General features: G+C 40.6%; 2 protein-coding genes across 2 annotated transcripts in view; both read right to left on the reverse strand.

Annotated features, from left to right (window-relative positions):
• The window catches only part of LOC134571013 (up-regulator of cell proliferation-like), a 9,847-nt gene extending 2,913 nt beyond the window's left edge, over nucleotides 1–6,934 (reverse strand). The window contains exons 1-3 of the mRNA XM_063429046.1: nucleotides 6,857–6,934; nucleotides 5,679–5,985; nucleotides 1–1,921 (exon numbers count right to left, since the gene is read on the reverse strand). The exon at nucleotides 1–1,921 is cut by the window's left edge and continues 2,913 nt beyond it. Coding sequence (XP_063285116.1) covers nucleotides 1–1,921; nucleotides 5,679–5,976 — 2,219 coding nt within the window. The 5' untranslated portion in view covers nucleotides 5,977–5,985; nucleotides 6,857–6,934. The remainder of the gene's footprint in view (nucleotides 1,922–5,678; nucleotides 5,986–6,856) is intronic.
• Nucleotides 6,935–15,547: 8,613 nt separating this feature from the next.
• On the reverse strand, nucleotides 15,548–54,291 carry LOC134571364 (up-regulator of cell proliferation-like). Its single transcript, XM_063429565.1, is given in 8 exon segments — nucleotides 15,548–16,333; nucleotides 16,335–18,834; nucleotides 44,280–44,336; nucleotides 44,616–44,720; nucleotides 46,289–46,573; nucleotides 46,956–47,255; nucleotides 49,967–50,296; nucleotides 54,198–54,291. Coding segments are annotated over 8 exon segments (3,789 nt in total). The 3' UTR covers nucleotides 15,548–16,215.
• Between the last annotated feature and the right edge of the window lie 17,798 nt (nucleotides 54,292–72,089).

The following is a 72,089-nucleotide window of genomic DNA, read 5'->3' on the forward strand; positions in this document are numbered from 1 at the left end:
AACATGGTGTTCAGAAGGGTGGATTTCCCCGTACTCTGAACTCCCAGCACAGTGATTACTCTCATTCTGCATCGTCCTCCTGTCTTGGTGTCCAGCTCAGTCAGGACATCAGTTATCCACTGTAGGGAGATGTTGGAGGCATCTCCATCAATCAGCTCCAATGGAAACCCACCCCATATGAGGTCAGCAGCTATTTTAGGGAGTTTCATAAACTGTTTTTTGTAATCCTGATTTTTTTTCCCACTATACAAAGAATGTTCTGCCTCATAAAATTGTCCCATTTCACGCAGGAAATGTTCAATTCCCAATGAGCTGTCAGATATTTTTTGATCTAAATGTTTCAGTTCTTCTTTATTGTTCTGTGGATTGTTATATTTCTCTTTATATTCTGCCTGTAGTGTTGACAGATTATTCCGAGCTATGGAATCAAGTTCAAATTTCATCCATTTTAAAAAATATTGTTTTTCTGTCTGTGACAAATAAACAATGGCATTAATAAACAACATTATTCCCTTGGGTAAGTCGTGATCATGTTGCTTCTCACGCAGTGAAATGCGTTGACGTCTGAGTTCACTTTGATATTTTTGTGTATCCATTGTTCCTTGGTTTTTCATTCTGCACATTTCTTTTTCTATTTGTGACACTTGTTTCCATAGATCTCCCTGTAAACTCATTGTTTCTTTCTTATACTGTATCACATCTTTGATTTCTCCAGTTATTTCCAATACATGTTCTCTGGCTTTTTGACATTCCTCAGAGTTTTCATCCACACAAATATCAAGTCCGTCGATCTGTTTTTCCATACTTTGCATTGTTGTTCTTTTGGGATTGTTCATTAAAGAAAAATGAATACATGACTGAATTCTTTTCATCAGAGCTGTATCATTGTCTGTATTTTTCTTTACTATTATATTTATTATATCAAGCTTTAGAACAGATATTAATTTTTGCAAATTTTCACGTGTCTCCATGTTCACATCTTCCCTGGATCTAGGGGTGATAATAAAATAGTATATTGTGTCTTTGCTATTAATGTTTGATAACAGTCTGAATTCTCTCTCCCCGATGCTCTCAGTAAATATAAACACAGCTGATGAGACCCGGGTTAGGAAGATGAACTGTGTCCAGTTAGACTCCAGGTCTCCTCGTAGGTTGGTCACTGCAATCGGCTCTGGGAAAATGTCAGAACTTTCGCTACCAGAAGGAAAATACCAGGACATTTCCACTAGACCGTTAGATATCTTTCTTTCCATGTTACCTCCATGCATGTTGTCATGAATGAAGAAGTCTAGGTTCTGCTGAGCTGGGCTAAGAACCTGATTCAGGATTTTGGATTTAGATAGTTTGGTTTTCCCCAGTCTAACAAAAGAGAAGGTTGACATAGGAATGCTCACCACATTTTCTTCCATGAACCCTTTACTGGTGGCTAATGACTGAGGTCTCCACCTTTTCACTATATCTCTCAATGCCCATAACATAAGCATGCAACATGGTGAATCATTGGCAGGTAGCAGCAGAGGAACAGCAAACTGGCACATGGACATTTTTAAAACAATTTCCTGCTGCAGAAAAGTATCAGAGCAATGCAGTAGAACACATAAAACATCTAGAGGATTAAGAGAAGAAGAGTTAGCTTTTTCACCATTACTATAAAAAATCGTAGACATTATTGTATCTAAACTGTTGTGTTCACTTGGTCCCCGATTATGTGGATATTTATCACAGTGAGTGTTTCTGGCAGTTCTGTTTAGAGCCAGGAGTTTATGTAAGAAATTCCAAGGAATATCCTGTATATTTTGAGAATTAATGTCTACGTAATTTTCTTTCCCTATATTCAGAATTCTCTTCAGTGTGAGCTTTGAATGTGCGGTGTGTCCCATCCCCAACTGCTGTAAGAGCTCCTCAAAATGTTTTCTTTTGTCTGTGAAGGAAAGATAATGTTTTGTTATAATCTTTACAGAGGGAAACGAGACAATTACAAGTTATAGGTGATCATAGGGGACAAACTCAACCTCATAACTTTTAAAGTACTAACTGATTTAAGAAAAAAAAAACCCATGAGCTCCTAGAATATCCTACTGGATTCTCGGTTAAATGTTTGCTGTCAACAAGAGCTTTACTAACTTTCAATTTACATTTCAAACTAATGTAAAACTAATTTAGCCAATAAAGACTCACAAGTCTACCACATACACACTCAGTACACAACATTTTGTAGGGCAAACTTCACGAGTGCTTGTTAGCAGACATAGAGGAAATAGTACTCTCAGTACAATAGGTACAGCCTTCATAAAACAGATTCATAATGAAAATATACAAACAATATTCTGGCATTTTTTCCACAAACAGGAATTATTATTATTATTTTTATATTTCAAACAAACAATTCCAGCAGGTTCCCCAAAATTACTCCTTACCTATTTGTGTTTCCAAATACATGTTGTGGCTAAAATATTTAACATTCTGTTCAAATAATTTTAGATTAGAGATAATATAAAAATGTTTCTTTTGTCTCTCCAAAGCTTCTGTAAAGAATCAATGAGTAAAACTGGATATATATTTTTTTTATATAAATTCATTTATTTTAGGAATCCACGTGAAGCAATCTAAATGTGCTTGACTTGCACAACATTTATCATATAGATACTATTCCATTTTTGCTTTATGTTTAAAAAAAAACATGCATTGCTGAATATAGGAATCTTATGCATTTCAAGTTGTTAATCTGAGTTTCACTTGTAAGTCAGTAAAAAGATGTGTGCTGTTTCCAAATTAACTGGCTGCTATTAACAGAGCCAGGAATAAAGCCCAGCATGAAACAGGAAAGAAATGGTCGTCGACATTTTATAATAACAAACACTTTAGCAAAATTGTGTGGGGCCTATGTATAACAGGAATGTCTACAACATATGTTTAAAATAAAATAGAATACTTCTTAAAAAAAAGTATAAAATTGCTTAGGGTCTATTTAGAGAGGCCATAAGAAATTCTGGGGTCCCTAGCACAGCCCAAGGACCCCATGTCTGCCCACAGGGTCCACCCCAGAGTCCCACCACAAAGATCAGTAAAAGCAATGCAGTGTGTGTTTATATTGAAGGCAGTGTGTGTGTGTGTAGCGGATGCAAGGTGTGTGTATGTGTATAGTGAATGCAGAGAGAGTGTGTGAGGAAAATATAAGCAGTGTGTGTGTATAGTGGATGCAGTGTCTGGGTGTGTAGTAGGTGCAGTGTCTTTGTTTGTTTAGTGGATACAGTGTATGTTTGTGTAGTGGATGCATTGTCTGTGTTTGTGTATTGGATACAGTGTGTGTGTGTGTGTTTGTGTAGTGGACACAATGTCTTTGTTTAGTGGAGGCAGTGTATATAGTGGATACAGTGTGTGTTTATGAAGTGGATGCAGTGTGTAGTGAATGTAGTGCCTGTGTTTGTGTAGTATGTCGTGAATTAAATTTCTGTTTTTGTGTAGTGGATGCATTGTTTGTATTTGTGTAGTGGGTGCAGTGTGTCTAGTGGGTGCAGTGTTTTTTGTGTGCTGTGGATAGTGAATGCAGTGTGTGTGTTTGTTTAGCAGATGTAGTGTGTTTGTAGTGAACACAGTGTGTGTATTTGTGTAATAGATGCAGTGTGTGTTTTGGTAGTGTGTAATGAATGCGGGCCGGGATGAAGTGGATTTGTTTGTGTGTTTATGTAATGGACATAGTGTGTGTAGTGGGTACAGTGTAGGGGTTTGTGTATTGGATATAGTGTGTGTGTGTCATGGACGCAGTGGGTATAGTGGATACAGTGTGTGTTTGCATAATGGATGCAGTGTGTGTAGTGGATGCAATTAGTGTATTTGTGTATGGGGATGCAGTGTGTATAGTGGATGCCGTGTGTGTTTGTGTAGTGAATGCAGTGTTTTTGTTTGCGCAGTAGATGCATTGTGCGCGTTTGTGTAGTGGACAAAATATGTGCAGTTGATACAGTGTGTGTCTGTGTAGTGGTTGCAGTATGTGAAGTAAATGCAGTGACTATGTTTGTGTATTGGATGCAGTGTGTTTGTAATGGATGGAGTGTGTATAGTGTATGCAATGTCTGTGTTTGTGTAGAGGACGCAGTGTGTGTGTTTGTGTTGTGGATGTAGTATGTTAAGTGAATGCAGTGTCTGTGTTTGTGTTGTGGATGTAGTATGTTAAGTGAATGCAGTGTCTGTGTTTCTGTAGTAGATAAAGTGTGCACATTGAATGCAGTGTCTGTACTTGTGTAGTGGATGCACTGTGTAGTTAATACAGTGTGTGTGTTTGTGTAGTGAATGCAGTGTTTGTGTAGTGTATTCATTGTGTGTGTTTTGTAGTGGATGACGTGTGTTTAATGGATACAGTGTGAGTTTGTGTAGTGGATACAGTGTGTGCAGTGGATGCAGTGTCTGGGTTTGTATATTGGATGCAGTGTCTGTATTTGTGTAGTAGATGGCATGGGATAAGGGCTGCGGGGGGTGGGGGTGTGGCCAGGGAGCAATGACACTAGAATTCCTGATGGTCCGGTGGCACAGCAGGTTGTAAACTGAAATGGGGGCCCAAGAGTTTCATCTTCCACCTCCAGCAGCCAGGCAGCAGGTCTTATCCTTCATTTGCGAGCCCGATATGTGTTGCGTGCCACGCTGAGCTTTGACATGGCTCTGATAGCCATGGCTTATGATAGGACACTTGGAGGGTCCTGGGCCACCACTTTAGTATACTACACAGCAGGAGCTGCAAGTATTTACATATATACACAATTGGGTATAGGTCACACTGCGCCCCGTACAGCTATGCTGGCTGATGGCGGCCCTGAGTCTATTAACCATGTGTTCTTGTGAATGTCTTTCTCTTCTCTACCTGGTGTGCAGAGGGATGGAGAATAACACATTCCACAAGTCTCCTAGCCAAATAATAGCCAGACTAGGGCATGCACATATTGTTTTAATTGGCATAGGGCTGGAGAATTTCGGAACATCCAGCTCCTTGATCCCATAAACATGAAACTACCTCTAACACACCATGTATACGCTTCCCACCCTTCCACCATCAAGAAGCCTACCCATTTCTCCCTGTAATAAATTTTACTAAGGGGTATGCAAACTGTCTAAAAAACACAAAATAATATCTGCCTCATCACTCGTGTGTCTTGCAAGGACTGGAATTCCATTGGAATTATTTCTCCTTAGCTGGCCGATTTTTTTTTATCACTTAATTACCCCAGTTAGTAAACAGTATTTTTGCATCACTGTTTTCTGCAAAGACAAAACATTCAGCTCTAGGACAGCAAAAACACAGTTCTAGCAAAGCAACCTGTAAATCGGGAATAAACTGACAGAGTAATTGAAAAATAGTCTTCCTCAATTTCCCAAACTCCTAATTTAGTGAATGACCCTTCCATTGATCATGGCAGCATGATGGAAGCTGGATGAAGCTACGTTGCACAATGGGGTTGGGACTGAGTGGCTTTAGCTTTAGAGATGGGTTTCTTTTGATACATTGATGATAACAGGGATTTTGTAAACCTGTAGGTCCAAGTTTTGAACATGTTTAGTCAAATGTGATTACCTTCAAGCCTAAATTAGACAACATTCCACTTTCTCAAAGTAACACCTTTATGGGTAGATGACATTTATTTTTCCGTATATAATCATGAAGTGTGGTAATGATGAAGATTACTCACTTTCTGGGAAGTATCCTATAAGGTTCTGTAAGTTTGGAAACCTGGGTATCATGTTCTCCAGGTGTTTGAGGAATTTCTCACAGGCTTGTTCTCCTTTCTCAAGCATGAAGTTCAATACTTTCTCTGTCCTCTCTACTGGGCTTTTAACTGCATTGAAGTTAATATATTCTTCTAGAGATATCAAATAGAGAGAGCTGAGCTCGTCCAACAAACCATTCGTATCTTCTTCAAAAACTTCTATTAACCACCACCTCAATCTGTGAATGATCATAGACGCTCCCCCAACGGGAATATCCATAGTTGCAGACTGAAAACAAATAGACAAATAAATTATAGATCTATCAATAAAAAATACCAGAACAAAGTTTTTTAAAAAAACAATGCTTCCACAAATACAACCACAGACAAATATATTATTAACATCATTTTTAAAATGTTGACCTTCGTAAATATTTCTGAATTGGCCAGGAATGTATTAAGCAGCAGTCATCCCACAGAACAATGATCGATTCACTGAGAACATGAAATGAAACTTTAGGATATACACTGAATCCTATCAGTTTCGATTTATGCACGTGAAACGAGATTTAATTATCTACAGGAAATATTTTGATATCAGAGATGTAGCAATAGCAGCTGCAAGGCGTGTAGTTATGACTAATTGGTCTTTAAATCTGGGCATTTGAGGTGAACTCCTTTGAAGCCTGTTTAATCAGGCTCATACAACCACAAACCTCACCCTAGTCTCAGACTACCTAAAGATAACATTATCTATGGTTTCAATGTGAACCCCCTTCTCCTTCTATTTCTCATTTTCACTCTACTAATAACACTAACATAAATAACACTCTGTTACTAATACATATGTGTAAAACCATATCAGGAGAGAAAAAGAAGCATAATCCTAAGTATTATGAGTTTGAGTTTGATTATGTTTTTGTATATGTGAGTGAATGAGTGAGTGAGTGAGTGTGTGAGTGTGTGAGTGAGTGAGTGAGTGAATCGGTAAGCGATCATGTAGGTGTGCTAGAGTTATTTAGACTATGTGTTCCAGATTACAGACATGAGTAAAGAAGTTTGTGTTTTGGAGTGAGAAAGTGATTGTTTGACTAAATCGGCTTGAGAGTGGTGTTGGAATAAGGAACAGTCTATTAGACAGAGAGACAGACAGATAATACCTTGAGTCTATGAATCCTGTACAGTGTGATAGCAGAGATTGACTGGGAGACGTTGAACTGGTCAGACGGTGCTGAGCAGCAGGCTTACTGAACCAACTGGAAATATGAAAGTAAATGTTCTGATTTATATAGGCTCTTTCAGTTTCATTTCCTGGACCGGGAATAAAAGTTTCAATTTGTACACTGCATATTTTGATAAGAGAGGCATAACAAGAGCAGCTGCAGAGCTTGCAGGTATGACTCAAGGACAGATACATCAAGCCATTAAGTGAGAACACTACTAACAGAGTTATTCACTAATGCTTGAAAGGCCCCATAATAATGGGGCAAAACCATTCGCTGCTGTACAGGGTCATTGGACTGGCAAATATGGGCATTGTTAATGGAATTCATCAATATCCAGATTTTGTAAATCAGGCACAGAACGGGCCTGAATTTGGTCTGTATTTCAGCCATACCAATTACCTCCGGACAGCTGAAATCCGGACCAAATGAATTCAATCCCAGTCCGGAAGCTGCAATTCTGTGCATGGATTTAAAAACATCTTAACTATCTGCCTGCTGGCAGCGCTAGCCTCCAATAAGCAGATAGTTAAACAACCCTTGGTGGTGTGAAGGTTAATTATGTAATGGCTGACATGAAGCAGTTGGGGGGAAAGCCACGGCTGCCCAGGCGCTGAAAAAGGTCTCATCCATTGGGTGAGGGTCCTTAAATTAATCATAAAGGAGGTAGGACCTAAAGTCGCCCCCGGCCCTCAACCATGGGTGGTGGGTGGCATCCTAATAATTAAAACATGCCATTGTCCACCACCCCACATAATAACATACCCCTTGCCTCCCAGGTGGCTAATGGTCCCCATTAATGCCCCACCAATAAAAAAATTTATCCTACTTACCCCCAACACCCCAATAATAGTGAGTAGGAAAATTAAACTGAGGTAATACCTGTTGACAAAACATATTCTTATCATCAGATGTCTTCTTTCCTCTAAGTCTTCTTATGCCAAATGAAAGTCCAGAATTCCTGACTCCACTAATAAAAATTCAAAAATAAATAAAACCCAATTACAAACATAAATCTTGGAAAAAATGATCCATCTTCACCTATGGAGGGCTCATCTCAGATTAAACTTTAATAGCAGCTTTCCCATGCTGTGACAGGTATTGCACAGCGTGGAAAAATTTCAAATGCTTTGCAATATAACCAAGAGTTCTCTGGTTGTTTGGCAGAGTGCTCTGACTGACAAGTCTCCAGAAAAGTCTCGCATCATAGCTCAGTCTGCAGCAAACCCTCCATGGATGAATATTTTTTTTGCATTTTGATTAAATTCAATTAATTGAATTCAGAGGTGGAACTATCACGGTCGCAGGAGTCACAGCTGTAACCGAGGCCATCACTTCAGGGGGCCTGGATGCCCTGTTGAACCCTGCTGATGCCAGGCCAGGGGCATGCAGTTGCCGTGTAAGTGGCAGGAGGGGAGAAAACAGCACATCGCTCCCCTCCTGCCAGTCACTGCAGGTAGCATAGTCGAATGGACCATGGTCTGACAGGAAGAGCTCGCTAAGAGCAACAGGCACTTTCTGTCACACATAGTACCACAGTCCTCTCGACCACGCTACATGGAGCAGGTACAGGAGGGGAGGAGGATGGGGGAGAGATACATGGAGGAGCTTGGGGGTGAGAAGCTGGGGGGAGAATGAGACACATTGAGGGGCTGGGGAAAGGAGACACAAGAAAGGGCTGTGGGAATGAGACATATGGAGGAGCTGGGGGGTGAATGAGACATATAAAGGGACTGAGGGAAATAAGACACATGGAGGGACTGGGGGAGAATGAGAAACATGGAGGGGCTAGTGGGGAATGAGACACATAGGTGGTCTGGGGGGACAATGAGACACATGGAGGAGTGGGTGGGAATAAAACACATTGAGGAGCTGGAGGAATGATGCAGATGGAGGGGCTGGTGGGAATGAGACTGTGACGGTAGTCACTATCACTGGGTATGGAAGACAGACAGATGTGTGGGTCTCCAGATTCCTCTTGTGTTTTGGCACCCTGTGTCCAGTATTGGCGCAGGGTATGTTGAATGTATTAATTGTCTCTGCCTTCCCCCTCCCTCTTTTTCCTGTCCTATTGTTTCCCCTGCAGGGGTTGTGCCAGAGACACTACCAGACCAGTTTAAACTAGCTGACCTATTCCTCCTCAATCTCCCATTTGTTTCTCAGCCCTTGCTATTGTCTGATCCCACCCTTCCTTGTACTATAGTGCTCTAGGCAGCGTATTGTATTTAAATGAGGCTGGTGGCGGCCTAAATATGTGTGCTATGTCTATTAAAGTGAGTTGCTGTTTAACCTTCACCAAGTGCCAGCTGGTGTTTGGGGAAAGGTATATAATCTGCTGATGAAAAGTATGTCCATGGCTATAATCACAGTAGCCTGGTCCAGGGTGGAAAAGGCCCTAAGTGATCTCAGTCAAGCCTCAGCTCCAGGGTCCCTGATAGCTACATGGAAGCAGACTTGGCAGAGCTACTCGGTCGGAGTACTGGAGCTCCATTACAGAGACACATGGAGGGACTGGGGGGATGAGACACATGGAGGGACTGAGGGGTGAGACACATGGAGGGACTGGGGGGATGAGACACATGGAGGGACTGGGGGAATGAGACACATGGAGGGACTGGGGGGATGAGACACATGGAGGGACACTGCGGATGAGACCAATGGAGCGACTGGGGGGGTGAGACACATGGAGGGAATGGGGGGATGAGACACAGGGAGGGACTGGGGGGGTGAGACACATGGAGGGACTGGGGGAATGAGACACATGGAGGGACTGGGGGATGAGACAGATGGAGGGACTGGGGGGATGAGACACATGGAGGGACTGGGGGGTGAGACACATGGAGGGACTGGGGGGATGAGACACATGAAGGGACTGGGGGGATGAGACACATGAATGGACTGGGAGGATGAGACACATGGAGGGACTGGGGGGATGAGACACATGGAGGGACTGGGGGGTGAGACACATGGAGGGACTGGGGGGGTGAGACACATGGAGGGACTGGGAGGATGAGACACATGTAGGGACTGGGGGGGTGAGACACATGGAGGGACTGGGGGGTGAGACACATGGAGGGACTGGGAGGATGAGACACATGTAGGGACTGGGGGGGTGAGACACATGTAGGGACTGGGGGGGTGAGACACATGGAGGGACTGGGAGGATGAGACACATGGAGGGACTGGGAGGATGAGACACATGGAGGGACTGGGAGGATGAGACACATGTAGGGACTGGGAGGATGAGACACATGGAGGGACTGGGAGGATGAGACACATGTAGGGACTGGGAGGATGAGACACATGGAGGGACTGGGAGGATGAGACACATGTAGGGACTGGGGGGTTGAGACACATGGAGGGACTGGGAGGATGAGACACATGTAGGGACTGGGAGGATGAGACACATGTAGGGACTGGGAGGATGAGACACATGGAGGGACTGGGAGGATGAGACACATGTAGGGACTGGGAGGATGAGACACATGGAGGGACTGGGAGGATGAGACACATGTAGGGACTGGGAGGATGAGACACATGGAGGGACTGGGGGATGAGACACATGGAGGGACTGGGAGGATGAGACACATGTAGGGACTGGGAGGATGAGACACATGTAGGGACTGGGAGGATGAGACACATGGAGGGACTGGGAGGATGAGACACATGGAGGGACTGGGAGGATGAGACACATGTAGGGACTGGGAGGATGAGACACATGTAGGGACTGGGAGGATGAGACACATGTAGGGACTGGGAGGATGAGACACATGTAGGGACTGGGAGGATGAGACACATGTAGGGACTGGGAGGATGAGACACATGGAGGGACTGGGAGGATGAGACACATGTAGGGACTGGGAGGATGAGACACATGTAGGGACTGGGAGGATGAGACACATGTAGGGACTGGGAGGATGAGACACATGGAGGGACTGGGAGGATGAGACACATGTAGGGACTGGGAGGATGAGACACATGTAGGGACTGGGAGGATGAGACACATGGAGGGACTGGGAGGATGAGACACATGTAGGGACTGGGGGGATGAGACGCATGGTGTTTGATGAGACATTTTACCACCAGGGCCCCATGTGTTCTTGTTACGCCTCTGATTGAATGGGTTATAGTGCCTGGAGTCCCATAGCAATGTCCCTCCATCCAGTGTTAAATTGTTTGAGCAGCTTAATACTAAATAAACAGCTCAGCCCCACTGGAGGTGTGGCTAAGGCAGAAATTACACACCTCCATATAGTGATGCCAAATCATGGCAGCAATGGGCGCTGGGATAGACTGAAAGCAGTCAGCTGAAACTGATATGAATGAGACCTATGGAGCAATGCTAATTGTCTTTGTACTGTTATGGTATTGACCCAGCTTTCCACAGCATTTTTCTGCATTGATAGGGATGGACTGACAACAGTTTTGTCCTTTAGGCAAAGTAGACCCTGGATGCCAACGGCCAATGAAATTGTTTAGCAGCAGTATCTATAACAGGATCTGAGTGTTCCTGTCATTGCTGTTTCTTAAATATGTAAAGTGTTTTGGAATACATAGTGGTATTTTGGTACTGCAAGTGTGCGTGTGTGTGTGTGCGTGCGTGCGTGCGTGCGTGTGTGTGTGTGTGTGTGTGTGAATGTAAGGGAGCATTTGTGCAGCATGAGGCGGTGTACATGCAATTTGAGTATATGTGAGCAGTGTGATATTCTTATGGAATGTGTGTGCTCGAGTTTCCGGCCCCACTCCTTTCTCGCTACATCCTTTTATTTTGTTTTACTCTCCAAAACTCTTCACCCATATTTTCCTCTTCTTCATGAATCCCATCAAACATTCTTTGCCTCGCCTCCCTCAAGGCACAATAAATGCAAGTACAAGAATTGTAGCGTAATAATCACTCAGCCATGTCTCATTTTCCACCAGTGTTAAGCTCTTTATGGTGCATTTCCTGGGAAGTTCCTCCAGCCCAACCTAAACACTGCAGCTCCAGTGCTGTATGGAGACAGAGCATGGATATAACTGAGTCGTGCCCCAGCCCCTCCACACAGCCAGGAAACAGAGCTTTAGGCTGGGACTGGGCAAGAAAGAGCTTGACCACTGCAGTTCAGGAACAAGGTATCCAGAATCCATGGTTGGCTGGGCATGTTTATGTACCAGTTGGGGAGATCTCATAATTCCTCATTAGGTTAATGAATAAACAGTGGGCAAGCCACCAAGAGTCTTAGGTTCTCGGTTCATGACTAAGTGCTCATTCTGCCTCTACGCATACCATGAATATTTAATATTGTAAACTGCTACGGAATGCTGGCGCTATATAAATACACATGATAATAATAATACACCTCTCGATATATTTTGATAGGTGAGCTCACCTTTTTCAGTTTGAGCATTCATGGAAGCATATATTTACCTGGCAGAAAAACAACTGCAATAACATCAGACATCATTGCTGGGTGCACATAAGCTGTTAGTACATTAGAATGTGATGTTGGACAAATCAGAGGGATTTTAGGTCTGATAAGTGCATGTCCTGACACAAGATCACATAATTTGCAGCTTAGTCCAGGGAACTAACACCAGGTGATAATTGTGCTTCAAGAGTTTCCTAGGGCACTCACAGCCACAGAGTTCTGTACCCAGCAAGATAAGTCACAGTGTTCCACAGGAGAAACAATGTGCACTTAGAGGTGGCTAGGTTGTATTGCGCGGAGCTTGTGTAGTGATGCTGCAAGCTATAAATGGTAGATGTATCACACCCCGCAGGAGAGGACAGATGTCTGGTCTCTGCCACACCTGTGATATGTCTGTATGAAGTGGAGGCCTTACTGTGTCTGGCAGTGGTTGATGTTAAACCACCAGATGAGCTCTCCATTTAGAAGAAGAAATAAGAAAACAAACTAACTAGCGAGCGAGAGAAGTAGGCATGCAGATGGAGTCAACAAATTTACACAGATTTTAATCACGAATATGAACACAGTTAGATTATTTTTCAAGGGCAAGTAAGAACTAGTTTACAACTGCACCTTTATTCACAATTAATAAAAAACTTAACACATATAAATATTATGAAGAAAAAATTCATAAAACCAAAGTATATACAAAGGGGCATAGACAAAGTGTCTGTGCAAACCTAATGATATTATTGTTGTTGTTGTTATAAACTCAGACTCACCAACTGTAGAGGAGACTGTGGGTTGAGCAGACAAGTGAAAACTTATTCCAGTCAAGAAGATATGCAAAATAACAACATATCGTGTCTCCGGGTTCCAAATGATTCCATCAAACTTCTTGCACATTAACATATAATATAAAGATTGTGAATGAATCTTTGGATAAACATAGCAGAAAACAAAACCAATAGCCTGTAGTTATAGAAAGAGGTATTTTTGTACCATATCCAATTATTCATTCCATAAGGCAGGAGGAGAGACATCAGGCAAATATCAGAGAAAAACCCTGTAAGGATGAGGAGAAGAGGAGTGCCCTGGAGAGGTATTAGCTGTGCAACCTGGGGGTTAGAATCGGATTCTTAAATAAGAGTGATTGCGTGCTGGTTAGATTGTTACTTTTGGGGGTCTAGGTCGGAAAGAAACTCTTTATCAATTATTCCTTATGGTTACAATTGTATAACCAATCTATATGGTAAAGCCTGTTGTAAATGGTATGAAAAAAGATGATTGGCGGAGAGGTTCTCAGAATCCAGTGGTGCAGACATCCACTGCTATAACTAGAAGCAATTTAGATCTAATAGGTGACAGCATCTGCTGCTCTAACTAGAAATAACTAAGATCTGATGGGTGGTATTCAGGGATATTCACAATATCACCAATTCCTGTGCAAATAGAAATTAGATATAGAAGAATGTTGAGACAGGTCTCTTCCTAATTAGAGGGACACTCTAGAAAACATAGCTAGTACAGTTAGGTGTAGGATGCTTAGATCCCTTTGGCACACAGACACCGCCCTCATCTCGACCACATTGATAATTCAGAATTAACACTTCCGCAATATTAATGTCAATTGATCATTCAACCTGGATCACATTGATTTAGTGAGGACACCGAGATTACCTACCCATTGCACCCTCGACCAATCAGTGAAGTCCAGGAGGGAGCATTCTGCATTACTAACACAGGGGACAGCACCAGAGAACTCTAAGCAACTATAAGCAAGCTCGCCGTAGTGGTTATGTAACTTAGAGTATCCTTTTAAGCAGCCCCTCTTCTGCAGTGTAATCTCTTGGATTTCTCCCAGCCAATCACTTTAAAGCTTTCACCAAACTATTCACTGTTGACTGTGTTTTGTATTGTAGCCCAGAGAGAGAGAGAAAGAGAAAGAAAGAGTGAGTGAGTGAGTGAGTGAGTGAGTGTGTGTGTGTGTGTGTGTGTGTGTGTGTGTGTGTGGGTGTGTGTGTGTGTGTGTGTGTGTGTGTGTGTGTGTTTGGGTTGGGAGACAAAATGATTTTGAGCTACATGTTTTTGGGTGAACAGTGGAAATGTTTAAATTTATTGAGTGTATTATATTGATTTATTGTTATAGTAATGTTAGTTTCATGAATTGTAGATGGCAGGAAAGATTAGCAAAGTTTGGTGTGAGATCAATCTTGGTTAATGATGGTTTTAAAGAACCAACACAGGCAATTGAATTATGATTTCCTTCACTGTCTCCAGTGATTTCCGTGGGATAGAATGTAATCTGGGTGGTTTATAATTTACAGCAATTATTAACAGGGTGTAGGTCTGAAACAAAGATTGTTTTTTGTTTTTTTTGGTTCTGCCATATTGAAAAATACATTCTACAGTATGGGGTATGTTTTATTCACCAAGCTCAGATACTGTGATACGTGCTCAAATCAGGTCAGAATTAGAAATCAAAGACCATTTTTTTTTTTGTGAATTCTATATAATAAGTTTATTTAAATTACTTACGTGCCAACATATTCCAGAACACAGAAGCAGATTACTGTTTCAAGGTGTAAATTACAACACAGAGCATTAAACAAGAAAATACCTTAATTATACATTTGTTAATATTGGTGGTCAGACCATTAAGTTTAGAAATTCCAATCTTTAATGTTGTAACCAACCAGCACCGTCAAATATTCTGCATCAACGATATCATCATTTTTTACTTTCTTATGTCATTGCGTCCTTGACGTCGCTCTCATGAAACGACAAACAGCGCTGGAGTAATCAATTTACAAACAGTCGACAGGTGCCTTTAGTCTTCGTACATAAAATTCTCAAGAAAGTAATATTTATTTCTATATTTCTATAAATCTATATATAGTATCTTTAAAGTGCTTTGATAATACCTTGTAGGTGAAAATGTATGTATGTTAATAAATGTCAGGATTCATCTTATATTTTACGATGGGGATTATACCGCTATCGCCTTGTGTAAGGTTCCACTCACAACCACGTGAGTATAAGGAATATTTACTATTATTTTAAGTTTAATAAAATATTGCAGTATTGTAAACTTTTCTTTTTTGCTTTTTATATTACTACAACACATTTAAACCTCGAGAACTTATTTATGGCCAAATTCTATTGCTGCTGAGGGAATATTCTTGAGCTCAATCTAATAGCTCACAATCACGTGCATGTGAATGTGTTACCTCGTAACAGAATTACACAATCTATCCCTTTTCTTTATTTTTATAGTAAACGTGTACACTACAAGTTTGGAAGGTGCGATCTTAACACTTATTCATCTTATTTATTAAAAACTCCTGTAACAAACAGTTCTGTAATAACACTAATCTAATGAACAATTGTACAATAAACACTACTGGAATGAACAGTCCATGTATTTCCCTATGTTTATGGCCCTTTATGGTTTAGTTTAATGGACTAACACATGTTACATATCTCCCTGGCACATGACCACATGATAGGCTTGGTGGCTGGGGAATGCCTAGCCCATTTTAACTGTCCCCATTCTTACAAAAAGGAGACATATAAATGGGGAATAAAGGTCACTCAAACCTTGAAGAACAATGAGATATATGACACAGAGAAGTAGTTGTGTGTTTGGTAGCATCTTGGTATAGTTGGGTGATATGAAATGATTTTGAAGCTTCTTGACCCCATTTTAGTACATTATACAGATAATAGTCTTTTTAAGAAAGATGCAAAATCACACATTTACAATTTTTTCCATATTAGCCTTTGAACAAACAGGGTATTTCATCCTCTTTCTCATGGTGTGGAGACAAACAGATAACAGATTACATACACATTTCTTTTGTTACTAATACAATAAAATGTACTAGAGCACCACAATGCTTTTTTTATTTAGTAACATTTGAGAACATTAGGAACCAGTGATAGTTCCAGCTTTAGCAGCTTTGTAATCCCTATCGTTATTTTTACATACTCAGTACTTTCCTTATTATAAGCTTTGACCATAAGACGTTCTGAAAGTGTTTATAAATTTGTCGTGTCTCACAGCATTGCCCAGATCATTAATCCATGTGATAAATTCTTTTATGTTTAGAGGTGTTCTTGTGTTCTTATCATTGTTTGTATTTTTCAGAATATCTATTAAGTATGTTTTTAGTTTTAAAACCTCCTCATTGTACAGTGGGGCACTATACCACATGTTGGGTATATACCTGTTGTCTGTATTAACATTAAAGTCTAGAACACTATCAGACTTTGAGATTCCTGGTTTATTTTCCTCCTTTGTTGCAATTTTAGTTATTTCATTTAATAATTCTTGGAATTGGGTTTTGTGTCTAATTAACGTAATTTCGTCTGACATGTCACTAACTTTCTGATGCACAAACTGGCAATTCAGTTTCTTTCCTTTTCCCTTCATTCTAAGGAATGCGTGAACCACTATTTGTAAAATACTTTTCAATTCCTTTGTGTTTTCCATAACCATGTTAACTATGGTGATATCACTCAATGTTACTACGAACGTTGCCAGCTCATAATCATGTTTGGAACTGTCCTCCAGAGAAGCCAGTTCAGGAGCTTTGAGACCTTCAGTATCAATAACCAGAATAAAGTCACAGCCCAGCTCCTTCTGGAGATTTTGTTTCACTCCAATAAATGTCATAAAAGCCCCTCGTGTGCATCGACCACTGGCCACCGGGAACTGCAAACCAAACATGGTGTTCAGAAGGGTGGATTTTCCCGTACCCTGAACTCCCAGCACAGTAATCACTCTCATTCTGCATTGTCCTCCTGTCTTGGTGTTCAGCTCAGTTAGGACATCAGTTATCCACTGCAGGGGGATGTTGGAGGCATCTCCATCAACCAACTCTAATGAGAACCCTTTCAGAAGGAGATCGGCAACTTTGTCTGGTAGTTTGCTGAATCGGGCATTCTGCATTTGTATTTTTTCATTTCTTAACATGAAGCACTCAGCCTCATAAACCTGTCCCATCTCACGTAGGAAATGCTCAATTCCCAGTGATCTTTCATATTTTTTTTGATCCAGTTGTTTTAGTTCTTCCTGATTCAACTGTTTTTCACAGTTTGTTCTGTATTCTAATAGTAGACCAGAGAGCGTATTCCTAGATAGCAAATCCAGATAATATTTCATCCACCTCAAAAAATAATGTTTCTCTCGAGAGGAAAATGTAGATATGGCCTCAATAAACAGCTGCATACCATTCGAAATTTTATGATCATATTGCTTCTTGCGAAGTGGAATGCATTGATAGTTCAGCTCCTTCTGGCTTTCTTCATCATTCTTTGATCCTTGCTCTCTCTGTCTAAACATCTCTTTCTCTTTTTCAGATATTTGCTTCCACAGATCTCCCTGCAGACTCAATGATTCCTTCTTATACTGAGCCATATCTTTTATCTCATCAACAATTTTCCCAGCATGCATTTTGGCTTTACAGCATTCCTCACAAAATTCATCTACGTTGATATCGAGTTCATGGGTTTTATTCCCCATATTTTCAATTGAGATTTTAAAGGAAGGTTGTTCTACAGACAATTTAATTTTGCTTTTTATGTTTTTAACCAGATCGTTATCATTTAATATAATCTCAATGTTTAATACAGAATTTAGTTTTTTCATATTCTCATCTTTTTCCATATTTGGAGTAATTATGAAATAAAACTTTAACTGTTTGTTATCACAGTTTGATAACAGTTTGAATTCTGTCTCCCCGATGTTCTCAGTAAATATAAACACAGCTGATGAGACCCGGGTTAGGAAGCTGAATTGTGTCCAGTTAGACTCCAGGTCTCCCCGTAGATTGGTCACTGCAATCGGCTCTGAGAAAATGTCAGAACTTTCGCTACCAGAAGGAAAATACCAGGACATTTCCACTAGTCCATCTGATATTTTCCTCTTAATATTCCCTCCTTCCATGTTGTCATGTATGAAAAAGTCATGAAGCTGTTGAGTTGGGTTAATAATATGATTCAGGATTTTAGATTTGGATAACTTGGCTTTCCCCATTCTTGCAAAAGAGAAGGTTGGCATGGGGATGTTCACCACATTATCTTCTATAAACCCTGTACTGTCTTCTAATGGCTGAGGTCTCCATCTTTTCACTATATCTCTCATTTTCCATAGCATGAGGGTGCAGTTTGAGCCATCACCAGGAGGGAGCAGCAGAGGGACAGCAAACTGGCACGTGGACATTTTTGATACAATTTCCTGTTGTAAAAAATTATCTGAACAATGGAGGAGAACACACAGAACATCCAAGGGGTGGATAGCCATCCCTTTAGATGAGTCTACCTCCCAATCAGTACTTCTGGCATTCCTGTTGAGAGCCATTAAATTCCTCAGGTAGTGCCAGGGAATGTCATTTAGTTCCTGTGGCTTGGTGTCCATTAGATTTTCTTTGCCAATGTTCAGAATATCTTTCAGTGTGAGCTTCAAATCCACATTACCTTCCATTTCCAGATCCTTCAGAAAGTTCTTAAAATTAGTTTTTTTGTCTAAGAAGAAAATTTAAAAAATAATTTTAATATATACAGAATCATTTTAACAGGACAAACTATAGAATGGGGGTTTTCCTTATCTTACAGCATTCAACCCCAAAACTGAAGTGTACTATATGCGGGTTTATTTACTAAAAAAACAAAGGCTCTGGTCCAGATTTGCAAAACTGCAACAACTACTCTGAATTGTGTCTGGAAATTAATGGCTGAATTCTATATTTGATACAAAGTATTTCTAAGACTCCAAACCATTACCTCACTGGTGCCACTAGGCATAGCCTAGGCATATGGGCAGGTTCCTATTCACTGAAGGGTGAGCAGCTCAATCATTACTAACTATACCCTGGAGAAATGAGGTGGGGTATTCTAATAAAAGTGAACTTGTATCTGATCCCTCTTTATTCCTCACCTTATTGCCCAGCAGTTGGTGTTTAATTCACCAACTGTGTAGCTATTGTTACCCAATCAATAAAGACCCAATCCAATGGATGGGGCTATTCAGTAATGGGGGATCTGTCAGTAGTTTTACCTGCTGTCACATAAACATAGGGTGGAGGCTTAACAGTAATAAATGGGTTGATGTGCCTACATCCCCCTACCTTCCACCAATCTATAAGCTTTAGGTGGGGGATAAAACAATCACAATTGGGGGAGGTGGACATGCTTTTGTCCATCCCTCCTACTCCTAATTATGGGCCGTTGAAGGCTATATAATAGTAATATGCCAGTTGTCTCCCTCTGTCCTCACTCATGGTCAGCCGTCGGGGTATGTGATGATAAAGTATGTGAACTTGCCAATTGTCCCACTCTACCCATGGGAATTTGGTTTGGAATATTAGTATAATAAGGGGTTAGGCTATAATAATGTGCCTGTCATTTCCTTTGGGACCATCCAAAACATTTTCTCCTGAGGTGCTGGGGTCCTCATAGACCTATCTAACCCCTACCCTTAAATCTTTCCCTACGTACCCCCTCAAACTAACAATAGTGAGAAGGGTCCCAATATCTGTGCAAGCTAATGGAGTGCTCTGCCCCATGTGAGCATTCAAAGAGGTAAACACCTTTACGTAGATCATTCCACAACTTGAACTCTCAGTCCGAGCATTGCGGCCAATCACAGACAGTGCTCTGACAGGCAAGTCTCCTCAACATTTGCTCGGTAGTAATCTGGAGTTCACAAAATTTGCTTTCTAAATAGAAAGTGGATATATTTATCAGAATTGTCTGCCTCAGGAGAGATCAGGTTGAAATCTAGTATATGACTTAGTGTTGGGTAAATATACTTATTCTATAGTTGATACAGGTTAAATATGCATGACGTAACACATTTAAACCAAACACCGAATTCTACTGACCCAATGATGTTTATTTGGTTGGAAAAACAACATTTTGATCATATGAACCGTTTTCTTTTAATGTAGAAATTTACCTTTTGCAGCCAATGAAATTAGAGGTGTGTCTTATCTAGTGTAAGGAATGCTCACAGCACAGACTGAACTACAGCTACAGCCCATATGTACTCCTCTCCCTCCCTCCCCGTAATGCAAGTACTACATTCTCCTCCAGCCCTTCAACCAACACCTACCCAGTATTAACCCCTCCCCTGTCATCCAACCTCTCTACCCAGTGTTAACCCCTTCTCTGTCAGCCAACCTTACTACCAAGTGTTAACCCCTTCCCTGTCAGCCAACCTTACTACCCAGTGTTAACCCCTTCCCTGTCAACCAACCTCTCTACCCAGTGTTAACCCCTTCCCTGTCAGCCAACCTTACTACCCAGTGTTAACCCCTTCCCTGTCAGCCAACCTTACTACCCAGTGTTAACCCCTTCCCTGTCAGCCAACCTTACTACCCAGTGTTAACCCCTTTCCTGTCAGCCCACCCCCTTCCCAGTGTAAACCCCATCACTGCCAGCCAACATCCCTAACCAGTGTTAACCCCTTCCCTGCCAGCCAATATCACTACCCAGTGTTAACCCCTTCCCTGCCAGCCACCCTCCCTACCACTTTCCTGTCAGTCAACCTCACTATCCAATGTTAACCCTCTTCCCTGCCAGCCAACCTACCTACTCAGTGTTGAACCCTTCCCTGTCAGCCACCCTCCCTACCTAGTGTTAACCCCTTCCCCTCCAGTGTGAGGGTAGCCACAATACCATGCAACATTTACCTCAATCCTGTCACATTCAACCCCTCAACCATGCCACACTTACCCTGTCACATAAGCACCCCTTATCCTGTCACACTTTCTTGACCTCTCCTCGTCACACTCCCTCCTCCAATCCTGTCACACTCACCCCCAACCCATTCATTTACCCCCTCGCCCTGTCACACTCACCCTGCCACTGTAAACCCCTGAAGACATTCATCATAAACACACAGTCAAGACACATAACTTCAACATAAACACAATGTAAAAAGGCCACACCCAGACCCCATACACACAACACACTGTAAACAGCTACTCCACATATATATGATCCAAGAAACTAACATACACAAGCTCACAGAGACATACAGTCACATACAAGGATACTCACTGTCAGACACACATTCTCAGGCACATACACAGGTAGACAATACCAGACACACTCCGAGATACACACAGCCAGATACACATTGTGACTGTATTTTTCAATGTGTGTTTCTCTGTGCATCAGTATGTGTGGTTGTGTATGTTATGCATGTATCAGTGTGTATATATGTTTGTGTATTAGTGTGTTTATCTGTGCGTGTAACAGTGTGTGTATGTGTGCATGTATAAGTGTGTGTGTGTCTATAGCTGCAATGTGAACGTGGTATGATATGGGCAATGCAAAGGTAAAGTAGGAACATAATATACATATAAAAAAAACTTGGGAAAACACATTTAAAAAATATATAGGGTAATATCAATGCAAAAGGAAAACTGTCTATGGCACTGCTTTCTTATGTGTAACTATTATTTGGTAAGTGATTTTTGAAAAGCTTTTTTCCCCAGTCAAAATTTTCATTTTTATTTGCAATAACCCCTTTACACAGGCACTGGCTCTTATGTATGTACTTATGCCATACTATGTAGCCACACCACGTGTATAAACAATTATCATAATTGCAAATTATGCCATAACTACAGTCAGCTTGCAACACTGCGATCCTCTGAACAATGAATACAGAGACCAGCTCATTGTATCCAGTGCTGCAAGTCCTCCCTTCAATATAACTACAGCTCCTCATGCACACAATGCAATGCCTATTTATTTATTTTTACTATGGTTGTAAGTGGGGGCCTCATGTTTGTCTTTCGCCTAAGGTCTGATAAAGTCTTGGGCCAGCACTGATAACAATTGGGGAAGGTCCTTGTCTTCCCCGATTAGTCCCTCCTCCCAGTGGCAGAACTATCATAGACTGCAGGGTGGGGATCTTCTCCTGGCTCTTCCCATCCATCTGGCTCACTTTGGGCCCTTCTGCAGCAGGGCTGTAATACAGGGGCCCCTAGAGCCAGCTCCCCTTCATTGCCCATGACAAACCCTGGGCCACCCCAATTCGAGCCACTGACATGGCAACCACACAGCAATCACCACTCCACAACCACAGCCTCCACCACGAGTGGCATGCTAGAACTTGGAATGCAGAGCTGCACGCGCACCCAGCCTACCTCGGAGGACCCACCAAGAAGGGCACAGAACTACATTCTCCACGGGAGGGGTATGAGATAGGCAGCTGGCGGGTCTCTAAATGCAGCCCAGTATCCAGTATCCAGTATCCAGTATGTTTGTAATTGAGAATGTGTGTATCTGTCAGTGAGAGTCAGTAAGTGTGTGTCAAATCAGTACGAGTATGTCTGTGTATGTGTGTGTGTTTTGGTGGGTGTGTTGTTTTTGTTTGTTTTTTGGTAGGGATGAGCATTTCATCCTTGGACCAAGGCAGCACAATGCCTTAGGCCGGCCCTGCTGTGGGGTAGGTAGGGAAAGATTTAAGGGTAGGGGGGTCTATGAGTACCCCAGCACCTCAGGATAAAAAGTGTTGGATGGTCCCAGAGGAAAGGACAGGCAGATTCATCTACATACATCCCAGATGGGGATTGTACCACCCATGCTGAACCCATAGAGCATTGACTTGCGCTAAAAAGTGTAAGTACATTTTCTGTGTTTTTATTGCATATACTGTTAGCAAATATCGCCATATTTTTTCCTTTTTGCATTTGCACTATATATTGTATTACAGATTTTGGAAAGAAAACATATCCCTGAGTGAGCATTATACATCTTCAAACTGTTTACTTAGAGCTCTCTGAGAAGCACTCTTTTTGCAAGTGTGATTTTATTTACTTTGGGCACTTTGACACTATTTATTGCTACTACACTATTGACAACTCCTGTTTTTATGGTTTGTTTTATTGTAAATCTTCCCTGAGACAACCTAACCAATCTTTGACTGAGTTTACACCCACCTATATTGCAGGCCCTGCATGATTTCCAACCACATATCCCTGACAAGGATTATATTGTCACATGCTGCTGCATGTGAGCTAGTTGATAGATCCACATTTGTGAGTGTATTTTCATTTGTTTTATTATACACCACTTTTCAAACAAACAATCTCGCAATAACAGAGTTTTCCTGTGTTTATTGTAATTTCATGTTTATCTGCTGACCCATTGAGAACACCAGACTGAACTACCTAATTTACTAAGAACTTTCTGGTACTAACCATTGAATCCCTACAAAAAGAATTAACTAAACTGATTAAAGAAATAGCAACAGCAGAGCAGGAATTGGCAGCAGTCATCGCATCTACCGACTTAGAAACACTCAAAAAACAGATAGAAGACAAACTGAAAGAGCATCAGAGAGAAACTGAGGAATTTAAAAAGAAAAAATTCCATAGAGACGAATTAGACTACCAAAGGGATCAGGTCTATACCTGGTACTCCAGAACAGATAACCGTTCTTTCAGACCTAACAGAGACACAACTTCACAGAGATGGCGCTCAGATACAGAAGGGGCTACATCCTCCTCCTCTGCCTCCTCATCCTCCGGAATGACTTTTTTAGAGAGTAGTACACGACAGGAAGAAACATCAGGCGGGGGGGTTACAACAAGAGGCACACGGGAGAAAAAACAAAACCGACCGCCCCAATCCAGACGCAATCTCTGATACACAATATCTCAGGTAGGCCTTTAACTCCCACGGAGGAGGGGACCCTGAATAAGGGACTCTCTTTCATCCCTACACCTCATGTAGAGTGGCACCAATATGATGTCAGCCTGTATAAGTTCTTTCGCCAACTCAAGTTACGTGCGTTCTTTTCAACAGGTCAGCATACCGTGGACACAACAACAGCATTCACTGACAGCAATACTCAGACTACACAAGGAAATCGACATGAGGAAGGGAACAGGGAGGATGTGAGGGATACCGTTTCAGAATCTGGTCCATGTACCGTTCTTCCCTTAGACACAGGTTTGAAACCTAAAAGTTCCTTTACACAACAGAACACTAATGCATCTATAGATATATTCACCAATCTTGTGAAAAAAGATATTTATAAGCTTAGGAAAAAATACCAACATACATATAGCCACCATAGGCAAGATATCAATTTTACCAAACAAGACTGGTTAAATATCAATAATTTGAGGAAGGATAGTTCTATAATTATCAAACCGGCAGACAAGGGGGGAGCACTGGTAATCATGGACCGCACATACTACATAAAAGAAATAGAATCACAATTAACGGATAACACAAACTACCTACCTATAGGCCAAGATCCTACACATAACCTGAAACACACATTAGATGGACTTAACCAATGGGCCCTCTCTAAAAATATTATTTCACATGGAGAATACAAATACATGAATGTGAAATACCCAAGAATCCCAGTATTCTATACCTTGCCCAAGATTCACAAAAATCCTCTCTTCCCACCAGGCAGACCGATTGTTAGTGGTACTGGGTCCATATTTCAACATCCAGCAGAGATACTAGATAAATTTCTCATCAAATATGTCCCATCACAGAAATCGTACCTCAAGGACACAACCACGTTCCTTAAGCTCTTAGCAGATATACAGATTCCATCAGGTGACTTCTGGTTAGTGACCATGGATGTTCAATCTTTATATACATCCATTGATCATGATAGAGGGATTGAGGCAGTAGACTGGACACTAGACAAAGACCCGCGATTGACCCAGCAAGGGGAGACAAGACAATATATCAGGGAACTACTGACCTTTATCCTAACAGAGAATTACTTTCTATTTGGCGACAGGTACTACAAGCAGATTAAAGGGACTGCCATGGGCTCGAATGTCGCTCCAACATATGCTAATATTTACATGAATCGTATGGAGGAAACATGTATTTATCCGCATCCTTTATTCTCAAAATGTCTAGTCTGGAAAAGATACATAGACTACGTATTCATATGTTGGAGCGGCACTAGGGCCCAACTACAGGAGTTTTTTTGACTCATTAAACACGCTTGATGCTAACATTAAATTCACCATGTACTGTGATACTACGACTGTTCCCTTCTTAGATGTCCAGGTTCAGAGGGCACAAAATTGCCTCCATAGTGACCTGTATATAAAACCAACTGACCGCAATAATCTACTGACCTACTCCAGCTTCCATCCTACTCATTTAAAAAATGGGTTACCATATAGCCAACTGCTAAGGGTAAAAAGGATAGTCTCACAGGAGGATAAGGTGATCACAGGCTTAGACTTTATGGCCAAAAAATTCATAGAGAGAGGCTATCCCGCACATGTAGTTGACAACCAGCGACAGAAGGTTGATACCCTTTCCCGACAAGATACTCTCTCGGGAACTGGGACAACAGAGAAAGTAGAAAGGCTCACACTTGTGACACCCTATACCCCACTCAATAGGGACATAAGACAGGTTATATTAAAGCACTGGCAACTTTTTCAGGGAGATACCCAACTACCCCGATATTTCAACAATCCCCGCTCTTTGCATATCAGAGGGCCTCTAATCTGAGGGACATGGTAGTGAAGTCTGATATTGGTAGCTCAAAGAAACAAACTAGGTTTTTCTCAGAACCCAAGAAAGGCACCTTTCCATGTCTTAATTGCTCACACTGTAACAGTGTGATCAAGGGGGAATATTTTGTTCATCCCAGATCAGGTAAAAAATTTTATGTTAAAGATTATTACACATGCAACTCAGATTTTGTCGTGTATGCTCTAAAGTGTCCCTGTGGGCTCCTATATGTGGGGGAGACCATCAGGCCAGTGAAAGAGCGGATAGGGGAGCAAAAAAGGAGCATTATGGCGGCATTACTGCACAATAAAGTGGAAGCTCCGGTACCCAGGCATTTTAAAATACATGGCCATAATGTGAACCAACTGAGGTTTCAAATCTTAGACAGAATCCCACCCCTACGCAGGGGGGGAGATAGACAGAAGCTCTTACTCCAGAGAGAAACAAAATGGATAAGTACCTTGGAGACTCTGTCACCACTAGGGCTTAATGAGGACTATGATCTCAAACACTTTTTATAATATACATTTTTCTGTATCCTCACTATTGTCTGCTCTATGATTTTGTGCTCCTTACAGAGGCTCCCCGTGACCAACTTTGGTCCGTGGTTCTTTCCTGCCACCACTTTGACCCCTCTGGGTCCGCTACCTGTCGACATTTCAGGGTCCCTCACAGACAGGGCCCAGGGACACAATGGGTCCATGTGAGACAGGTGAGTTGCACCTCCAAAAATTTCACTTGTTCCTCATGATAAAGTTTTTTCTTCCCTTTTTTGTAATATTTATTTTTATTAATACGTTGTTTCCCCCCCCCCCCCCCCTTTTTTTGTAGAATATAATTAAAGATAATATATGTTCTCTCCTTTTTATACAGCTGGTTACCCAACTAGCTTTCTTACATCAAGACTTCTCTTTTTCCTCTTGATCTTCTGTTACAGGTGAGCATTATGATAACTGTACAGTACACTACTCTGAGACTTAGGTTTATGCAAGACTGTTTCCTATATATCAATTGATGCAGTACCTGTGTACTAATGTTTGATTGCATACTAATCCACCATTAACATTTAATTTACATGCTTATCTTATCTTCACTTGTATTTGCATTCATGTTCCTACCACGGGTTCTCATTTGCATGTGTATTAGTGTTACTACAATAAGTTCTTTCTCGCTAGTTCAATAGCTCTAGCGGTGTGTAACCAGAATGTCTGTAAACAATAAAGTTTGGTGAAACACGCATGACGTAATGACGCACGCTGACGTCGGAATGCGGAAGTAGGATCACGGATTAGACGCGGCAGAGTTTAGCCGCCAACATTTAGGATATTTAAACCCTGACGTTTTTCTTTTGGCAGCACGGAGTATACTGGGGCCATCGAAGGGACACACATGTCCCGAGCGCGCAGCCCAATTATAGGAGAACCTTAGGATTGACTTCTCTTACTACACAAGGATTGACCAGCTACCTGCTGACACAGTGTGGTGATCATCTCTACAATCATCAGGAACTGTTTTCATCCCCTCCAATCACACCATCTTTCACAGACTACAGGATCTTCCTACATGATACAGCATAAAGAAATAGACGACATTGGTGAGATCAACCCGCTGATAGTGGGGTATATATAGTGCACTATATACTGGACTGCAATTAATCAGGACTGTAGTACTTTGCATTGTTTCCATTTTTTCATTTTTTTCATTTTTCCAATTTTTCCTATTTTTTCTTATTTTTCCATTATTTTACTTTTTCATTTTTCCACATGATTTTTTCCTCATTTGTTTTTCTATTTTCTTTGCGCTTAAGATCACCATTTAACGTGTACAGATATACAGACTTTGAACTGTTCATCGAACAAAGGAGGATTCTGTGTCTAGATATATGTATATAGCTGTTGTATATAGGATGAATTTTGTGTTACTTAGATGAAATACCACTTAAAAAATACCACCATCTTTATGAATTATTCTAAAAACATCACAATAAATACTATGAAATTGAACACAGGTTTAACTATCAGATTTATTGCCATTGGTTGAGTGCGGTATTCATATTTTGTTTATGATATAGATTAGGAGGTCTATTGTGGGGTTATACCTCGAATACCGGCACCTAACACATAATTGAGTGCCAGCACATATTGTGTTTTTTGTTTTTTTGTTTTTTTTTTACTAAGAACTTTCCACCATAAGGATTTATTTGGGACTATTTGAACACAAAGCCAAAAATACTTGGTTTATTTGCAATCTTGTATTTCTCTTTATAACCACTAGGGGCAATCTGTTCTTTTGTGTATATAAAAATATATGGTGCAAGAGTCAGCAGCTCAAAGACTCGTCCCTAAACAGGAAGTTGCTCCATCAATCACAGGCCTCTCATTCCGATCTGTGATGGAGCAGCAAAGTGTATGTAGATGCTTTCCCAGGGCACTACTGTAGCTAAAGATGGACTTTTGCTTGAACAGATCTTGTAGATGTTTTATATCAGTCCTTTGCCTCACGTGGTGGCCATCTCCTTCATCATCCTTAGAAAGTGGAGTTTGTGGTAAGCAAGACTACCTTTTGCTTGGATCCACTAATAAACCTAAGAATGGTGGGAGCTGCAGTATGGGTTATAGAAATACTGAACAGCAAAGCAAGTCATGTTTTCTAGGTAACTGTTGATATATAATATAGTCCCATAACCTAGGAAGTAGAACGTATTCTAAGATGTTTAAAAGAAAGGATCATAGAAATAAATAAAGTAATAATGAAATAAAGTAAAGAATGCTTGGTCGTATAGGGAGAGGCATTAGCAGTAGAAAGAGGGAAGTGCTCATGCCATTTTACAGAACACTGGTGAGACCTCACTTGGAGTATTGTACGCAGTACTGGAGACATATCTCGAGAAGGATATTGATACTTTAGAGCAGGGTTTCCCAATTAATTTTTCCTGTGGAACCCTTTGACATAGTGCATCAACATTGTGGGGATCTTCTCCTGGCTCTTCCCATCCAGCTGGCTCACTTTGGGCCCTTCTGCAGCAGGGCTGTAATACAGGGGCCCCTAGAGCCAGCTCCCCTTCATTGCCCATGACAAACCCTGGGCCACCCCAATTCGAGCCACTGACATGGCAACCACACAGCAATCACCACTCCACAACCACAGCCTCCACCACGAGTGGCATGCTAGAACTTGGAATGCAGAGCTGCACGCGCACCCAGCCTACCTCGGAGGACCCACCAAGAAGGGCACAGAACTACATTCTCCACGGGAGGGGTATGAGATAGGCAGCTGGCAGGTCTCTAAATGCAGCCCAGTATCCAGTATCCAGTATCCAGTATGTTTGTAATTGAGAATGTGTGTATCTGTCAGTGAGAGTCAGTAAGTGTGTGTCAAATCAGTACGAGTATGTCTGTGTATGTGTGTGTGTTTTGGTGGGTGTGTTGTTTTTGTTTGTTTTTTGGTAGGGATGAGCATTTCATCCTTGGACCAAGGCAGCACAATGCCTTAGGCCGGCCCTGCTGTGGGGTAGGTAGGGAAAGATTTAAGGGTAGGGGGGTCTATGAGTACCCCAGCACCTCAGGATAAAAAGTGTTGGATGGTCCCAGAGGAAAGGACAGGCAGATTCATCTACATACATCCCAGATGGGGATTGTACCACCCATGCTGAACCCATAGAGCATTGACTTGCGCTAAAAAGTGTAAGTACATTTTCTGTGTTTTTATTGCATATACTGTTAGCAAATATCGCCATATTTTTTCCTTTTTGCATTTGCACTATATATTGTATTACAGATTTTGGAAAGAAAACATATCCCTGAGTGAGCATTATACATCTTCAAACTGTTTACTTAGAGCTCTCTGAGAAGCACTCTTTTTGCAAGTGTGATTTTATTTACTTTGGGCACTTTGACACTATTTATTGCTACTACACTATTGACAACTCCTGTTTTTATGGTTTGTTTTATTGTAAATCTTCCCTGAGACAACCTAACCAATCTTTGACTGAGTTTACACCCACCTATATTGCAGGCCCTGCATGATTTCCAACCACATATCCCTGACAAGGATTATATTGTCACATGCTGCTGCATGTGAGCTAGTTGATAGATCCACATTTGTGAGTGTATTTTCATTTGTTTTATTATACACCACTTTTCAAACAAACAATCTCGCAATAACAGAGTTTTCCTGTGTTTATTGTAATTTCATGTTTATCTGCTGACCCATTGAGAACACCAGACTGAACTACCTAATTTACTAAGAACTTTCTGGTACTAACCATTGAATCCCTACAAAAAGAATTAACTAAACTGATTAAAGAAATAGCAACAGCAGAGCAGGAATTGGCAGCAGTCATCGCATCTACCGACTTAGAAACACTCAAAAAACAGATAGAAGACAAACTGAAAGAGCATCAGAGAGAAACTGAGGAATTTAAAAAGAAAAAATTCCATAGAGACGAATTAGACTACCAAAGGGATCAGGTCTATACCTGGTACTCCAGAACAGATAACCGTTCTTTCAGACCTAACAGAGACACAACTTCACAGAGATGGCGCTCAGATACAGAAGGGGCTACATCCTCCTCCTCTGCCTCCTCATCCTCCGGAATGACTTTTTTAGAGAGTAGTACACGACAGGAAGAAACATCAGGCGGGGGGGTTACAACAAGAGGCACACGGGAGAAAAAACAAAACCGACCGCCCCAATCCAGACGCAATCTCTGATACACAATATCTCAGGTAGGCCTTTAACTCCCACGGAGGAGGGGACCCTGAATAAGGGACTCTCTTTCATCCCTACACCTCATGTAGAGTGGCACCAATATGATGTCAGCCTGTATAAGTTCTTTCGCCAACTCAAGTTACGTGCGTTCTTTTCAACAGGTCAGCATACCGTGGACACAACAACAGCATTCACTGACAGCAATACTCAGACTACACAAGGAAATCGACATGAGGAAGGGAACAGGGAGGATGTGAGGGATACCGTTTCAGAATCTGGTCCATGTACCGTTCTTCCCTTAGACACAGGTTTGAAACCTAAAAGTTCCTTTACACAACAGAACACTAATGCATCTATAGATATATTCACCAATCTTGTGAAAAAAGATATTTATAAGCTTAGGAAAAAATACCAACATACATATAGCCACCATAGGCAAGATATCAATTTTACCAAACAAGACTGGTTAAATATCAATAATTTGAGGAAGGATAGTTCTATAATTATCAAACCGGCAGACAAGGGGGGAGCACTGGTAATCATGGACCGCACATACTACATAAAAGAAATAGAATCACAATTAACGGATAACACAAACTACCTACCTATAGGCCAAGATCCTACACATAACCTGAAACACACATTAGATGGACTTAACCAATGGGCCCTCTCTAAAAATATTATTTCACATGGAGAATACAAATACATGAATGTGAAATACCCAAGAATCCCAGTATTCTATACCTTGCCCAAGATTCACAAAAATCCTCTCTTCCCACCAGGCAGACCGATTGTTAGTGGTACTGGGTCCATATTTCAACATCCAGCAGAGATACTAGATAAATTTCTCATCAAATATGTCCCATCACAGAAATCGTACCTCAAGGACACAACCACGTTCCTTAAGCTCTTAGCAGATATACAGATTCCATCAGGTGACTTCTGGTTAGTGACCATGGATGTTCAATCTTTATATACATCCATTGATCATGATAGAGGGATTGAGGCAGTAGACTGGACACTAGACAAAGACCCGCGATTGACCCAGCAAGGGGAGACAAGACAATATATCAGGGAACTACTGACCTTTATCCTAACAGAGAATTACTTTCTATTTGGCGACAGGTACTACAAGCAGATTAAAGGGACTGCCATGGGCTCGAATGTCGCTCCAACATATGCTAATATTTACATGAATCGTATGGAGGAAACATGTATTTATCCGCATCCTTTATTCTCAAAATGTCTAGTCTGGAAAAGATACATAGACGACGTATTCATATGTTCGGAGCGGCACTAGGGCCCAACTACAGGAGTTTTTTTGACTCATTAAACACGCTTGATGCTAACATTAAATTCACCATGTACTGTGATACTACGACTGTTCCCTTCTTAGATGTCCAGGTTCAGAGGGCACAAAATTGCCTCCATAGTGACCTGTATATAAAACCAACTGACCGCAATAATCTACTGACCTACTCCAGCTTCCATCCTACTCATTTAAAAAATGGGTTACCATATAGCCAACTGCTAAGGGTAAAAAGGATAGTCTCACAGGAGGATAAGGTGATCACAGGCTTAGACTTTATGGCCAAAAAATTCATAGAGAGAGGCTATCCCGCACATGTAGTTGACAACCAGCGACAGAAGGTTGATACCCTTTCCCGACAAGATACTCTCTCGGGAACTGGGACAACAGAGAAAGTAGAAAGGCTCACACTTGTGACACCCTATACCCCACTCAATAGGGACATAAGACAGGTTATATTAAAGCACTGGCAACTTTTTCAGGGAGATACCCAACTACCCCGATATTTCAACAATCCCCGCTCTTTGCATATCAGAGGGCCTCTAATCTGAGGGACATGGTAGTGAAGTCTGATATTGGTAGCTCAAAGAAACAAACTAGGTTTTTCTCAGAACCCAAGAAAGGCACCTTTCCATGTCTCAATTGCTCACACTGTAACAGTGTGATCAAGGGGGAATATTTTGTTCATCCCAGATCAGGTAAAAAATTTTATGTTAAAGATTATTACACATGCAACTCAGATTTTGTCGTGTATGCTCTAAAGTGTCCCTGTGGGCTCCTATATGTGGGGGAGACCATCAGGCCAGTGAAAGAGCGGATAGGGGAGCAAAAAAGGAGCATTATGGCGGCATTACTGCACAATAAAGTGGAAGCTCCGGTACCCAGGCATTTTAAAATACATGGCCATAATGTGAACCAACTGAGGTTTCAAATCTTAGACAGAATCCCACCCCTACGCAGGGGGGGAGATAGACAGAAGCTCTTACTCCAGAGAGAAACAAAATGGATAAGTACCTTGGAGACTCTGTCACCACTAGGGCTTAATGAGGACTATGATCTCAAACACTTTTTATAATATACATTTTTCTGTATCCTCACTATTGTCTGCTCTATGATTTTGTGCTCCTTACAGAGGCTCCCCGTGACCAACTTTGGTCCGTGGTTCTTTCCTGCCACCACTTTGACCCCTCTGGGTCCGCTACCTGTCGACATTTCAAGGTCCCTCACAGACAGGGCCCAGGGACACAATGGGTCCATGTGAGACAGGTGAGTTGCACCTCCAAAAATTTCACTTGTTCCTCATGATAAAGTTTTTTCTTCCCTTTTTTGTAATATTTATTTTTATTAATACGTTGTTCCCCCCCCCCCCCCCCCCCTTTTTTTGTAGAATATAATTAAAGATAATATATGTTCTCTCCTTTTTATACAGCTGGTTACCCAACTAGCTTTCTTACATCAAGACTTCTCTTTTTCCTCTTGATCTTCTGTTACAGGTGAGCATTATGATAACTGTACAGTACACTACTCTGAGACTTAGGTTTATGCAAGACTGTTTCCTATATATCAATTGATGCAGTACCTGTGTACTAATGTTTGATTGCATACTAATCCACCATTAACATTTAATTTACATGCTTATCTTATCTTCACTTGTATTTGCATTCATGTTCCTACCACGGGTTCTCATTTGCATGTGTATTAGTGTTACTACAATAAGTTCTTTCTCGCTAGTTCAATAGCTCTAGCGGTGTGTAACCAGAATGTCTGTAAACAATAAAGTTTGGTGAAACACGCATGACGTAATGACGCACGCTGACGTCGGAATGCGGAAGTAGGATCACGGATTAGACGCGGCAGAGTTTAGCCGCCAACATTTAGGATATTTAAACCCTGACGTTTTTCTTTTGGCAGCACGGAGTATACTGGGGCCATCGAAGGGACACACATGTCCCGAGCGCGCAGCCCAATTATAGGAGAACCTTAGGATTGACTTCTCTTACTACACAAGGATTGACCAGCTACCTGCTGACACAGTGTGGTGATCATCTCTACAATCATCAGGAACTGTTTTCATCCCCTCCAATCACACCATCTTTCACAGACTACAGGATCTTCCTACATGATACAGCATAAAGAAATAGACGACATTGGTGAGATCAACCCGCTGATAGTGGGGTATATATAGTGCACTATATACTGGACTGCAATTAATCAGGACTGTAGTACTTTGCATTGTTTCCATTTTTTCATTTTTTTCATTTTTCCAATTTTTCCTATTTTTTCTTATTTTTCCATTATTTTACTTTTTCATTTTTCCACATGATTTTTTCCTCATTTGTTTTTCTATTTTCTTTGCGCTTAAGATCACCATTTAACGTGTACAGATATACAGACTTTGAACTGTTCATCGAACAAAGGAGGATTCTGTGTCTAGATATATGTATATAGCTGTTGTATATAGGATGAATTTTGTGTTACTTAGATGAAATACCACTTAAAAAATACCACCATCTTTATGAATTATTCTAAAAACATCACAATAAATACTATGAAATTGAACACAGGTTTAACTATCAGATTTATTGCCATTGGTTGAGTGCGGTATTCATATTTTGTTTATGATATAGATTAGGAGGTCTATTGTGGGGTTATACCTCGAATACCGGCACCTAACACATAATTGAGTGCCAGCACATATTGTTTTTTTTGTTTTTTTGTTTTTTTTTTACTAAGAACTTTCCACCATAAGGATTTATTTGGGACTATTTGAACACAAAGCCAAAAATACTTGGTTTATTTGCAATCTTGTATTTCTCTTTATAACCACTAGGGGCAATCTGTTCTTTTGTGTATATAAACATATATGGTGCAAGAGTCAGCAGCTCAAAGACTCGTCCCTAAACAGGAAGTTGCTCCATCAATCACAGGCCTCTCATTCCGATCTGTGATGGAGCAGCAAAGTGTATGTAGATGCTTTCCCAGGGCACTACTGTAGCTAAAGATGGACTTTTGCTTGAACAGATCTTGTAGATGTTTTATATCAGTCCTTTGCCTCACGTGGTGGCCATCTCCTTCATCATCCTTAGAAAGTGGAGTTTGTGGTAAGCAAGACTACCTTTTGCTTGGATCCACTAATAAACCTAAGAATGGTGGGAGCTGCAGTATGGGTTATAGAAATACTGAACAGCAAAGCAAGTCATGTTTTCTAGGTAACTGTTGATATATAATATAGTCCCATAACCTAGGAAGTAGAACGTATTCTAAGATGTTTAAAAGAAAGGATCATAGAAATAAATAAAGTAATAATGAAATAAAGTAAAGAATGCTTGGTCGTATAGGGAGAGGCATTAGCAGTAGAAAGAGGGAAGTGCTCATGCCATTTTACAGAACACTGGTGAGACCTCACTTGGAGTATTGTACGCAGTACTGGAGACATATCTCGAGAAGGATATTGATACTTTAGAGCAGGGTTTCCCAATTAATTTTTCCTGTGGAACCCTTTGACATAGTGCATCAACATTGTGGACCCCCCCCCCCCCCCCCGCCCCCCCACACACACACACACAGATACACACACCTTGACTCACAAATACACACACATACACACACATTCAGATAGTGACGTCATATTCCGGCTCAGGCATCACTGCTCAGGCATCACACACATTCGGAGTGACGTCATATTCCGGCTCAGGCATCACTGCTGTGCGCGCGAGGGAGCTGAGCAGGGAGATCACTGCTCACTGCTCCCTCACCTCCCGCAGCCATTTTTTTTGCGTTTTTTGGGCGGAACACCAAATAGTGTTCCGCGGAACCTTAGGGTTCCGTGGAACACCAATTGGGAAACGCTGCTTTAGAGAGAGTTCAAAGAAGGGCTACTAAACTGGGCTACTAAATAAGGTAGTTATTATTCATATATTAATCGCTGCAAAAATAAGCATTGCTCAAAATTGGAAAAAAACAATCCCACCATATATTTTGGAAGTGCAGGAAAGAGTAGACAAGACGTATGAATATGAGAGAATAGTAAATAAAATAGAAGGAAGAGAAGGGGGCAATGAAAAAGCATGGCAAGATTGGTTAGCATATAGGTGTAAGGTATAAATAGAGGTTATAGCAAAAGGAGGAATAGCCTAAAACAGATATGAGGTTAAAGCATGTACATTATTGCATATTAATGAATAATTGATAGGGTATGACTGCAAAGCTGAAAGATTTAGGTAAAATAGTATTAAAACTGTTAAAACAGGACGAATATGCTGAGCATTCCGCTTGTGAGTAAGAACTAATTGTCAATGTCAATTATTTTTACTTTGCATACTGGTATAAGTTGAATATAAGGATTGTAAATTAAATCAAGGTAATAGCAAAGAAAAGTAAAATTGAATTTATTTTGTTTATGTATTTTTATTTTTATTTTATTTAGTTTTATGTTATTGTGTTTTGTGTTGTTTATGGCTTGTGTTGTTTTTTCTGTGTGTGTAAGAAATAAAAAATTAACAATGAAAAAAGGTTAAAGAATCTTAACATTTATAGCTCAACACAGTAAAGGAGGAGACTATATTAAAAAGAAGAAAAACTACCACAACAAGAGGGCATAGTGTTAAATTAGAGGGTCAAAGGTTTAAAAATAATATCACAAAGTATTACTTTACTGAGAGGATAGTGGATGCATGGAATAGCCTTCCTGCTAAAGTGGCAGAGGTTAACACAGTGAAGGAGTTTAAGCATGCGTGGGATATGCGTAAGACTATCCTAGCTATAAGATAAGACCAGGGACCTAATGAGAGTATTTAGAAAATTGGGCAGACTAGATGGGCCGAATGGTTCTTATCTGCCGTCACATTCTATGTTTCTATGAGAAGAGACTCTTATATGGCCTTCTGCTTGGGGACAAGGAGAAATGCTTCCAGTATGGGAAAAAAACAAGATCAGAGTGAGTCTGGTTTCTTTCTGAGTAGAAAAATAATTCTTACAACTATAAAAGGTCCTTCAAGCAAGTTGCTAATCTAAATTGGATACAAAGATCTATTTATCCAACACTAGACTCAGAATAGAGCAAAAATGGATTCTAAAAGGAGAGGGTCAGCAGGTTTCCAAGGAGGAATGGAACTTTTTCTGATTTGCCTGGCCTGAAGAGCAGGACTCCCTCTAGAATGTACGTTAGCATGAGTGTAACTGTATCTAACACTTCTCCCTATATGCTGATAGTCTTGCGTGATACATTTATTTTGTCCCATCCTTGTGTGTATCACATTTATTATTGAACAATAATATTTTTATCTGAAAGTGATTCCACGGTGGACCTTGACAAACCATCATTATTTTCCCCTAGTGTTTTAGTGTTGAAATAAAATATAATATACACTTCCCTTAGGATATAGACCCAAAGATTTTCCTATTATTAATCTTCACAATACAACATATATATAAATTGGCTGAGTCCGATATAGGGAAGAAATAACATAGCATAGTGCAAGACTGTTGGATTGCAGTATTAAAATATATGACAAATGGCCACTTACAAAGGTAAGATGTATAATTGCCTTCAAAATCTTGGAACATCAAAATAATATTAGAAATTTAAAAAAAAAAACACATAGTTCCCATACACTGCAATTCGTGCCATAAATTTAACTGGAATTAATTTTATTTTTGGGGCTTGGAACAAGTGGTCCAACATTGGAGAGGAGGTAATATTATAAACAGTTAGCGAAAAGGGAAACATTTTGAATAGAAACTTTAAAAACACTACAGCCAGGAGGTCTGAATGTAGAAATCGATTTATGGTGTTTCCTAAACTAATATTGTAAAGATGGTTCAGGCTTCATGGGATTGAAATTCATCATTATAGGATAAGTTTGGTTCTATATATATATATATATATAGTTTTACACATCTATGTAATTCAAACATCTCAAAAATATTAGACAATTTCAATAGAGGATTTCCCCTTTATCAATTAAATACAATTTAAAAAACAACAAAAAATTCAACCCCATCAAGACAGACCCACCTCTGATCAATTATTATCCTCTCTATTCTAATCTCTATCCTGGAAAATTACCAATGAATTGTAGGATGTGTCTTCTCCCTATCAATTTCTATCTGGATATAAACTTATTAAAATTATTATACAGCCACATATGTAAATTATCACATAAAAAAAATAAATACATAAAATCCAGATGGAAATATATGGATACAGATATGAATTCAAATATATATATAACGAAAAAAAACTAAAAAAAACCAACGTATCTGCCTAATTGCAATTGTATTTTATTTAATTTCACATTTCTTATGGGTATATGTACACATGAAAAAACAATGCATTTGTCCAATAGCAATTCTATTTTTTATTTCAGATTTTTTATCTTTTATTTTATCTTTTTTAGTATCAATATACATTTGTCTATCACCCTTTTGTCACGACAGTGACCCCTTCACGCAGAGTGTAACCTAACTATAGAACGTATACCGGACCTTAGAATGGCCGGGCTCACGTTAGAGTAGTCAAATGGGATAGCCAGAGGTCAAGGGATGACAGAAGACGGAATAACGATTAACAAGCCAAAGTACAGGGAACCAGAGAGTAGAATGGTCAAATAGAGTAGCCAGAAGTCAAATACCAGGAGAGAATACCAATAAACATAAAGAGCACTATGGGAACCAGCAAGAACCACACTAGGGCGTCTTACTGCTGTCAAGACAGCCCTTTTATAGTGTGGTGTGTTTTGCTTTAAAACCACGCCCCCAAAAGGTCCGGGTGCGTGGTTGCGTCATGATCCTGTCGGCTTCCAGCCGACGGCAGTGGCGCGCATGCGCCGAAGTTAGAAATTCCGCTCTGAGTGAGCGGCCGGCGTCAGAGGTGCCGTGCCGCTCAGTGAAGGAGGATGCTGTACTGCGTGGGTCCGAGGTTGACAGGTAAGGTATCGTGACAGTACCCCCCCCACAAGGACCGCCCCCAGGGCGGTTAGAACGCCTCCTTTCAAATAAACGAATCAGACGGGGGGCGTGCACATCAGAAGCGTCCACCCACGAACGATCCTCAGGTCCATAACCCTTCCAGTCTAAAAGGTATTGAAGTTTACCCCTAGAAAAACGAGAATCTAAAATAGACCTCACCTCATATTCGTTTTGTCCCTCCACAACTTCAGGAAGAGGAGGAGGGGTATTACGAGTAAACCGATTACAAATTAATGGTTTGAGAAGTGAGACATGGAACGAATTCGGTATTTTCATATTAGAGGGCAAACGAAGACTGTAACAAACAGGGTTGATACGTTTGAGAACCTGAAATGGACCAATGAATCTGGGAGCGAATTTCATAGATGGGACCTTAAGTCTAATGTTACGGGTACTTAACCACACTTTATCCCCGATCAGGAACGTGGGAGCAGGTTTCCGATGCCTATCCGCATTGGCTTTGTACACACTAGCCCTTTGAGTCAATATTTGTTTAACCCCTAACCAAGTCTCCCTCATGTTCCTAACGGTGTCATCTACACTTGGCACTCCGGTAGAATGAATGGAACTCGGTAAAGTTGTAGGATTAAACCCATAATTAATAAAAAACGGGCTGTGTAAAGTGGATTCATGGATATGATGATTGTGAGCAAATTCTGCCCATGGTAACAGGTCCGCCCAGTCATCTTGATGAACCGAAGTGAAACAACGGATGTATTGTTCCAGGCATTGGTTCATCCTTTCTGTAACCCCATTAGATTGGGGATGATAAGAAGAGGAAAGATTAAGGTTGATACCTAACTGTCCACAAAATGATTTCCAGAAACGAGAAATAAATTGAGGCCCTCTATCAGAGACAATATCTTGGGGTACTCCATGTAAACGGACCACTTCTTTTATAAATATATACGCCAGTTCAGATGATGTAGGTAATTTATAAAGAGGAACCAAATGAGACATCTTGGAGAATCTGTCAATTATCGTTAATACGACAGTGTAGTTCTTAGAAGGGGGTAGGTCTACTACGAAATCCATAGCAATACTTGACCATGGAGTCTCTGGAATAGGTAAGGGCATGAGGAGTCCTATAGGACGACCCTTAGGCGATTTTGTAGTGGAACAAATATTACAAGCAAGGACAAACTCACGCACATCTTTTTTGTAGGAAGGCCACCAGAACCGTTCCGCCAGTAATGATGTGGTTTTATGTATCCCTTGATGCCCTGCCATTTTGGAGTCATGCATGAGGGATAATACTTTATTCCGATAGGTTAATGGCACATATAGTTTTCCTTGAGGAACAGTCAAGGTAGTACGATCTTGGAATGTAGAGATCTCCTCTATTAATCCCGATGAGACTTTAGCAAAGACAGTTGCTACAATACGATTATGAGGGATTAAAGAGGACATAACTTCATTGGAGGAAGTAACAGGTTCATATTGGCGGGATAGAGCATCCGCCTTAGTATTTTTTGACCCTGGCCTGTATGTAACAACATAATTGAAACGATTGAGGTATAAAGACCAACGTACTTGTCTGTCAGACATTTTCTTGGCTTCACTGAAGTAAGAGAGGTTTTTATGATCTGTAAAAATGGTAACAGGGATGGGTGACCCTTCAAGCAAGTATCGCCATTCTTTAAGGGCAGAAATAATTGCCAACAACTCTCTCTCCCCTATATCGTATCTCCTCTCAGTTTCCGTTAATTTTTTTGAAAAAAACCCACAAGGATGCAATGGTTGATCATCCGAAGGTCTTTGAGATAGTATTGCTCCTATCCCTGACTCGGATGCATCTACTTCCAGTATGAAAGGACGAGAAGGATCAGGGTGTCTTAATACTGGTGCTGAGGAAAAGGCTTCTTTCAATAAATCAAAAGCTCTTTTAGCTTCGGTACACCATTCCCTGTGATTTCTTCCCTTCTTAGTCATAGCAGTAATAGGGGCTGTTATAGAAGAGAATCCTTTTATGAATTTTCTATAGTAATTGGCAAACCCCAGGAAGCGTTGGATTGCTTTGAGTCCAACTGGTAAGGGCCATTGCTGAATGGCTTCTAACTTTTTCGGCTCCATTTGGAAACCCGTACTAGAAATGATATATCCCAGGAAATGCACTTCTTCCTTGTGGAACAAACATTTCTCCAATTTACAATAGAGACCATTCTCTAATAACCTTGAAAGAACCAATCTGACATGTTCATAGTGTTCGTTTATGTTTTTTGAATAAATCAGGATATCATCCAAATATACGATTACAAACATTTGTAAAAAGTCTCGCAACACATCATTGATGAAGTCCTGAAAGACTGCTGGGGCGTTGCATAAGCCGAAGGGCATAACTCGATACTCATAATGACCATAACGAGTATTAAAAGCAGTTTTCCATTCATGCCCTTCTTTTATTCTGATTAAATTATATGCTCCCCGCAAATCTAGTTTAGAAAAGACAGTAGCTCCTTTTAACCTGTCAAATAGTTCAGTCACTAAGGGAATAGGATAAGCATTACGGATAGTAATCTTATTCAACCCTCTGTAATCAATACAGGGTCTTAAATCCCCTTCTTTCTTAGATACAAAGAAAAACCCCGCACCCGCGGGCGATGAGGATTTAGTGATAAACCCTTTCTTTAAATTCTCGGCAATGTACTCCTCTAATACTTTATTCTCGGCCATCGACAGGGGATAAACCGTACCTCTAGGAGGCATAGTACCAGGTAACAATTCAATAGGACAATCATAGGGACGATGGGGAGGTAATTTTTCTGCCTCTTTAGGTTCAAAGACATCTTTAAGGTCAATATATTGGTTGGGTATTTGGGTAGTCAATGGTTCCATAGTAGGTATATTGATTAAGCCTACTGGTTTAATCGGAGTAATGCATTTACTGTGACAAGAATCTCCCCACTTAATGATCTCCTTCTTTTCCCAGTCAATTGACGGATTATGCTGGACTAACCAAGGAAACCCAAGTATTACAGGAAAAATAGGAGATGTTATCTGTTGCAGAATGATAACCTCCCTATGAAGAAGACCTGTAGATAATACTAGAGGAATGGTCTCCTGGGTAATAAGAGGTATCGATAATGGTCTACCATCTATGGCCTCAACGGCCAAGGGTGCCGATCTTTTTTGGAATGGAAGGGTATTTTTCTGCCCGAATGAGAGATCTACAAAATTCTCAGCAGCCCCAGAATCAATTAAAGCAAGGGTGGATATTTTCTTTCCCTCCCATTCTAAAGTAATAGGTAGAAGAAGCCTGAGATCTTTTTTATCATTGAAGGAGGACATACACATAACACCCAAGGCCTGTCCCCCTTGTGAACTTAGGTGCGAGAGTTTTCCGGCCGGTTAGGACAATTCACTCGTGTATGTCCCTTCCTGCCACAATACAAACATAAACCTTCCCTCCTACGGTATTGTCTCTCTGTCTCAGACAATCTTGTAGCCCCTAATTGCATGGGTTCTGGAGGGGTTTCGGACGAGGGATAGGTTAGAGCAAGACGTTCCGGTACTCTCCTAGGTCTCTCTCTGGTGTTCTGCCTGTACCTAAGACGTTCGTCAATATGAGCTAAATATGTTATTAGCTCCTCTAGAGTATCTGGTAAATCTCTTGTGGCCACTTCATCTAGGATTCTATCAGATACTCCATTCAGGAACACATCTACGAATGCTTGTTCGTTCCATCTGACTTCTGCAGCTAAAGTACGGAATTCCAAGGCATAATCTACTAGAGAACGGGTATTTTGTCTTAAACGCAATAAGGATTTGGCAGCGTTAGTCTTTCTGCCTGGGGTATCAAAAGTTCTCCTGAAAGCTGCAACAAAGTTAGTGTAATTAAAGACTATGGGGTTGTCATTCTCCCACAAGGGATTAGCCCAGGTTAAAGCCTTATCTACTAACAGGGTTATAATATACCCAATTTTAGCTCTATCGGTAGGGTAAGCTCTAGGATGGAGTTCAAAATATATGCTTATCTGATTTAGGAACCCCCTGCATCCGTTAGGATCACCCCCATACCTGAGAGGTGCTGTAGCCTGATTGGAAGTGCCCGTAGGTAGCACTTCCATGGGATGTTCTTGGGGTCTCAGACTAGGAGTCTGCTCCTCCGGCTGGAGATAAGCAGTGCGGTTAATTAAGGTCTGTACGGCGAGGGCGATCTGGTCCATACGATGGTCCAGCTCCTCAAACCTATTGTCCGCACCAGGCCCAAGAGGGTTAACACCTGCAGGGTCCATGGCCCTAGTGTAATGTCACGACAGTGACCCCTTCACGCAGAGTGTAACCTAACTATAGAACGTATACCGGACCTTAGAATGGCCGGGCTCACGTTAGAGTAGTCAAATGGGATAGCCAGAGGTCAAGGGATGACAGAAGACGGAATAACGATTAACAAGCCAAAGTACAGGGAACCAGAGAGTAGAATAGTCAAATAGAGTAGCCAGAAGTCAAATACCAGGAGAGAATACCAATAAACATAAAGAGCACTATGGGAACCAGCAAGAACCACACTAGGGCGTCTTACTGCTGTCAAGACAGCCCTTTTATAGTGTGGTGTGTTTTGCTTTAAAACCACGCCCCCAAAAGGTCCGGGTGCGTGGTTGCGTCATGATCCTGTCGGCTTCCAGCCGACGGCAGTGGCGCGCATGCGCCGAAGTTAGAAATTCCGCTCTGAGTGAGCGGCCGGCGTCAGAGGTGCCGTGCCGCTCAGTGAAGGAGGATGCTGTACTGCGTGGGTCCGAGGTTGACAGGTAAGGTATCGTGACACCTTTGATATTTAATTAATTATTTCCCCCTACATCTTCCCTGCATCTTCGTTTACATCATATGATGCATGAATGGTTGAGCATCGGATCGCTATGGTAACATGAAGCTGGAACGCAAATACTTCTGTTTACAAACCGGAAGTCCTATACCAACTAAATGGAACGCAAGCGTGGAACGCATGCGTAGAACGTAAGAAAAGGTCACGAACCCAGAAATATCTATGCGACCAAACGGAGCACGAAAGACCAACTGAAAATGATCTTCAATCAAGAAGGAACATATATAAGAACTAAAAGTATTTATATGTATTCTGATTTTGTAACTGCTGTATTGTCCCTGAGGAAGTCCCTAGACGGGATGAAATGCGTAGGACGTTTTTATACTTTTATGTGAGTAAATAAATAAATTTTTATACTGCACATGTGAATGGCTTACTTATTGGACCTTTTACTATTTCATTACACCACTTGGAGAAAGAAACCCCTCCAATTCCTGGGCTGAATTGCTTCTACACCTATTTTGAAGGCAATTATACATCTTACCTTTGTGAGTGGCCATTTGTCATATATTTTAACACTGCAAACCAACAGTCTTGCACTATGCTATGTTATTTCTTCCCTATATAGGATTCAGCCAATTTATATATATGAAATGAATGTAGCCGTACATACAGGGTTATACATACTAGACTCACCAGTGTGCTCTATCGTACTATGGTAGTCCACTTCTGTCATCTGGCCATTACCATCTGCTAAAAGAAAATATCATTTATAATTTCTTTCCATAGAAGATTTTATGTGTAGTTTGCATTTGAAAGGATTTCATTTTCCAGCATTTATAGATGTGTATTTTCTATTGACTGATGTGGTTTATCAATATGGTATATCTCTAAAGTTAAGTCTGCCTGTTTCTTGACCTAGTCTGAGGTTTTTATAAACATAAATGTATACACTTCTAATACAGTGGCTTAATAAATATTCCCTAAATTATGAGATTATGGGGGAATGAATATATAATGCAACAAGCTTACGTGTTTTCTTGACCGTGTAATAAGTGATAATTCCAAATATCACCACCACCACCACCACCATGCATGCAGAGCTTATAACGGCAGCTCTGTACTTAATTGTCAGATCTGAAAAAAAAAAAGGACAGAAAAATTATACCCTGAGGTTATCGAATATTATGCTGCACTATGGCAGCTGCACAGGGTTACATCAATTGAGGTATTTGCTAAAACATAGGTGTTAACAATTTGGTTTTTGTTTCAGAATGCAGAAGGGGACAGGGTGCAAGGACCACACACAGATCTTTAGCTCTTTCCCTGATGTTAGAGGCTACCAATCAGCCAGGCCAACTACTAAGAATGGTTCTGTCCACTATATGAGTGGACCCGTTCCTTTCATGAGTGGGCCCACCTCTCTTGGCCGCCTGCTATCTTGCCTATAGACCTCTGTCGTAAATGGTGGGCAAGCAATATTGGCAGGTATGCAAAGTGAGTTTGGGAATCTGTGATGGGAAAATGTACTAATGATTCTCTATCTCATCAAATTGTTAAATATCACATGGTATTAATGTCACTGTGTATTGATCACATGAACTAAAAATTGATCAATGAACAGGTTATACAAAGAAAATGTTCAATGAAACCTAATCTATCAATACAAGTAGATAGCTCTCCATGTCAGCTTAATCCTGCATTCCAAATGACGACAGTGAACAACAAATGATCTTGAATTAAAGCTTTAATATTCAAAAGTTATCCGAATACATTTGCTTTAATAGTGGATGGATATAGAGAACATTTGTATATGATAATAGGCATGCACAAGGGGTGTATTGAATGTCTCTTGGACACATTGTCCTCCCTGTCCTTTCTTTAGGTCTCTCATACACATTTGTGGGAGTTTGGGTTAACTTTATTTATTTATAAAATATGTTACCAGGAAAGATACATTGAGAGTTCTCTCGTTTTCAAGTATGTCCTGGGTCCACAAAACATTGCATTGACACAATAGGGTACAATAGAATACAAAACCAATATTAATACACAATATATACAAAATGTAACATCGAACAGGTAGGAAATATATCATCAACCATAACACATGCATTCTGTTTTGAGATATGTAGAGAGGGATCTCTTAAAGGACTTTAGGCTTGGGGAAGATTTGAAACTGTGTGAGAGGTCGTTCCACAATTGCGGCGCTCTGTAGGAAAAGGAGGATCGAGTCGCATGCTTTTTGTATTAAGGTAGACTAAATACTGGTTCTGGATCGAAGGTTAGGAGGTCGGAACAGCCGGGGAGAGCATTCTGCTTAGGTAGGGAGGGAGTTTCCCAGAAAAGCTCTTAATCCCAAGGCTGGAAAGATGAAGGGTGCGTCTGGATTCCAGTGACAGCCAGTTTAGTACATTTAGCGTTTCATTTGCTATGTTTTAATAAAATAAATCATATACAGTATAACTCTGTATAAAACTGGTCAACATTAAAAATGTGCATTGTTAACCTTAATTTTTTTTTAAACTGTATTTTTTTAGTAAAATGTAGATAGTAAGTTTTTTCAGAGTGGTCGCCCTAACTTAGATTGCTGCACATTATACAATGGGTGTAATGTAAAAAAAACATGTTTGGGTATTTTTGATAATGGAATGTATTGAGCAAATTCTTTTATTTGCAGTCACAATCCATGTCCGTACACTCACCTTTCCCCTCCACCAACAGTTTCCTAACAAGAGGACCAAGGAGAGTGTCATGCTTCACCTCACAGGAGAGCTCCATACCCCAGTTCTGCTCTGTGGGAGTGAATTGGTAGGCAGACTCCACGGCCGAAATATTAATCCTTCGAGTTTTTGTAGATTTCACCTTGGTACCGTCCAAATACCAATTTATATCAATGGAAGGGGGGTGAAATCCATAAACCTTGCAAATCAGCTTCTGTTCCTTACCGAGATTAAATGTACTGGATACAATGTGAATGGATGGGACAGCTAGAATACAGAAAAACACATGACTTTGTGACTTTATTACTTATTTTTTTTTGGAGTAATTTTTTTTTTTTTTTTTTTAAATGAACATTTAATTTTGATTTCCAGATTTTCAAATTTAATGATAACCTGTTGGCTATTGTGCCTTTTTATATTATACATATTTGGAGACAAAAACTTTGCCAAAATGAATTTATTAAGGAAAGAGAATACTCTATAGAACATATAAATATATATAAACAAAATTATTTCGAAGACAATGAAGAACATACCTTCTACTATGCTAAACCTGAAAATGTGGACACAGAAAAACGCCTTATCACATTCATAGCCTTAAAACATTCGTAACAACATTGATTTTGAAAAAAAAACAAATAGCGGTTACCTCCATATTCCAACTGGAAGTCTTTTTGGAGAGGTTCAGAGAGAGACTCGTGTTGGATACGGCATGAAATGGTCCGGTTTCTGTCCTCCTCAGTAGGTATTATGGTTACTGTGCAGTTCAGGCTGAATGTGCCATCTGGGTTAATTAGATGTGAGGATTTGGTATCATTTTTGAGAATCTTCCCATCTTTGAACCATTTGATATCAATGTTTGCGGGGTAGAATCCAGTGATGGAACTTCTCAGAAGACTCTCTTTATTCATAACAGCAATTCTCCCTGTGACAGCGATCTCCGGAGGAGCTGGTACGGAATACAATAAAATGTTTATTTGATTTGAACGTTCATGAAATAATCAATCAATCAGAGAGTATTGAATGACTGCTTTTCTTACAGTTTCAGTCTTTCCTTCCTTAAAGATATTACGATTGCGTGTTATCGCATCGAGTTTTAGGTGTACCATCTCTAGACATTTATCCGATTACAAAACCTGGAGATTAGCAAATTGAGTCATAATCATTGTATCTATTTTTTTCCTTTACAAAGAGATAGGCCCAGGGATCTAATATCAGTCATTTTATTCATTCATATAAAAAAATTTTGAACAAGTCTAACAGTCATAATTGTTGCAGTGTTAAATAAATCAGCTATTTACTATCCTTTAGCATTGTACTATAGATCAATTATTTGCTATCCCTAGTGTAATAATATAAATCAATTACTTAATGTACCCTATACGGTGATAGAACACCTACAGGGCTGTGAAGCAGTGCAGTATGCTCTAGCAATGCACACAGAGTTAAAAAATAACCATATGTTAGCTGACCTAACATATATTTCTCGCCTTATTGGCGAGATTCAAAGTTTATAGAGAAGTTTGTATGTATATATGTGTAATGGCTCTCATTCAATTATTCAATTTTGCAGTACAGATTCATCAATGACCGCTTTTAGAACATGCCATTTACCTCTATTTTTCAATGTACTGGATATATTGGAAGCACTTTGCCATTTATATTATTATTGTAAACATTTTTTTTATTAATTTCTATTTTTATTTTATTTTTTATTTCTCTTTTTTTATATTTATTTTTTATTTTATTTCATTTATATATATATTATTTTTTCCCCCTTTTTCACTAGCTTATTTATGTGATAGACCAATCTAATGACCGAGCAGTTTTGAGTGTATTTATTTTGATCAACATATCTTTCAATGAATGCTCTTATACATATATTTAAGTGTATTCTAGATGTTATTGGTATGGATGTGTATATGTATTTTCCAACCTCGTTCTATTTTGTGGTTGTGCCACTTAGATTTCCATTATGGGATATATGTACATCCACTTTGCTAATACTGGTTCGTCAGCAGTGGTTTGTTGAAATATTTGAAAATTAGATAATGCAGCTGTTGCCTATATTTGGTGGGTATATGGGCTATAAATGTACTTCAGCAAGACCTATCTAGACATTTTCCTCTGATGAAGTGACAGGCTTTACGGCAGTTGCTGCACGATCATCACGATATCGGGTCCCAGTGGAACGCAGGTCCAGGACTTACCTCTCCTGCAGCTCCTGTCAGCTCCCTTCTCCTCCGCGCCGGTCCATGCAGCTCTTCTGTCAGCTCACACTGTAAGTCTCACGGCCGCACTATGACCACGCGGCTCTCGCAAGACTTACACTGGGAGCTGACAGAGGTGCTGACCGAACCGGCGCGGAGGAAGAGGGAGCTGACAGGAGCTGCAGGAGAGGTAAGCGCTCGCTGCCAGCCCCCAGTCTGTATTATGGCAATGTAAATTGCCATAATACAGACTATTGACTCGAGTATAAGCCGAGTTGGGGGTTTTCAGCACAAAAAATGTGCTGAAAAACTCGGCTTATACTCAAGTATATACGGTATTTGTTATTACCTGCAATTCAGTTTAGCCATTTATTCTTAAATATATAGTTTTACCGGTTCACTGTTCAGGCAATCGTTGCCCCTTTTTTCCCAATTAGGGGCAGATCTTTTCCTGAACATTTTTGATTGAGACACTGATGTACTCTATGTATCCTTATGCACTTTTTGTAGTTTGTACTAGACCTCATTGGGTTGTTTTAGGCTTTGGTATTTTATTAGGCCATTACCCATGACCATTGGGGATAGCATCTCTTTCAATCTTTGAGCTATATTTTAGTTTTTACTACTGCAGCTTTCTCACAAGTTATCTTTTAGAACGATTAGGATTCAGTATGCTATATTTCTACTATATTTTTTTCAAGCCATTATGGGGGCTCATCTATACTAGTTGAGATTAGTTGTGAGTTTGTGTATCTTTCCACGGGGTGTAAGTCTTTGTCGATATCCTACTTTCCACTCTATGAGGCCAGTTTTGTCTGTCCACACCCATCTCATATATTATACGGTGCTGCTGGGGCCAATTCATACAACAAACAAGATCCAGTGCACCCGTTTATTCAATAAACAGCAATTTCTAGTTTCACCTCACCTATTTTAAATGGAGTAAGTAGATGTAACCAATAGAGAGACAAAACAGGACGAGCAGTATAAAAATCTTTATATATTATATAACATACATTTATTAAATATTTATTCATTATATATAATATATAAATATAGTTGTTTTTTAATGTTGCTCAATTTTTCCTTTTTTTGGTCACTTCTCACTTGATCTGTGAATAACATGAACATGCAGTGGCTGTCCCCTAGCCTATTTTTTTTTGTTTTGTTTTTTTGATGAAACAAACAAAAAGTCTCGTTCATTTCTCGTTTCGTTTGTTTCATGATTCCGTCCTATAGTGATTAAGAATTAGAACATTTCGGATGACTCGCCAAAATTCAGATGAATCACAATACGTTTGAAATTAAATGCACAAGTCTAAAAAGAAAAAAAAAACAACAACAACAATTGAGTAAGAAGAAAATGTAACCCTAACATAACATAACAGAACAGTTAATGTATTTTATATACTCTGACAGTACAATATCGAAGATCTTGTTAATTTCTTACCATGAACAAACAGGGTGACTTCTTTCTCTTTTCTTTCTGAATTGTAATGTATTAAACACTTATAGACTCCGCCGTCAGATATTTTAACCCTGGCAATAGACAGTGATGCATCACCATTTAACGCTCTGGCTGTATTTAGGAAAAACCTTGGATCACATGTCCACACAGTATCGTTATACCGCAAGAGTTCTCTTCCCTCAATGTTCCAGATTATGGTAAGGAATTTGGGATCCGCAGGGAATTTATCCACGGTGAAAGTGCAGGGAATACGCGTATCAGATCCGACTTTAGCTTGCTGAGACGGAGGAACTTCCAGCTCCAGAGATTCACCTGTAGAACATTACAAACACTGAACTGATCTAGATATATACATGTTTATTGCACGGTTACATTGATATCATTTGCATATATTTATTATATGAATTATATGGAGCCAAAATATTCCGCTGCACTTTACCGATTAAATATGGTGATATCTAACAAATGCCAAGCAAATAAATAAATGAATGAATAAATTGAAAGAAGAGTTGAACAGGACCCTGCTGAAACAAGTTTACAATATGAAGTAGATATAATATCTAAAAACACAAGATGATGAAACAAGCCATGCTGTGCATGATGGCGCCAAATGTATCATCCTCTGGAAAATGAAAGATTTTAAGTAAGAATTACCAGAGAGCAGGTCAGGAGTCCGGATACAAGTCAAGGGCTCATGAGCTGCACCACTGTAACCACCTAATAGGGAGCTGCAATGAGGGGGTAACCCTCCAAAATATGTAGGTAATAGGAGGGGAAACCAACATCAGGAGAGCTCCACTGTATAAGAAATGAGGAAGGGAGGCCCTACCTTCAATCAATCTAAGGATGCCAAACCACTATGTTAAGATGAAGTGGGTTTGGTTCTTAGGGTGTCCCTTTAAAAAGTTCCAAAAGGTCATTGGACACAATCACATGAAATCTCAGAAAACCAGCAGTCATGAAGGGGTTAAAGAGCCTATGACAAAATGGAATGTGCCACTTACTTAGTGATTGCAAGACTGTATAGAGCAGCAAATGCTGCAAATAAATAAAGTAGTGGAACAGTTTACACAGAGACAAAGACCCATTGTGAGGTCGAAACGTTGCTTGGTTCCAATAAGTTTGCTGAGCTTTGGAGTGCCTGGACCTTTTTCTCCTTTTTGGATACAATTTTGGAGTGCCGTTCCTTAAAGGACCACTCTAGGCACCCAGACCACTTCTCACTGTGCTTCTCACTGCTTCTCACTGTGAAAATCACAGTGAGAAGATGCCAGCATCCATAGGAAAGCATTGTAAATGCTTTCCTATGCGACCGGCTGAATGCGAGCGCGACTCCTGCCGCGCATGCGCATTCAGCCGATGACGTCGCGAGGAAGGAGGAGAGGAGGAGGAAAGCTCCCCGCCCGGCGCTGGAGAAAGGTACAATTTTAACCCCTTCCTCTCTCCAGAGCCCGGCGGGAGGGGGTCCCTGAGGGTGGGGGCACCCTCAGGGCACTATAGTGCCAGGAAAACGAGTATGTTTTCCTGGCACTATACTGGTCCTTTAATTACTGCTGGTCTATATATACTGATAATGGACATATCTCCAATAACTATCAGAGTTATTTGCAAAAATCTAGCTGCATACAGTGCCAATCGGACCTCAAAGCCGGACATTGTTCATGAAATTCAACAATGTCCGGATTTTGTACGACAGACCCTAAACAAGCCTAGATTTGTTCCAGATTTGAGTCGAACCAAAAGCTGGAAATCTGGGCCATTGAAACTTTAAAAATCTTGGCCTGGATTTAAGAAAAATCCAAACTGTTTGCCTGCTGGCACATTGAGTGAAAAGTATGTGTCGACTAGCCAGCACTACATTAAAAAACTTATTTCATTAATAAAAATCAAATAGGGGCTCAAAAAGACGCCAACATTACTATAATTTAGGTATTTTACCTCCATTTGTCTACACCAGCCTGTGAAATGCCTCATCTGCCACATGGGTGGGTGCTACATTTTAAGGGAGGGTACCTATTGTCCGCTCTCCTGACCCCCAGCCTTGCTGGCTTGTGGGAGCCCTAATACGTATAATAAGGGGGGTGTAATGCCCCCTCCCCTGGTCCACACTCACGCCAGGTGGTGGGACCCCTAATTTGGAGGTGAGAGATATGTCATACTAATATATCCCTGGCAGGACCCCTATTATCCACTTACAGAAAAATACCTCAGACAGGTCCATATACTCTCACCCAATAGTAATAACCTATTCTAGTTATATTTCCCTCCCCCGTAAAATAACACTTCCTGGTCTTTTCATTTCAATTCATTTAATTTAATAAGAGAGACTTTCAGCTTTAAATAAAATAACGTGCAGCAATTTTCTCATTTCTACTTCATTAATTTAATATATATACACTTTAATATTTATACACAATGTATTTCTCACTTGATAATGCACGATATTTATTTTTCACATTTAGTAATAGATTTGAAGTATAAAACAGATAGCGCACTCTGAAGATAACTGCTCAGAATCGGTTTTATAGTAAAGTAATATATCCACACGATATAACCAGTAAAGAAAGTTTTTTGATCAGTGAGACAATTTGAAGGGCCTTTGAAGAGATGGTTACGCTGAGCGAGCACAACCTGAACCCAGGACCAGCACCATGATTTGGCGACCTGAATCCAGGACTAAACCACGTTAGAGAAAGCCCTCAAACCAGATTCCTTTACCTCCATCAGCCATACCCTGTGGATTACAGTGTGCATCATAACAAGAGCTGGATTCACTCTACATGCTTAGAAGACACTCTTACACTTAGACAACCACATGGGTGAGACCTAACCAAAATATTTTTTTCTGCAGAGTACTCAGACTTTTTTTTACTTATATCTAAGAGAAAGGAAATCCCTAGTGGATCAACCCGAATACCCGAATAAGGACTCACACACTGATGTTTTTTTAACTGGGTCAGATTATATTCTCTCTCCAGTTTAGCACAGGGTTAGAATGATGTGCTGTATCCCCTTTATGTAAATATAAAAAAATATATTTATTTTTTTCACCCTACAAAAATTGTCTCACTGTATAAAAAACTGTCTTTACTGGTATTATCATATATATATATTACTTTAAAATATAATCTATTCTGAGCAGTTATCTTTAGAGTGAGGTACCTATTGTTATTATTTAGGTTTAGCATTTAGAGGTTTGTTAGGAGGAGGGGAACCTCGATACCAGCACCTAACCACATTTATTTTTTAGTAATAGATTTGGTCAGGAAGAGACACCGTATTCTGGAAGAAATTACTAAGATGTAGTAATGCCAGTGAGAAACATTGTGGGTGGAACGTTTAGAGTGTGTCAAAGCTCTTATCCTGTAACCCTTTAGGAACCAAATGTTACCCTTTGCTGCCATCTCAATCTAGGCCCTAAAAATTAAAGATGTGTGGGGAATGATGTTTTGTTTTGGTTCAGAAAAAAAGGAATGTTTTTTTCAGTTGCAGAATACGTTAGCACAATCTTGGCTCTTTACACACAATATTTACAATAACCCCAATAATTAAACATGCACGTGGGAAATACAAAAATATAAATATAACCAGCGGTTTTGTCTGGTATGGGAATGGTTAAATGAAAACTGACAAAACGTTCTGAGCTAAAGTCCTAATACAAATGTATACTTTCCTTGAGCGGATTTGGATTCTGTGTCTGGTATAAAAGTTACCCGATAAAGGTTTCGTTTTAAAACCCCAATTCGCTTCTCGCCATATTGTCAACTTCCAAAAATGTATTAAAAACCCAGACATATTGTGCGTTTTAACAATCGTGACTGATAAATATATCTATGTACAGTTTGTTTTTGCACTAATTGTTTATAACGTATTATCAGAAAAACTGTGAAAATAGAGATACAAAGCCCTCGTTCACAAACGCACAGAATCTCGGAAAGCCATCGGTCATGAAGGGGTTAAACGTAGCCATTTTCACGCTAGATAATAGCACCCTTTTTAAAAGTTTCCATAATCGTAAACAACACCAACATAAAAACCTTTAGCCGTCAGCAATGTAACAGATAAATGCAGTAGTGAAATAGTTTACATACAGACAGTGGGCGAATCTCCAATAACTATATAACACATGGAGCATCTAAAGCCCACTGAAAGCAGTTACACAGATCACAACATATAACAAACATATACACCGAGCAAGATACAATAAACCTACTGAATAGAAGGATGATACAGAGTAACCGATTCCAGATTCCTCCCAGCTCCATTTTCTGATAGAAGCCCCTTATAGCTATCACTTTCACTTTCATTTTTCACTTGCTGCCCCACCTAGATCATCCTTAAAGACCCATAACTACAAGCCAGCATCCTGTACGTTCCATTCCGCTGGGATCCATGCTACAATATTAACCCTTTAATTACAGGAGTGAAAATATACATCCAGACCGCTTGAAACATATATTATTTGTGCCATTTAAATCGAGAGAGTCGTCTGAAAGTTAGTTGTAGATATTTGTAATTTTTTTTTTTCAATGTTTCTTTTTCTCAACCAAACAAATCTACTGATATTTGCCTAATAGGGAATTATAAACTCAGACACATTACTGGGAGTATTATTGCTGTGGAGCTCTGTTATACACTCAGTCACATTACTGGGAGTATTATTGCTGGGGAGCTCTGTTATACACTCAGACACATTACTGGGAGTATTATTGCTGGGGAGCTCTGTTATACACTCAGACACATTACTCGGAGTATTATTGCTGTGGAGCTCTGTTATACACTCAGATACATTACTGGGAGTATTATTGCTGTGGAGCTCTGTTATACACTCAGACACATTACTCGGAGTATTATTGCTGTGGAGCTCTGTTATACACTCAGTCACATTACTGGGAGTATTATTGCTGGGGAGCTCTGTTATACACTCAGACACATTACTCGGAGTATTATTGCTGTGGAGCTCTGTTATACACTCAGATACATTACTGGGAGTATTATTGCTGTGGAGCTCTGTTATACACTCAGACACATTACTCGGAGTATTATTGCTGTGGAGCTCTGTTATACACTCAGTCACATTACTGGGAGTATTATTGCTGTGGAGCTCTGTTATACACTCAGTCACATTACTGGGAGTATTATTGCTGTGGAGCTCTGTTACACACTCAGTCACATTACTGGGAGTATTATTGCTGTGGAGCTCTGTTACACACTCAGTCACATTACTGGGAGTATTATTGCTGTGGAGCTCTGTTATACACTCAGACACATTACTGGGAGTATTATTGCTGTGGAGCTCTGTTACACACTCAGTCACATTACTGGGAGTATTATTGCTGTGGAGCTCTGTTATACACTCAGACACATTACTGGGAGTATTATTGCTGTGGAGCTCTGTTACACACTCAGTCACATTACTGGGAGTATTATTGCTGTGGAGCTCTGTTATACACTCAGACACATTACTGGGAGTATTATTGCTGTGGAGCTCTGTTACACACTCAGACACATTACTGGGAGTATTATTGCTGTGGAGCTCTGTTATACACTCAGACATATTACTGGCAGTATTATTGCTGTGGAGCTCTGTTATACTCTCAGACACATTACTGGGAGTATTATTGCTGTGGAGCTCTGTTATACACTCAGTCACATTACTGGGAGTATTATTGCTGTGGAGCTCTGTTATACACTCAGACACATTACTGGGAGTATTATTGCTGTGGAGCTCTGTTACACACTCAGTCACATTACTGGGAGTATTATTGCTGTGGAGCTCTGTTATACACTCAGACACATTACTGGGAGTATTATTGCTGTGGAGCTCTGTTACACACTCAGACACATTACTGGGAGTATTATTGCTGTGGAGCTCTGTTATACACTCAGACATATTACTGGCAGTATTATTGCTGTGGAGCTCTGTTATACTCTCAGACACATTACTGGGAGTATTATTGCTGTGGAGCTCTGTTATACACTCAGTCACATTACTGGGAGTATTATTGCTGTGGAGCTCTGTTATACACTCAGTCACATTACTGGGAGTATTATTGCTGTGGAGCTCTGTTACACACTCAGTCACATTACTGGGAGTATTATTGCTGTGGAGCTCTGTTATACACTCAGACACATTACTGGGAGTATTATTGCTGTGGAGCTCTGTTACACACTCAGTCACATTACTGGGAGTATTATTGCTGTGGAGCTCTGTTATACACTCAGACACATTACTGGGAGTATTATTGCTGTGGAGCTCTGTTACACACTCAGTCACATTACTGGGAGTATTATTGCTGTGGAGCTCTGTTATACACTCAGACACATTACTGGGAGTATTATTGCTGTGGAGCTCTGTTACACACTCAGACACATTACTGGGAGTATTATTGCTGTGGAGCTCTGTTATACACTCAGACATATTACTGGCAGTATTATTGCTGTGGAGCTCTGTTATACTCTCAGACACATTACTGGGAGTATTATTGCTGTGGAGCTCTGTTATACACTCAGACACATTACTGGGAGTATTATTGCTGTGGAGCTCTGTTATAAACTCAGACACATTACTGGGAATATTATTGCAGTGGGGCTCTGTTATACACTCAGCCACATTACTGGGAGTATTATTGCTGTGGAGCTCTGTTACACACTCAGACATATTACTAGCAGTATTATTGCTGTGGAGCTCTGTTATACTCTCAGACACATTACTGGGAGTATTATTGCTGTGGAGCTCTGTTATAAACTCAGACACATTACTGGGAGTATTATTGCTGTGGAACTCTGTTATACACTCATACACATTACTGGGAGTATTATTGCTGTGGAGCTCTGTTATACACTCAGTCACATTACTGGGAGTATTATTGCTGTGGAACTCTGTTATACACTCAGACACATTACTGGGAGTATTATTGCTGTGGAGCTCTGTTACACACTCAGTCACATTACTGGGAGTATTATTGCTGTGGAGCTCTGTTACACACTCAGTCACATTACTGGGAGTATTATTGCTGTGGAGCTCTGTTATACACTCAGACACATTACTGGGAGTATTATTGCTGTGGAGCTCTGTTACACACTCAGTCACATTACTGGGAGTATTATTGCTGTGGAGCTCTGTTATACACAGACACATTACTGGGAGTATTATTGCTGTGGAGCTCTGTTACACACTCAGTCACATTACTGGGAGTATTATTGCTGTGGAGCTCTGTTATACACTCAGACACATTACTGGGAGTATTATTGCTGTGGAGCTCTGTTACACACTCAGACACATTACTGGGAGTATTATTGCTGTGGAGCTCTGTTATACACTCAGACATATTACTGGCAGTATTATTGCTGTGGAGCTCTGTTATACTCTCAGACACATTACTGTGAGTATTATTGCTGTGGAGCTCTGTTATACACTCAGACACATTACTGGGAGTATTATTGCTGTGGAGCTCTGTTATAAACTCAGACACATTACTGGGAATATTATTGCTGTGGAGCTCTGTTATACACTCAGACACATTACTGGGAATATTATTGCAGTGGAGCTCTGTTATACACTCAGACACATTACTGGGAGTATTATTGCTGTGGGGCTCTGTTATACACTCAGCAACATTACTGGGAGTATTATTGCTGTGGAGCTCTGTTACACACTCAGACATATTACTGGCAGTATTATTGCTGTGGAGCTCTGTTATACTCTCAGACACATTACTGGGAGTATTATTGCTGTGGAGCTCTGTTATAAACTCAGACACATTACTGGGAGTATTATTGCTGTGGAACTCTGTTATACACTCAGACACATTACTGGGAGTATTATTGCTGTGGAGCTCTGTTATACACTCAGTCACATTACTGGGAGTATTATTGCTGGGGAGCTCTGTTATACACTCAGACACATTACTGGGAGTATTATTGCTGGGGAGCTCTGTTATACACTCAGACACATTACTCGGAGTATTATTGCTGTGGAGCTCTGTTATACACTCAGATACATTACTGGGAGTATTATTGCTGTGGAGCTCTGTTATACACTCAGACACATTACTCGGAGTATTATTGCTGTGGAGCTCTGTTATACACTCAGTCACATTACTGGGAGTATTATTGCTGGGGAGCTCTGTTATACACTCAGACACATTACTGGGAGTATTATTGCTGTGGAGCTCTGTTACACACTCAGTCACATTACTGGGAGTATTATTGCTGTGGAGCTCTGTTATACACTCAGACACATTACTGGGAGTATTATTGCTGTGGAGCTCTGTTACACACTCAGTCACATTACTGGGAGTATTATTGCTGTGGAGCTCTGTTATACACTCAGACACATTACTGGGAGTATTATTGCTGTGGAGCTCTTTTACACACTCACATTACTGGGAGTATTATTGCTGTGGAGCTCTGTTATACACTCAGACATATTACTGGCAGTATTATTGCTGTGGAGCTCTGTTATACTCTCAGACACATTACTGGGAGTATTATTGCTGTGGAGCTCTGTTATACACTCAGACACATTACTGGGAGTATTATTGCTGTGGAGCTCTGTTATAAACTCAGACACATTACTGGGAATATTATTGCAGTGGAGCTCTGTTATACACTCAGACACATTACTGGGAGTATTATTGCTGTGGGGCTCTGTTATACACTCAGCCACATTACTGGGAGTATTATTGCTGTGGAGCTCTGTTACACACTCAGACATATTACTGGCAGTATTATTGCTGTGGAGCTCTGTTATACTCTCAGACACATTACTGGGAGTATTATTGCTGTGGAGCTCTGTTATACACTCAGACACATTACTGGGAGTATTATTGCTGTGGAACTCTGTTATACACTCATACACATTACTGGGAGTATTATTGCTGTGGAGCTCTGTTATACACTCAGTCACATTACTGGGAGTATTATTGCTGTGGAACTCTGTTATACACTCAGACACATTACTGGGAGTATTATTGCTGTGGAGCTCTGTTACACACTCAGTCACATTACTGGGAGTATTATTGCTGTGGAGCTCTGTTACACACTCAGTCACATTACTGGGAGTATTATTGCTGTGGAGCTCTGTTATACACTCAGACACATTACTGGGAGTATTATTGCTGTGGAGCTCTGTTACACACTCAGTCACATTACTGGGAGTATTATTGCTGTGGAGCTCTGTTATACACTCAGACACATTACTGGGAGTATTATTGCTGTGGAGCTCTGTTACACACTCAGTCACATTACTGGGAGTATTATTGCTGTGGAGCTCTGTTATACACTCAGACACATTACTGGGAGTATTATTGCTGTGGAGCTCTGTTACACACTCAGACACATTACTGGGAGTATTATTGCTGTGGAGCTCTGTTATACACTCAGACATATTACTGGCAGTATTATTGCTGTGGAGCTCTGTTATACTCTCAGACACATTACTGGGAGTATTATTGCTGTGGAGCTCTGTTATACACTCAGACACATTACTGGGAGTATTATTGCTGTGGAGCTCTGTTATAAACTCAGACACATTACTGGGAATATTATTGCTGTGGAGCTCTGTTATACACTCAGACACATTACTGGGAATATTATTGCAGTGGAGCTCTGTTATACACTCAGACACATTACTGGGAGTATTATTGCTGTGGGGCTCTGTTATACACTCAGCCACATTACTGGGAGTATTATTGCTGTGGAGCTCTGTTACACACTCAGACATATTACTGGCAGTATTATTGCTGTGGAGATCTGTTATACTCTCAGACACATTACTGGGAGTATTATTGCTGTGGAGCTCTGTTATAAACTCAGACACATTACTGGGAGTATTATTGCTGTGGAACTCTGTTATACACTCAGACACATTACTGGGAGTATTATTGCTGTGGAGCTCTGTTATACACTCAGACACATTACTGGGAGTATTATTGCTGTGGAGCTCTGTTATGCACTCACATTACTGGGAGTATTATTGCTGTGGAGCTCTGTTATACAATCAGACACATTACTGGGAGTATTATCGCTGTGGAGCTCTGTTATACACTCAAACACATTACTGGGAGTATTATTGATGTGGAGCTCTGTTATACACTCAGACACATTACTGGGAGTATTATTGATGTGGAGCTCTGTTATACACTCAGACACATAACTGGGAGTATTATTGCTGTGGAGCTCTGTTATACACTCAGACACATTACTGGGAATATTATTGCTGTGGGGCTCTGTTATACACTCAGACACATTACTGGCAGTGTTATTGCTGTGGAGCTCTGTTATACACTCAGGCACATTACTGGGAGCATTATGCCCGTGGAACTCTGTTATACACTCAGTCACATTACTGGGAGTATTATTGCTGTGGAGCTCTGTTATACACTCAGTCACCTTACTGGGAGTATTATTGCTGTGGAGCTCTGTTATAAACTCAGACACATTACTGGGAGTATTATTGCTGTGGAGCTCTGTTATACACTCAGACACATTACTGGGAATATTATTGCAGTGGAGCTCTGTTATACACTCAGACACATTACTGGGAGTATTATTGCTGTGGGGCTCTGTTATACACTCAGCCACATTACTGGGAGTATTATTGCTGTGGAGCTCTGTTACACACTCAGACATATTACTGGCAGTATTATTGCTGTGGAGCTCTGTTATACTCTCAGACACATTACTGGGAGTATTATTGCTGTGGAGCTCTGTTATAAACTCAGACACATTACTGGGAGTATTATTGCTGTGGAACTCTGTTATACACTCAGACACATTACTGGGAATATTATTGCTGTGGAGCTCTGTTATACACTCAGACACATTACTGGGAGTATTATTGCTGTGGAGCTCTGTTATGCACTCACATTACTGGGAGTATTATTGCTGTGGAGCTCTGTTATACAATCAGACACATTACTGGGAGTATTGTCGCTGTGGAGCTCTGTTATACACTCAGACACATTACTGGGAGTATTATTGATGTGGAGCTCTGTTATACACTCAGACACATTACTGGGAGTATTATTGCTGTGGGGCTCTGTTATACACTCAGCCACATTACTGGGAGTATTATTGCTGTGGAGCTCTGTTACACACTCAGACATATTACTGGCAGTATTATTGCTGTGGAGCTCTGTTATACTCTCAGACACATTACTGGGAGTATTATTGCTGTGGAGCTCTGTTATAAACTCAGACACATTACTGGGAGTATTATTGCTGTGGAACTCTGTTATACACTCAGACACATTACTGGGAGTATTATTGCTGTGGAGCTCTGTTATACACTCAGACACATTACTGGGAGTATTATTGCTGTGGAGCTCTGTTATGCACTCACATTACTGGGAGTATTATTGCTGTGGAGCTCTGTTATACAATCAGACACATTACTGGGAGTATTATCGCTGTGGAGCTCTGTTATACACTCAAACACATTACTGGGAGTATTATTGATGTGGAGCTCTGTTATACACTCAGACACATTACTGGGAGTATTATTGATGTGGAGCTCTGTTATACACTCAGACACATAACTGGGAGTATTATTGCTGTGGAGCTCTGTTATACACTCAGACACATTACTGGGAATATTATTGCTGTGGGGCTCTGTTATACACTCAGACACATTACTGGCAGTATTATTGCTGTGGAGCTCTGTTATACACTCAGGCACATTACTGGGAGCATTATTCCTGTGGAACTCTGTTATACACTCAGTCACATTACTGGGAGTATTATTGCTGTGGAGCTCTGTTATACACTCAGTCACCTTACTGGGAGTATTATTGCTGTGGAGCTCTGTTATAAACTCAGACACATTACTGGGAGTATTATTGCTGTGGAGCTCTGTTATACACTCAGACACATTACTGGGAATATTATTGCAGTGGAGCTCTGTTATACACTCAGACACATTACTGGGAGTATTATTGCTGTGGGGCTCTGTTATACACTCAGCCACATTACTGGGAGTATTATTGCTGTGGAGCTCTGTTACACACTCAGACATATTACTGGCAGTATTATTGCTGTGGAGCTCTGTTATACTCTCAGACACATTACTGGGAGTATTATTGCTGTGGAGCTCTGTTATAAACTCAGACACATTACTGGGAGTATTATTGCTGTGGAACTCTGTTATACACTCAGACACATTACTGGGAATATTATTGCTGTGGAGCTCTGTTATACACTCAGACACATTACTGGGAGTATTATTGCTGTGGAGCTCTGTTATGCACTCACATTACTGGGAGTATTATTGCTGTGGAGCTCTGTTATACAATCAGACACATTACTGGGAGTATTGTCGCTGTGGAGCTCTGTTATACACTCAGACACATTACTGGGAGTATTATTGATGTGGAGCTCTGTTATACACTCAGACACATTACTGGGAGTATTATTGATGTGGAGCTCTGTTATACACTCAGCCACATTACTGGGAGTATTATTGCTGTGGAGCTCTGTTACACATTCAGACATATTACTGGCAGTATTATTGCTGTGGAGCTCTGTTACACACTCAGTCACATTACTGGGAGTATTATTGCTGTGGAGCTCTGTTACACACTCAGACACATTACTGGGAGTATTATTGCTGTGGAGCTCTGTTATACACTCAGACACATTACTGGGAGTATTATTGCTGTGGAGCTCTGTTACACACTCAGACACATTACTGGGAGTATTATTGCTGTGGAGCTCTGTTATACACTCAGACACATTATTGGGAGTATTATTGATGTGGAGCTCTGTTATACACTCAGACACATTACTGGGAGTATTATTGATGTGGAGCTCTGTTATACACTCAGCCACATTACTGGGAGTATTATTGCTGTGGAGCTCTGTTACACACTCAGACACATTACTGGGAGTATTATTGCTGTGGGGCTCTGTTATACACTCAGCAACATTACTGGGAGTATTATTGCTGTGGAGCTCTGTTACACACTCAGACATATTACTGGCAGTATTATTGCTGTGGAGCTCTGTTATACTCTCAGACACATTACTGGGAGTATTATTGCTGTGGAGCTCTGTTATAAACTCAGACACATTACTGGGAGTATTATTGCTGTGGAACTCTGTTATACACTCAGACACATTACTGGGAGTATTATTGCTGTGGAGCTCTGTTATACACTCAGTCACATTACTGGGAGTATTATTGCTGGGGAGCTCTGTTATACACTCAGACACATTACTGGGAGTATTATTGCTGGGGAGCTCTGTTATACACTCAGACACATTACTCGGAGTATTATTGCTGTGGAGCTCTGTTATACACTCAGATACATTACTGGGAGTATTATTGCTGTGGAGCTCTGTTATACACTCAGACACATTACTCGGAGTATTATTGCTGTGGAGCTCTGTTATACACTCAGTCACATTACTGGGAGTATTATTGCTGGGGAGCTCTGTTATACACTCAGACACATTACTGGGAGTATTATTGCTGTGGAGCTCTGTTACACACTCAGTCACATTACTGGGAGTATTATTGCTGTGGAGCTCTGTTATACACTCAGACACATTACTGGGAGTATTATTGCTGTGGAGCTCTGTTACACACTCAGTCACATTACTGGGAGTATTATTGCTGTGGAGCTCTGTTATACACTCAGACACATTACTGGGAGTATTATTGCTGTGGAGCTCTTTTACACACTCACATTACTGGGAGTATTATTGCTGTGGAGCTCTGTTATACACTCAGACATATTACTGGCAGTATTATTGCTGTGGAGCTCTGTTATACTCTCAGACACATTACTGGGAGTATTATTGCTGTGGAGCTCTGTTATACACTCAGACACATTACTGGGAGTATTATTGCTGTGGAGCTCTGTTATAAACTCAGACACATTACTGGGAATATTATTGCAGTGGAGCTCTGTTATACACTCAGACACATTACTGGGAGTATTATTGCTGTGGGGCTCTGTTATACACTCAGCCACATTACTGGGAGTATTATTGCTGTGGAGCTCTGTTACACACTCAGACATATTACTGGCAGTATTATTGCTGTGGAGCTCTGTTATACTCTCAGACACATTACTGGGAGTATTATTGCTGTGGAGCTCTGTTATACACTCAGACACATTACTGGGAGTATTATTGCTGTGGAACTCTGTTATACACTCATACACATTACTGGGAGTATTATTGCTGTGGAGCTCTGTTATACACTCAGTCACATTACTGGGAGTATTATTGCTGTGGAACTCTGTTATACACTCAGACACATTACTGGGAGTATTATTGCTGTGGAGCTCTGTTACACACTCAGTCACATTACTGGGAGTATTATTGCTGTGGAGCTCTGTTACACACTCAGTCACATTACTGGGAGTATTATTGCTGTGGAGCTCTGTTATACACTCAGACACATTACTGGGAGTATTATTGCTGTGGAGCTCTGTTACACACTCAGTCACATTACTGGGAGTATTATTGCTGTGGAGCTCTGTTATACACTCAGACACATTACTGGGAGTATTATTGCTGTGGAGCTCTGTTACACACTCAGTCACATTACTGGGAGTATTATTGCTGTGGAGCTCTGTTATACACTCAGACACATTACTGGGAGTATTATTGCTGTGGAGCTCTGTTACACACTCAGACACATTACTGGGAGTATTATTGCTGTGGAGCTCTGTTATACACTCAGACATATTACTGGCAGTATTATTGCTGTGGAGCTCTGTTATACTCTCAGACACATTACTGGGAGTATTATTGCTGTGGAGCTCTGTTATACACTCAGACACATTACTGGGAGTATTATTGCTGTGGAGCTCTGTTATAAACTCAGACACATTACTGGGAATATTATTGCTGTGGAGCTCTGTTATACACTCAGACACATTACTGGGAATATTATTGCAGTGGAGCTCTGTTATACACTCAGACACATTACTGGGAGTATTATTGCTGTGGGGCTCTGTTATACACTCAGCCACATTACTGGGAGTATTATTGCTGTGGAGCTCTGTTACACACTCAGACATATTACTGGCAGTATTATTGCTGTGGAGATCTGTTATACTCTCAGACACATTACTGGGAGTATTATTGCTGTGGAGCTCTGTTATAAACTCAGACACATTACTGGGAGTATTATTGCTGTGGAACTCTGTTATACACTCAGACACATTACTGGGAGTATTATTGCTGTGGAGCTCTGTTATACACTCAGACACATTACTGGGAGTATTATTGCTGTGGAGCTCTGTTATGCACTCACATTACTGGGAGTATTATTGCTGTGGAGCTCTGTTATACAATCAGACACATTACTGGGAGTATTATCGCTGTGGAGCTCTGTTATACACTCAAACACATTACTGGGAGTATTATTGATGTGGAGCTCTGTTATACACTCAGACACATTACTGGGAGTATTATTGATGTGGAGCTCTGTTATACACTCAGACACATAACTGGGAGTATTATTGCTGTGGAGCTCTGTTATACACTCAGACACATTACTGGGAATATTATTGCTGTGGGGCTCTGTTATACACTCAGACACATTACTGGCAGTGTTATTGCTGTGGAGCTCTGTTATACACTCAGGCACATTACTGGGAGCATTATGCCCGTGGAACTCTGTTATACACTCAGTCACATTACTGGGAGTATTATTGCTGTGGAGCTCTGTTATACACTCAGTCACCTTACTGGGAGTATTATTGCTGTGGAGCTCTGTTATAAACTCAGACACATTACTGGGAGTATTATTGCTGTGGAGCTCTGTTATACACTCAGACACATTACTGGGAATATTATTGCAGTGGAGCTCTGTTATACACTCAGACACATTACTGGGAGTATTATTGCTGTGGGGCTCTGTTATACACTCAGCCACATTACTGGGAGTATTATTGCTGTGGAGCTCTGTTACACACTCAGACATATTACTGGCAGTATTATTGCTGTGGAGCTCTGTTATACTCTCAGACACATTACTGGGAGTATTATTGCTGTGGAGCTCTGTTATAAACTCAGACACATTACTGGGAGTATTATTGCTGTGGAACTCTGTTATACACTCAGACACATTACTGGGAATATTATTGCTGTGGAGCTCTGTTATACACTCAGACACATTACTGGGAGTATTATTGCTGTGGAGCTCTGTTATGCACTCACATTACTGGGAGTATTATTGCTGTGGAGCTCTGTTATACAATCAGACACATTACTGGGAGTATTGTCGCTGTGGAGCTCTGTTATACACTCAGACACATTACTGGGAGTATTATTGATGTGGAGCTCTGTTATACACTCAGACACATTACTGGGAGTATTATTGCTGTGGGGCTCTGTTATACACTCAGCCACATTACTGGGAGTATTATTGCTGTGGAGCTCTGTTACACACTCAGACATATTACTGGCAGTATTATTGCTGTGGAGCTCTGTTATACTCTCAGACACATTACTGGGAGTATTATTGCTGTGGAGCTCTGTTATAAACTCAGACACATTACTGGGAGTATTATTGCTGTGGAACTCTGTTATACACTCAGACACATTACTGGGAGTATTATTGCTGTGGAGCTCTGTTATACACTCAGACACATTACTGGGAGTATTATTGCTGTGGAGCTCTGTTATGCACTCACATTACTGGGAGTATTATTGCTGTGGAGCTCTGTTATACAATCAGACACATTACTGGGAGTATTATCGCTGTGGAGCTCTGTTATACACTCAAACACATTACTGGGAGTATTATTGATGTGGAGCTCTGTTATACACTCAGACACATTACTGGGAGTATTATTGATGTGGAGCTCTGTTATACACTCAGACACATAACTGGGAGTATTATTGCTGTGGAGCTCTGTTATACACTCAGACACATTACTGGGAATATTATTGCTGTGGGGCTCTGTTATACACTCAGACACATTACTGGCAGTATTATTGCTGTGGAGCTCTGTTATACACTCAGGCACATTACTGGGAGCATTATTCCTGTGGAACTCTGTTATACACTCAGTCACATTACTGGGAGTATTATTGCTGTGGAGCTCTGTTATACACTCAGTCACCTTACTGGGAGTATTATTGCTGTGGAGCTCTGTTATAAACTCAGACACATTACTGGGAGTATTATTGCTGTGGAGCTCTGTTATACACTCAGACACATTACTGGGAATATTATTGCAGTGGAGCTCTGTTATACACTCAGACACATTACTGGGAGTATTATTGCTGTGGGGCTCTGTTATACACTCAGCCACATTACTGGGAGTATTATTGCTGTGGAGCTCTGTTACACACTCAGACATATTACTGGCAGTATTATTGCTGTGGAGCTCTGTTATACTCTCAGACACATTACTGGGAGTATTATTGCTGTGGAGCTCTGTTATAAACTCAGACACATTACTGGGAGTATTATTGCTGTGGAACTCTGTTATACACTCAGACACATTACTGGGAATATTATTGCTGTGGAGCTCTGTTATACACTCAGACACATTACTGGGAGTATTATTGCTGTGGAGCTCTGTTATGCACTCACATTACTGGGAGTATTATTGCTGTGGAGCTCTGTTATACAATCAGACACATTACTGGGAGTATTGTCGCTGTGGAGCTCTGTTATACACTCAGACACATTACTGGGAGTATTATTGATGTGGAGCTCTGTTATACACTCAGACACATTACTGGGAGTATTATTGATGTGGAGCTCTGTTATACACTCAGCCACATTACTGGGAGTATTATTGCTGTGGAGCTCTGTTACACATTCAGACATATTACTGGCAGTATTATTGCTGTGGAGCTCTGTTACACACTCAGTCACATTACTGGGAGTATTATTGCTGTGGAGCTCTGTTACACACTCAGACACATTACTGGGAGTATTATTGCTGTGGAGCTCTGTTATACACTCAGACACATTACTGGGAGTATTATTGCTGTGGAGCTCTGTTACACACTCAGACACATTACTGGGAGTATTATTGCTGTGGAGCTCTGTTATACACTCAGACACATTATTGGGAGTATTATTGATGTGGAGCTCTGTTATACACTCAGACACATTACTGGGAGTATTATTGATGTGGAGCTCTGTTATACACTCAGCCACATTACTGGGAGTATTATTGCTGTGGAGCTCTGTTACACACTCAGACATATTACTGGCAGTATTATTGCTGTGGAGCTCTGTTACACACTCAGTCACATTACTGGGAGTATTATTGCTGTGGAGCTCTGTTATACACTCAGACACATTACTGGGAGTATTATTGCTGTGGAGCTCTGTTACACACTCAGTCACATTACTGGGAGTATTATTGCTGTGGAGCTCTGTTATACACTCAGACACATTACTGGGAGTATTATTGCTGTGGAGCTCTGTTACACACTCAGACACATTACTGGGAGTATTATTGCTGTGGAGCTCTGTTATACACTCAGACATATTACTGGCAGTATTATTGCTGTGGAGCTCTGTTATACTCTCAGACACATTACTGGGAGTATTATTGCTGTGGAGCTCTGTTATACACTCAGACACATTACTGGGAATATTATTGCAGTGGAGCTCTGTTATACACTCAGACACATTACTGGGAGTATTATTGCTGTGGAGCTCTGTTACACACTCAGACACATTACTGGGAGTATTATTGCTGTGGAGCTCTGTTATACACTCAGACACATTATTGGGAGTATTATTGATGTGGAGCTCTGTTATACACTCAGACACATTACTGGGAGTATTATTGATGTGGAGCTCTGTTATACACTCAGCCACATTACTGGGAGTATTATTGCTGTGGAGCTCTGTTACACACTCAGACATATTACTGGCAGTATTATTGCTGTGGAGCTCTGTTACACACTCAGTCACATTACTGGTAGTATTATTGCTGTGGAGCTCTGTTATACACTCAGACACATTACTGGGAGTATTATTGTTGTGGAGCTCTGTTACACACTCAGTCACATTACTGGGAGTATTATTGCTGTGGAGCTCTGTTATACACTCAGACACATTACTGGGAGTATTATTGCTGTGGAGCTCTGTTACACACTCAGACACATTACTGGGAGTATTATTGCTGTGGAGCTCTGTTATACACTCAGACATATTACTGGCAGTATTATTGCTGTGGAGCTCTGTTATACTCTCAGACACATTACTGGGAGTATTATTGCTGTGGAGCTCTGTTATACACTCAGACACATTACTGGGAATATTATTGCAGTGGAGCTCTGTTATACACTCAGACACATTACTGGGAGTATTATTGCTGTGGGGCTCTGTTATACACTCAGCCACATTACTGGGAGTATTATTGCTGTGGAGCTCTGTTACACACTCAGACATATTACTGGCAGTATTATTGCTGTGGAGCTCTGTTATACTCTCAGACACATTACTGGGAGTATTATTGCTGTGGAGCTCTGTTATAAACTCAGACACATTACTGGGAGTATTATTGCTGTGGAGCTCTGTTATACACTCAGACACATTACTGGGAATATTATTGCTGTGGAGCTCTGTTACACACTCAGACACATTACTGGGAGTATTATTGCTGTGGAGCTCTGTTATACACTCAGACATATTACTGGCAGTATTATTGCTGTGTAGCTCTGTTATACTCTCAGACACATTACTGGGAGTATTATTGCTGTGGAGCTCTGTTATACACTCAGACACATTACTGGGAATATTATTGCAGTGGAGCTCTGTTATACACTCAGACACATTACTGGGAGTATTATTGCTGTGGAGCTCTGTTATACACTCAGACACATTACTGGGAGTATTATTGCTGTGGGGCTCTGTTATACACTCAGCCACATTACTGGGAGTATTATTGCTGTGGAGCTCTGTTATACACTCAGACACATTACTGGGAATATTATTGCAGTGGAGCTCTGTTATACACTCAGACACATTACTGGGAGTATTATTGCTGTGGGGCTCTGTTACACACTCAGCCACATTACTGGGAGTATTATTGCTGTGGAGCTCTGTTACACACTCAGACATATTACTGGCAGTATTATTGCTGTGGAGCTCTGTTATACTCTCAGACACATTACTGGGAGTATTATTGCTGTGGAGCTCTGTTATAAACTCAGACACATTACTGGGAGTATTATTGCTGTGGAACTCTGTTATACACTCAGACACATTACTGGGAGTATTATTGCTGTGGAGCTCTGTTATACACTCAGACACATTACTGGGAGTATTATTGCTGTGGAGCTCTGTTATGCACTCACATTACTGGGAGTATTATTGCTGTGGAGCTCTGTTATACAATCAGACACATTACTGGGAGTATTATCGCTGTGGAGCTCTGTTATACACTCAGACACATTACTGGGAGTATTATTGATGTGGAGCTCTGTTATACACTCAGACACATTACTGGGAGTATTATTGCTGTGGAGCTCTGTTATACACTCAGACACATTACTGGGAATATTATTGCTGTGGGGCTCTGTTATACACTCAGACACATTACTGGCAGTATTATTGCTGTGGAGCTCTGTTATACACTCAGGCACATTACTGGGAGTATTATTCCTGTGGAACTCTGTTATACACTCAGTCACATTACTGGGAGTATTATTGCTGTGGAGCTCTGTTATACACTCAGTCACCTTACTGGGAGTATTATTGCTGTGGAGCTCTGTTATAAACTCAGACACATTACTGGGAGTATTATTGCTGTGGAGCTCTGTTATACACTCAGACACATTACTGGGAATATTATTGCAGTGGAGCTCTGTTATACACTCAGACACATTACTGGGAGTATTATTGCTGTGGGGCTCTGTTATACACTCAGCCACATTACTGGGAGTATTATTGCTGTGGAGCTCTGTTATACACTCAGACACATTACTGGGAATATTATTGCAGTGGAGCTCTGTTATACACTCAGACACATTACTGGGAGTATTATTGCTGTGGGGCTCTGTTATACACTCAGCCACATTACTGGGAGTATTATTGCTGTGGAGCTCTGTTATACACTCAGACACATTACTGGGAATATTATTGCAGTGGAGCTCTGTTATACACTCAGACACATTACTGGGAGTATTATTGCTGTGGAGCTCTGTTACACACTCAGACACATTACTGGGAGTATTATTGCTGTGGAGCTCTGTTATACACTCAGACACATTATTGGGAGTATTATTGATGTGGAGCTCTGTTATACACTCAGACACATTACTGGGAGTATTATTGATGTGGAGCTCTGTTATACACTCAGCCACATTACTGGGAGTATTATTGCTGTGGAGCTCTGTTACACACTCAGACATATTACTGGCAGTATTATTGCTGTGGAGCTCTGTTACACACTCAGTCACATTACTGGGAGTATTATTGCTGTGGAGCTCTGTTATACACTCAGACACATTACTGGGAGTATTATTGCTGTGGAGCTCTGTTACACACTCAGTCACATTACTGGGAGTATTATTGCTGTGGAGCTCTGTTATACACTCAGACACATTACTGGGAGTATTATTGCTGTGGAGCTCTGTTACACACTCAGACACATTACTGGGAGTATTATTGCTGTGGAGCTCTGTTATACACTCAGACATATTACTGGCAGTATTATTGCTGTGGAGCTCTGTTATACTCTCAGACACATTACTGGGAGTATTATTGCTGTGGAGCTCTGTTATACACTCAGACACATTACTGGGAATATTATTGCAGTGGAGCTCTGTTATACACTCAGACACATTACTGTGAGTATTATTGCTGTGGAGCTCTGTTACACACTCAGACACATTACTGGGAGTATTATTGCTGTGGAGCTCTGTTATACACTCAGACACATTATTGGGAGTATTATTGATGTGGAGCTCTGTTATACACTCAGACACATTACTGGGAGTATTATTGATGTGGAGCTCTGTTATACACTCAGCCACATTACTGGGAGTATTATTGCTGTGGAGCTCTGTTACACACTCAGACATATTACTGGCAGTATTATTGCTGTGGAGCTCTGTTACACACTCAGTCACATTACTGGGAGTATTATTGCTGTGGAGCTCTGTT

Source organism: Pelobates fuscus, chromosome 8, assembly GCF_036172605.1.
Source record: "Pelobates fuscus isolate aPelFus1 chromosome 8, aPelFus1.pri, whole genome shotgun sequence".
In the NCBI taxonomy this organism is placed as follows: domain Eukaryota; kingdom Metazoa; phylum Chordata; class Amphibia; order Anura; family Pelobatidae; genus Pelobates; species Pelobates fuscus.